Raw genomic sequence first — 68349 nt, forward strand, 5'->3', positions numbered from 1 at the left:
TCATACTAATCAAGCTTCAGTTCTCACTGCAGTTTTCTCTAAGCTGTGTTTTCACCTCTAAGTATGTGCCTAAATGTTAGAAGCTTAAGAGGCAGCCAAGTGTTACAGTGGTGATGAATTTTGCAGGTTGGAGAACTGCTTAAAATTAGTGTTAGAGTATCCCAGAGTGTGTGTATATTTTGTGTGTCTGTCTTTTTGATGTTCAAAATATCTTTGACTCAAATGGTGAACTGCTTTGCAATTTGCATCTTGTATGCACACAGTATTTCAATGTGGCTAGTGGTTAATTTTTTCTCTTGAATTTAGGAATTCTTTTCTGTCATAAGATGCATAGTAAAGCAGATGTGCACTTAATTCTTATATTTCTTGGCAGCAGTTCCTTGGAGTAATAAACTCAATATTACATTATCAGTGTGGTCTAGTTATTTCTTCCGTAGAAATATAGGAAAGCCATAATATAACTTAATTTCTAACAGTCTGAATGTGTTCTTTTTCAACAGGAACTGTTCTTATCAGAAGCAGTAATGGCCACCTAATGCTGGTATCTCAACAGGCAGTAACACGAGCACAGAACCAGACACAAAATAACACAAGTGTGAGACCATCTGTGCCAACCAGCACACCTGCAATCAGAATATGTGCTGTGCAGGTAACTTCTATCATGACTTCATTTGGACGTGGCTGTATGTTGTGTAGTTAAAACAGAGTTTGCAAATAAGTTGTGGAGGGTTAAATAAGCATTTGAACCATTTCTGAATGGGGTGATGGTATTTGGTTTTGCACCAATAAACATCACTATGTGCTTTGCTTTCTTGCTTGGGAAAAAACTTGTGAGCTGTTACATATGGTGAAGGTCAAATTAGTGAACTCCTCTTTGATGATGATGATGTAAACTGTTTTATGAAAAAAATGCCAGCCAAAACTGCCTAAGTGGTTACTGCCAGTATCTAAAACCTTGTTATCCTCTGTTGGGATATTTCCCTGAATCTGAGTAAAACTGAGGACCTTTCCCATGTCCCTAGGTTGTTCCTCCTTTGCTGAACTCTGCTGGCTTTTTGCTTCCATCTCTTGTAGTGTGGTCAGTGCACAAGAATAAGGGGGTCCATAAAAGTAACAATTTGCATATTTCTTTAACCATTTTATTCTGATTATGCATTTTCTCTAAATGTCTCTGAATCCGTTATTGAATATTAAACAGGTAGACAAAGAGCTTTGTTGAGCAGTGTTTAAACTATATGGATTATGTGAATGATGCCTGTATTGTTACTGGTAGAGGATGTGTCTTGGTTTGTATCTGACCCTAACTTCAATGTCTGTTTTGTCATTGACTTGTCTGACAACTGTTCTCTGCCTATTAATTATTTTTTATTTTTATTTTTTCAAAGAATTCTGGCACACAGTTAGTAAAGAAAATAGCAGCTGCTCCTGTGAAAACATTATCTCAAACAACAAATGCTGTGGTTTCTACTGTTCAGACACCTGCTGTAATACAGGTACTTTGCAAGCTTTATAATATGGTGGAATAAGTGACAAAAGAACTAGAGAAAAATATGGATTTATTCTTGTTATTTCTAATTGTAATCGGTTTTCAGTAAGCTTGGTAACCTTTGTCCTCATAACAAATTATTTCCCAAATCTGTTTTTTTAAATGCGTAATTTAATTAGGCTTCTGTCAGTGTGTGTCAGATAATCTTATCTCACTACAGTAGAAAGCACATGAACAATGAATAAAATAAATAGTTCAGAGAGCCATTTCCAGTGCTTTTGTACACTGTGATAGAGTTTCTTCAGTCTCCTTCTAAATCTTTTCTGGGAGATGTGCTGCTGTTGGGGTTCTCTGATTCCTTAGTGGGGGAAAAAGGTATACCTGAGATGATGTTGAGGGGAAGATGAGCTGTCTGCACCAATCAAGCTGTTTTTCATGTGTATGATTTTCTCCTCATTATAAACTGAAGGAAGGTCATAGCTGAAGACCTGTTCTCTAATTGAGTGTGGCAGATGGGTTCCACAGGTACAACTGTAAATAGGCAGTGGTTGAAAATGCCTCATTATTTTTAGGTAGTATTTTTGTCTTATTTCCTTGGTCTTATTTTGTTTTTTCTAGAGAAAAATGTTTTAGTCCTCTTCTGAAGAGGCTTTTATCACCTGCAGAGTATGTGATTTTTCCTATGTATGGTTCATCCTCTGTTCTTGGGGGCCAGACCTCTGGATAAGCATATGGAATGAAAAGAAAACTACATTTTTCTGCAGATAGTATGTTCTGCTCTCATAATCTGGAGGAGAAATCATGAACAAGTCTGGCTTGTACCTATATTTTTTGACAAGAGTTAGAAGGAGACTGAGCTGTAGCAGTTGACAAAACACTCAGTAAATGAGCAGGATCAGTCATTGCAAAAAACATGCTGGATGTATGTTCTTGACCCTGAGGGTGTTTGAAGTATTGGGGGATGTGTTGGCTGACAGTGATAACAGCCTGACTAACAAGTTCATCCTTCTACTGTTCTTCTGTATCAGCAACTGAACACTTCTCACACTCTGTGCTCTTTTTTCACTTCCCTCTTACTACAGATGGATAATGTTGGGGCTAAAGTGGAAAACCCAGAGGCCTCTCTTAATATATTTTCTATTTTGCTTAGAATGGAAACAGTGTGTGCTTTGTGTCTAAATACAGTAATGGATATTCCTTACTTTTATTTTGGAATACTGGCTTGCAAACCCTGTGTTTGTGATCTCTGCATAGAGGTTTTTAGGATATAAAAACCATAGTGATCTACTATACTACCCTTGCACTAGGGAAAAGAGATGAAGGTCATCCATCATCTGATGGATGAAGTTGCATGCATCCTCACACTCTCATGTGGATAAACACTGAGATTCATCATGCTATTAACTTCTCTTTTTTAAACTTATATCTGCCTTTAGCTTGGTTTTTCTGTACTTTAATTCAGTTTTGATGTAGTCTGTTGAACTCGTGTTCCTCTGAGATATTTAAAGACGTAGACATGGAGTATTTTTTGTAAGCTATTTTTCCTCCCTCCACTGTAGAAAGTGGAACACTTCTGATGAGCTGTAGGGATGGATTTAAACAGCAGGAATGATGACTGTAGGAAAAATGAAATTATTTTATTTTTTAATTCTTTCAATCTTTTAAAATATTTTAATGTTTTGTGTCTTCCTTGAAGCCCCTCTGTTTTGCAGATGATTGCAAAGCCCTTTGTACGAGCTCCTAGGACAATGTAGGGTAAATAGATGCAATGTTATATATCTTGCCATCACATAGTCATGTTGTTCCTCACCCTGGGATGGACAAGAGACGAGTGCTGAAAAGGGAGTCAGTGCAAAACGTTGATGAAACCATCTGGGAAAAGGATGGCAGAGCCCTTGAGTCTGATTTCCTTGGCAGCAATTCATTCATCAATCTTAAAATAACTTCCTGATCTTACTCTTGACAATTTTTTGAGGTCACAGGAGAGGAGTGTTAGTGTGGAAGTATGATGTCATCACAGAAAGTGGTGGAGAGTGGAGAGGAAATAATCCTTGGCTTGGTTGTGCACCTTCAATCTTGTGAGAAATACAGTTTGGAACACTCTCTGCAAAACTGTGTAGGTACTGACTGCAGGATTATTCTCCTCATCAACAAAAATATTTCCCTTTTTTGACATTGCTGAATGTTTCAGCTCTGAGGTTAGAGAAAATTACCTGCACATTCTTATTTTTTACCTGTTTCCCAGATGGGGTAACGAAGCTGCAAAGTGTCTAATTAGCATCATGCTGGGGCACTTTCATTTAGATGCAGTGCATTTCTTCTCTTGAAATGACTCAAAATATGCAGGATAAATGCCATTTTTTTTTGTGGTAGTTGTTTCTCTGTTGCTCAAAGTGAGAATGAGAATTGTCAGTAGTGAAAAAGGTTGACGGCAGATGACAGAAGTTAATTCCCATATATTCATTTTCCTGGGAAAAGGGTCCAGCAGACTTCCTGTTGTTTCCTGCCTCTAGTGTTCTAGTCTTGATGTGTAAGCATGCTGGAATTTGCAAGAGATCAGCTCCTGTTTTCAACTTTTAAGAGCCCAGGGCATTGCAACTTGGCAGATCTGCGCTGTGTCCCCTTCCGTCTTCCTCCTGCCCATCTGTTTGTGGGATTCTTGTGCCCAGTTTGCCTCCCTGTGGTCTTAGAGCTGTTGAGCCTCATCCTTGGAAGAGGCAGTGGTGGTGGCAAAGATCCTGCAGAGAGCTATTAAAGTGTTACCAACAGCAGGAGCCGAAGCTAGAAAGCTTTCTGGTAGCTGCCTGCTGCTTTCATGTCAAACTGGCAGCAACCTGGGGAGGGGAGGACACCCACCCAGAAAAAAAAAATTGTAAATATATGACAAAAGCGTTAGAGTTTTGCTTTAGCTTTAAGTGTTGGCGTGTTAATTTTTCCTATCCTGAAAGACTGATATTCTACATGATGTCTGTCCCACTTTTGATAGTTTTTTATTTTATCCATGGTAAGTTAGACTCCTGTCTAACTGTCTTATGATTGATGCAATTAGCAAGTATTAGTTGTGCCTGTTCCACTAAGCTGGGGTGCTTAAATGTGTTAAGAGTCAATGAAAGCCATTACATTGTGCAGTTCTGAACCTAGAATTTGGACTACAAAACTAGACTTTCCCGTCCTCTTCACAGGCTTGGAGGAAAGATGCCACCTAACTTGAGGTTTCAAATGTTAACCTGGAACTCTGCCTGTGGGTTACCTCTGGCTATTCAGTTTTTAAGTTGAGAAATCAAAAGTAGTGGGTTTTTTTGCCTGGGCAGAGTCTTTTATTCATATTTTATTCTGTTGCATCAAAGGAACTGTGTTGGCTTTTTGGGTATGGTTTGTATGTTTGTTCTCTTTAAAATCTGAAGTAGAAATACTTCAGTTTAGTGGGTTTTAGATTTAGCCTAGTTTGCAAAGAAGGGAGGTATTTTTTCCTAAACCTTAATTACTCTCCTGTTGCTGGAGCTTCTGAATCTGTTGGTAAATTATAATGAGCTTTTAAAAAGAGGTCTCAAAATAACTGAATTTTTTGAGGGTTTTTGTCAGGGCAGAGGAGAAGGAGATCCAAATTGCTGCCCATGAGGAAAAGGCAGGAAGAACTTCTTATGTCCATTTGCTGAGCTGGCTGCTTCTGCTGGCACTTGAATCCTTCCAAAGTGGACCTGATGTGTTTTGCCTACTCTGTGTGTGATAGGAAAAACAAAGGGTGTTGCAATTGGGAGAGGAGCTTCAGGGCAAGACTGGAAGATAAATAATCTCTTATGGTTCTGCTTGTCTTCAGAACAGTGTCACCTGGCTTAGCATTGTCCAAAATCCATTAGACTGTAGGACCCTGACAAAGTTAATATATTGGTTTCTTCAAGACAGCTTTACCTTTCTCTTCCTTCAAAGTTGCAGGCTGTGCTTTGGTCTGGATGTGCCTTTATAATTTCTTTCCCACACCCTTGATTTGTAAATAGAATTATGGCTATGGCTGTCACTTGCTGTATTAAATAGAGCCTCAGAAAGCAAATTAATCTAAACTTTAAAAACAAAGAGAGGAATTGTTTCTTTGTGTTTCAAATAGCAATGTGGAGGGAGGTTGGTACCTTACATTCTAGCAGAATCCAGTATGTTTGTCACGTTTATCCTTGGTTAAAAAGTGTTAATTTTTCTCTTCAGCCAACAGCTGCAACAGCTAGTGTTACTACAGTTACTGCTGCAAAGCCTTTGAGTACTGGAACACCTGTAAAACTTCCAGTTACAGGACCACCTGCACAAGCTATCTCCCAAAAGGCAGTCTCTGTGAAAGCAGAGGGCACAACAGTAGCACAGACCAGCGCTTCTACAGTAAGGAAAAGAAGTTTTTAATTAAAAATTAACATTCTGGATGTTCATCAGAGGTTGAAGAGACAGTTCAACATCTAATAGTCTTCTCTTTATTTATACACTAGGAGATGCTAGAGAATGTGAAGAAATGCAAGAATTTTCTTGCTACGCTAATAAAATTGGCGTCTAGTGGACCTCAAGCCCCTGAGATGGGGCAGAATGTGAAGAATCTGGTGCAGAATCTACTGGTGAGACTTTTATTTCAAAACAAAGTGTGCATCGTTTGTGTATATTTTTGGCATTTACTTTATCATAGCTTCGTTCCTGTCATTTTGTAGCTTGTTTTTTTCTTAACAGCTCAAGGTTTGAATTGTGACTGAGTACATCTGACCCTCATTAAGTCTTAAATTGTAAATGTTATTTTAACTGAATCCCATGCTGTGTTATTTCCCCCACTCACATTTCTGTTTCATTTTATGCATGCAGGTAACTGATAGCAGGAGGAGCTGGTAGTGTTAACACAGCTTCTGGCTCTTTTTTTCATGTTAGTGTAGTTTTGAGTCCTCAGTAGCAAGAATCTGATGAGGAGGTTGCAGTGCAGCACTAATTCCATACTACTGCCTTACTCCAAGACAGAACTGAGCAGTGGAACAAGAATGGCATTATCAATAGCTTAAAACAGTAGGATGGAGCAAACAAGGTGGTGGCTGCCAACCTCTCTCTCTTTGCAGGTGGCTTCCGTATGGTGCTTTGTGCTGTATCCCAGCACAGCTGGGTTTTCCTGGTAACGATTTCTCCTGCCACTTCTTGTCATGGCATTTGACCGCTGCTGCTGTGTTGTTGTTCCACTGTAGCAGAAGGCTGTGTGCTGGTGGAGGGGTGTGGCTTTGCTAGTGGTACCAAAGGGCTTTTCAGTCTAGAAAGGTGTGATGCAGGCAGGTGTAATTTCAGAGAGAAGATTGTTTGAGGATGCAGCCTTGCAAAAATTTGATTCCTTAGCCTCTGTCCCTACTGGGCTATACACCGTCCTTCTGTGGGAAAGATAAAGTTGTTCTTTCTTGTGCTTACACTACTTTTTTTTTTTACTTTTTTTTTGAGAGCAGACGTTAATACATTGCTAGCTGCACACTTGTTTGCTTTTTGTAGTAGTTTAAAAATCTGCCATTTGGTATGTGTATGATTTAAATGCAAAATAAAGTGACTCTTTTGTGTGCATGAGAGAAATGAGTAAATTGTAGCTGGGCAGCAAGATGATCCTTAAGGCAGCGTTTCATGAAGTGGGTGTCAAGCACCCTGTGTGCCTCAGTGAGCCTCAGTGTGCCAAACCACTTGCATCTGTATTAGTGAGACCTCGGTGACCCATATCTGCATCTGTGTGAAATCTAACAGACAACAGATCAAGTGGCTACATGGGAGAGCTGCTGGAAGCTCTGCTTGTCCGCAAATACACAATCTTTAAAATCCCTTTTGTGGTTATGTAGCAACTAGGAACAGTTGCTCCAGAGGTGAATATGGGTTAGAGGAGTAATTTCTCAGCATTCAGCAGAAATGGAGATTGGTGCTGCTCTTTGTGTGTCTATACCTTCTTGGAGGAAGTAATGTTCTTGATGACTCTGGGAGGGTGAGGAAGGGCAGCAGAGTCTGGGGCTTAGCCCCGTGTACAAGTAGGGGGTCTCAGAAGTTAGCTGCAGCTTCCTAACCCTCCCAATCCCTTGATTCAGGTGTTTGTGTTGGGACAGGGTGGAGAGCATTAAGAAAGGAAGCAGTACTCTGCAAGTCAGAGGACTGTTACTGTGGGGATATGCAGAAATATTTTGATGGCTTTCGAAAGACTGTTAAGTGTTCTGTTTTATTATGCTGTGTATGCTGTTAGTCTAGTATTGTCTTACAAAAACTGCTAAGTTGTCATTAGTCTTGAGGCCTCTAAGTTTATTTTAATGCAAATAAACTACCTTTACTGAAAGAAGTACTAGTAGTTGATTTAAAATACATCTTCATAACAATGAGATACTCAAAAGGATCAGTGCTGCTTATAATTTTTTTCTATCCCTTCACTTCAGTGACTGGGTATGAACACCTATCCCTAAGTGCCTGTAGCTGAAGAAAGCATAAACAACGTGGGTAATATATGAACATCACAACACTATTCTATCCTAACTCTCCTTTTTTTTTTTCTTTCTTCAATAAAGCAGGAAAAAAGCATTTGAGTACTGAAATTGAACAATGCCATGATATATGTTTCCGTGACCTTTTGATACATCTTGGGGGAAAAAAGTGGGGTGGATTCAGTTATAACTTACTATTGTAATTATATTTTCCTCTTAGGAAGCAAAAATTGAGCCAGAAGAATTTACAAAAAAGCTGTACATAGAGCTTAAGTCATCTCCACAACCATATTTAGTTCCTTTTCTCAAGGTAAGTGTCTGATTATGGATATGTAGTATTTAAAAGGGAAGGGAGGAGTACCAGAAAGGAGATTTGGGGCATTCTAATAGGTATTTCAGGTCAGTTGAAGAATGGTGCTTAACATACCTCTGTGTGACTGTTGTACTTGGAAAGGCAATTCTTAAAGGGAGGGGGAATTTTTGAGGTGTAATTTATGCTGTGTTCCTAATTTGTAGAGTAATTGCCCTCTAGGTGTTAGTGAAGGCTAGTGTTTTAGAAGCTGTGCATGTATCTACAGTAGAGCAGATATGTTAAGATGACCTCTTACGTTCTCATCAAAGTTGTAGCAATTCTGAGTTCTAACTCAGAAGCTGACAACAGTGGCAATGCACAGCTTATGCCATATTAAATATCAATCAGTCTGCATAAAGCTATTCATCTTCTGCTGGTTTATGTTAACTGGAGGCAGAAAAAATCTCTACTCCTTTCTCCAGAAAGTGTCTGACAAGACTACTTACTGCAGCTTAGGAAAAGAATCCCAGGCACTGTACTTCCATTCAAGTAAATAATCATATAAAGGAAAAAATGCTTCCTTGAGACTTCTAATCACATGATAGAATGGTATTAAGAAAATAAAAATTAATTATACAGCAAGTATTAAATCTCAGTGAAAACATGGAAAACTATGTTAAATTTACTAAATTCCAATGTACTGCGTACTCTTAGGCTTGTTAGATCTGTACATTCATTACAGGCATGATGGAGAATAAAGGAAGAATAGTTAAATGGTAAAGATGGGACAGAGTTTTTCTGGAGTTTGCCCTTTTCTTTGGTACTCAACAGGCCATATAACAATGCATGTGGTAATGTTGATATTGCTCTAGGTGGCTGGTGTTAATCTGTTCAAATGTGGGATAAAAATTTTTCTTAATGGTGGCAACTTTTAAATGCCTTGCTAGCAAGTGTGCCATGAGTCTGAAAGAGTGCAGTCATCTCTGCAGGACCTTAAGCTGAGAGATTCAGATTAGATATTAGAAAAAAAATTCACTCTTAGGATGGTCAGGCATTGGAATAAGTTGCCCAGGGAGGTGTTGCAGTCACCATCCCTGGAGGTGTTTAATAGGATCTGGTGCTGGATGATGAGATTTTGTGATTTAGGGGATTCAGTAGTAGTGCCGGGTTGAAGGTTGTACTTGATGATCTTAAAGGTACAAGGTCTCTTCCAACCTTGATGATTCTATGATACATAAAATTTTCCAATTGATCATTTTTTACCTGTTTAATTTCCTGGAGGCTTCTTAAATGCCCATGCAAAAGCCAGAAAAATAAACAGCTCGGAGAATGGGTTCTCTGCATCCACTGTGGCTCTGGTTGCAGGAGGACCAGATGTGAGTACAGGGTCAGTGTGAGTAGCACTCACAGAAGTGCCCAGCTGTTACAAGAAGCCATCCAACCATGTGAAGAGTTGCCACAATTTATGCAGAGAACTCAGGGCAGTTCTGCAGGGGTTGAGTTCATCAGTGTGGGTCAGACCCTGACCTGTTGCAGCAGAGCCCTTGTGTGTTTCTTCTGCAGCACACTGCCAGGTACTGGCGTCATCTAGGCTGCTCTGATTTGGGCAGTGTTCATACCACATAATCCTTGGCATAGTGCTCTCTCCCTGTTGCATGCTATATTAACAAAGATATACTGTGACTTCAGAAGAGTTGTTCAGATACGGTCAGAGTTAGCTGACTTTGCAGTGTTGCCAATCCTTTAAAATATCTTGCACCGAGATTGCCTTTTCCTGAAACACTGCAAGGATGTGTGGTTGATACACACAATTAGGTTGATCTGTAACTCTCAGCAGCTGTGACAGGACTGAGTGCCAAATGGAGGATGACTTCGGGAGCACTTCTCTAAGGTGCTAAGAGGATCAGTGCTGGCCTCGTTTGTGGGGAAAATATTTGCAACTTGAGTTTGGAAAGAAATGTGATACGGCTTTTTGCCAAACCACTTTTAGCTAGTGAAGTGGAATTTTAGGGAGGACTCTCTGGAGTCAGCTCTTATCTTTGAGCTGCAGGTTTTTGATGAAGTTGTGCGTGTGTTTTGTTTTGTCTCTTCCAAGAGGTGGAAAAAGTACAGTGGCTTTGGCTGTGAAGCCTGCTTGATTTTCAAGTCTGCTGGATGCTTTTGGTACATAAATTGCATCAGGAGCTAAGCAGCTTTTTAAAAGAAAAAGAAGTGAATGTTAAAAAACAGATGGGCTGCAGAAGGTCCGGTTGTGCAAACAATATGATTACGTGACATGCTAATGTGAGACATGCACCTTTTGCGTGAAGTCCAAAGTGGCAGCACTGTGTTAGGAGCTCTTAGAAACTTTAGCAACTGCTAAGAGAGGAGGAAAAACTACAAAGGTTTTCAAGAATACAGAAGTAGCTGCAGAACTGATTTCCCCTGGTTCAGAGCCATAGCAGGTTATAAACAGTGAAGGAGAAAAATCTGTAGAGAGTTTGAAGATTATTCTGTCCATTAACCTTCTCAAACACAGCTGTAGTAAAAATGAGATGTTGCCAGATTCCTTTACTTTTGTTCTCCTGTTGCAGAGAAGTAGCTGGCTGAAGTTGTGTTGCTGCAGCTTTACAGACATTATTAAAGTGGTATCTCCCCCTAGTGTAGATACAGCTGTATTGGTATAGAAGTGTTCTTGTCTTCAGAGCTTGTTTCTGACTTTATTGGATAATTCGTAGCTCCCTGTCAGGCTTCATGAAATAAACACAGCTGTTCCAATATAGCAAGGGGTTTTGGCAAAACAAAATTCTTTGAGGTAGTAAAGCAGTTAAAATCATCTTACTCTGTAACATAAATTCCAAATTGAAAAATCTAAACAGAAGAACAAAGTTATATGCGAGTTTCCCCATAGATAGGATTTACTGTGTGTGGTGTAGCTGTGATGATTGTTGACCTTTGCTCAGCTGGTGTTGGTGTTTCTTGTCATCTTCACTGAACAGGATTGTCATCAATTTAAGTGTGCATGAAGTTTAGCAAAACTTGTTTGCCATTTATTGTCTCATGAAAAGTTTAATTGGAAAATGAGGAAGAGGATTCAGTTACAAATGTATTATTATTGTGGAAAGCTCTGTTGCTGCTACATCCTGTGTTTTTTCGTTTTTCTTTTAGAAAAGCATGCTTGCCTTGCGGCAGCTAATGCCTGATCCTCAGAGCTTTATCCAGCAGTGTATGGAGCAGCCGGCTCCAACACAAGAAGTGGTTTCAACTTGTATCTCTGCAGTTCCAGCTCCTTCGACGGGAACAGCAACCTCGGCTGTAGCAACAACTGCTCTTCCAGCAGTAAAACCTGTGCCTGCCTCTGTAGCAGCCACGGCCCCTGTAGTTGTCACACCAGTCCTTGCCAGCACATCAGCAGCAGCTTCTGTGCCGGCTGTGAAGGCCATTGCTTCCCCTGCAGCGGTGACAGCATCGCTCGCGCCCGCAGCTCCTGTGCTCCCCACGAGCGCGGCGGTGTCCGGGCTGACCACTGTCCAAGCCACCAAGCCAGCCCTCACCTCCGCACTGCCAGCGCCCTCTCTGCAGTCTGCAAAGCCCGTGCTGGTCTCTACAGTGGCGTCTTCAGCAACAGCCCCTCTCCAGCCTCTGAAGCCAATCATTGGAACCCCAGTTGGTATTAAAATCTCACAGCCCAGCTCCATCGTTGCGCAGTCAGCGGGTGCTCAGCAGGTGGTTAAAGTGAAGCAGCTGGTAAGATGGATTCTCTGCTTCTCTGTAACTAGCTAGGCTCCTTTACTTTGACTCTTGCTGTTTAGTAAAGAGGATACCAATTTGGACCTCTGGTTTTTTTTCTGTTTTTTTTCTTTTAATATATGAAGCTAGTCTGTCTTGAGTTCATCAGTTATGTTTGTCATAGTTCAGAAAGACTGAGCCCTGGCTGGAAAGGTGAATGTAAAGCCAAGCTGTCAGCTTGGTCTCTTGCAAGACATGTCGACCACCATTTCACCTGACTGAACACCCATCTTGAGACACAAGGGAATATGAGCTCTAACCTCCACTATGCACACAGCTGGGCTAGGTTGGCACCTGGAAGAAAAGGTAGGAAATGCAAGTGTCAGAAACAGAAACTGCTGATGGGATACTTGCATTAATTGCCCTTGGATGCCCTGTTAGGGCTGTGCCTCAGCCAGCCCCCAGGGATGCCAGTCTCTCTGCCCTGGTAGTTTCTGCCCTGGGTATTTCAAGCACAGGTGGCTCGATGATGTTCAGTGATGTGTTATATGAAATGTATGCATTACCTCAAGGAGTTTTTTTCAGCTGAGTTCTGACCTCCACATTTACTAAGACATGTTAATTATGAAGTCGTCCAAAAGTGAGTTTTTTCCTATCAGGCCTCATTAGCTAACAAATTCCAGGAGGAATAACTGTCTTATTAAAACAATACCCTCAAAAGTGATGTGTTAACATTTTTTATTCTTGGCACCAGTTAACTTCTTGCTAATGTTAATATTAAATACCAAGAAACTGTGGATCACAGGTATACCCGAAAGAGCAACTTTGTGAAATAAATTAGATTTGGCTTATAGGTGTTTAAGAGACCAGGTAGCATGGTGTGTAGCTGGTCTACCTGTAATTAATGCTCTCGAGTATTTTGAGAGAATTAGTCTCCCTTTGGCAGATAAAGAACTCAATTCTTGCAAAGAAATTCCTTGTAAAGATTATTTTTCTTTAAAAAGTGGGAAAACCATTAGAATTCCTGTGAAACTAAATTTACAATCCACAGGTATAGTAGGACATCTTCTGTGTGAGTTTTCTTTTTAGCTTGGATGTTGTAGATACTTGATTTAACAGTGTTCAGACCCCTAAAACGTCTTGCTTTTTTAGTTTCCTTCTTTTGAAAGGGCGTAAGGTAGATGTAATGCAAGAATCCTGCATTCTAAATAAGAAGTGCATGCTATGGTAGTGCAAGCTACCATATGCAGTGGATGGGGAGTCCTTTCTCTGACTGGATTTGTTAAAAAAAAAAAAAAGCAAAATACCCTTAACCCCAAAACTCCAAAGAAGAGTTATTAAGCATATGCACTGACAATCTTGGCTACTAGTAGCTAAAGTCAAATTGGAAAAGGAGTTGGTACTCATATTGTCTTTGAGGACTAAGTTTGAAATTCCAGCCAGAAGAAAAGGAGACTTTCTTAGGTAGTACAAGGGCAGGAGAGCAGTTTGTTGGCTACACAGCAAGGCTTGTAATCCAGGGGAAAGGTTGACCATCTGTACAAATAGGCAAGGAAGCTTAGCTCCACACAGGGGAGTCCAAACACTTCTTGAATTTTATATTGAAGAAGTGACTTCTGCCTCTACACTGCTGCAGTGTGGCCATCTGCTGCAATTGCTTTTCTTTGCTGTGCCTTACATATACTGAATTGTGTAGAAAGCATGTTTTTATCCTCATTTGGGTAGATCCCAGGCACAGTGATGAAAATACTTTATTTCCTCAGATACAGTTGGAGGACTGAGTTGACTTCTTCATAGCCGTATCAGGAGCTTGGTGTTTGTTCAGACAACTTATTAGCACAAAGGGCAAGTTAGTAGAAGTGGCTGTATCTCCTACGGCGTCCCTGATGCCTTTTCTTGAAAGGGCAGAGGGTCTATTTTCTCCCATAAGAAAACAAATCTGGACCTGCCCTCTCTAAACAGAAGGGTCCTACTGCCAGCTGATAAAGGAAGCACAGTGCCAGCTGTGCAAATCTGTCTATACAATGCTGCCAGCATTTTTTTCCCTTTTCAGCCCACAGGGATGTCTAATGCCATTAACTCCCTCTGCCTACCCCTTTCTAATTTTGGCTTCTTGTGCTTGAGAGAACTTGAATTTTCATGTGCCAGCTCCATTATAATGTTGGTGGTGCTCAAGAATGCAGCAGCACTGTATTTTCATATCAAATTTATGACTGGAGTGATGCAACATGAAATTTTTTGTTTCTGTGACATTATTATCAGAACTTTGTGTGGACACTGAGGGACCTGTTCTTCAGGGGTGCTGTTGGGATTCATTGCACTCCTGTGCTGTGAGAGTTGCACATTTTGAAGGATTTTCTCCTGTGACTTTCTTAACACTACCTCATTTAAGAGCATTGACTTACAAAGAAGTTTCATCTTGGAAATAAACAATGTCTTTCTCTAGTATTGCTTTGTCTCTTGCTAAAGTACAATAAAGGAAAATTTGCAAAGATGCTGGCATCCATTGGTGAGAAAGCTGCTGTGAGATTACAGCTTCATGTCAGGCATAACTAGCTAGGGGTTTATGGCACAGTACCCACAGTTACCAGTGAGGCACACTGGCTGGAGATTATTAGTGACTGAACCAAGGAGCAAAGTGTTTATGCTGTTGCAACTGCTCGTTCTTAGTGAGTTGTTAGTGTCAAGTCCCCTCAGAGCTGAGCTTTCATGAACAATCTTCTCCATTATTTTTTTTTTTTTGGTCCTGGTTATTGCTTTTGCATTCAATTAGTGAGGGTTTCTTCATGAAGCAATACTGCTTGTGTGTGATGATACTGATATTACCAATGTTGGCAGTGCTTTGTTCTGGTATTGGATCCTTGTTGAAATTTCCATTATTGTTGTTTTCTCCATTGCAACTCCCAAGGACTTCCAGCTTTTGTTAGTCTAGAGCTAAAATGGAAAAGAGAAAATGAACTCTACAGCCAACACATCCTTTCTGTTTCTTGGCAATGTAGCCTCCTTGGTTACTGGACTTACATCCCAGTCTCCACTTAGACCATTGCTGTAACATTGCTATCTGTGTTCTTTTGTCTGCTGTACCTCAGTCTGGAATGCTTATGTTTCCTCCTGTGCTGTTCCAGTGCTTTGCATGTTGAAGATGAAGCATCATTCTTGGTGGTAAGGAGGATCTCCAGGTGTGTGTTAGTGCTAGTGAGCCTGTGAGTAGTGTGTCCAAGCTCGTTGGCTCCTCATTAATTACCTGACCTCACAAAAGACACTGCTAATGTTATTCACAACTTGCAGTTTTGGAAGCCAGATCTTTCTGACAGATAAAACTGAGCTATGGAAAAAACACATAGAAGTAAATGTTAGCATCACTTCTACTCCATGATGAGAGTGCTGCATATGTGAGCCTCATCTCTCTCCACAGTCTGTCCCTGTATTCCTGTAGTTCTTTCCTCCTCTGGATCTTAATGTTAACTGTCTGTCAGGTTTTCAGATACCACTTTCAGATCAGTTACTGTGTTACTGCTGCTATGCCAAGCCTTAGTGCTACCCATACGGAGATGGTTGAGAGGATACCATGACTCTTTGATAAACAAAGTACCTATTTTTGTGAATGTGTGATGCTTATGTTGATGGTATTTATTAATAGAGGAAAAGCTAGATGACAGGAGAGAGCCTAATTTCTGAAGTATTGTAAATGTCAACTCTTTAATTACACTTCTGCAGTCTTGCTGTACAAGCACTCTTTAGACTTTCTGAAGTAAGAACAAAGGATATAGAGGAGAAAATGACCCTGACATTTTTTTATGTTAATTTTTTGCTGCTAAAAAAATAGTATTCAGTCTGAAGATGTTGATTTTTATGCTTTGGTGAAGTAATATCTTCCTACTGCTTGTAATCAAGAACTATTTTAAAGATGTATCAAAGCTGAAGCCCACATTCTACTAGCTAGGAGGCTTAGAAATTAGATTTTTTAGGGATGCTGCAATTTTAATACTTTCTTGCGTTTTAATAGCTGCCCCTGAAGAGGAAGGATTAGTATTATGGGCTGTGCCTGTAGGTCTGTGTTGTGATGACATCCTGCTGTCTGGTTTTGTTTCTTTGAAGAGTCTTTAAACAAAACTATGAACTGCCTTCCTTTTTACCCTTCAGCTGTGCACTGATACCTTTGTGTAGAGGCTCTGCTTGCTATAGGTGTTGCTATTTAGTACACTTCATGTTCCTGGTAACTGATGTGTTCATGTGTACTTTAGCTTAACAATTTAAAAATCAGCGTCTCAACTTACAATTGATGTTGCAATTCCAAAACCACGAGTAATTGTATAGCATGTCCTCTTTAATTATTAGCAGGTAAGGTATTTAGAGGAAAAATTCAGTTGTTTTGGTGTTCTTCCTTTTTGACTAGGTGTTTATGATACTTACCTTTTTGATGTTATTGGCAGGCAGACTCTCACTCTTTAGTAGTTACTCTCCTGAGCAGGACTTACGTAGAGGAAAGTCTCTCGGTGTAATGGCTTGTGTGATAATTAGAGTTATAATAACTCTAATAGAGTTATCAGTAGAGAATAGGGGTAAAGTGTCTGTTAGAGTTGAATGAGCTTAAAGCTCACTACCACTTGTTAAGATTTCTTGACATGAAGTTAAAAAAAAAGGCTTTTCTGAGCATGCTGTTTGCTTTAAACTGAAAACTAGACAAGCATACCTGCCCAGTGGCACTTCTGGCTAAATGGAAAGTGATACTATTTACTTCTCCGTATTTTTAGCTCTTCTCACTCTTGATATTGGATATTCCACTTCCAGGTAGTCCAGCAACCATCGAGAACCATTGTCAAGCAAGTATCCACGCTCCCACAGCCCTCAGTACTTACCCTGCAGACACCTGCTGAGAAGAAGGTGCCGCTGAATACTCTTGTTCAAACCAACCAGTTTCCTGCAGGTAAAGTGCTGGAATCCTTTTCATGGAGAAGGGGGAGGACTGCTGAGGTATAGTAGTAAGTGCAGGCTGTTGGTAGATTGTAGGAATGCAGGAAGGTGGCTGTCTGTCAGGAGCAACCAGCTCTGTGCATTAAGTTAAACATCTTCACTGTCTGGAGCTTTGATGAGAAAATCAGTGTCACATCTACTTCTGGTGCTTGTTAAGAGCATGTCAATCAAATATTTGTACTTGTTAAAGTGCTATGACTGAGCTCCTTGCAGTGAATTTCCTCTAAGCTGATGATTTTGAGAGTTGTTTCGTGAAACCTTGCTTTTTCCTTCAACAGGTTCAGGTTGATGCACAATAAGTTTGTCTCAGCCGGTCAGTTTTCACTGAAACATTTCCCTGGTCAGCACAGAAGGGATGGTATTTGCTGAGAGTATGTGAGGCTTTGAGCCAGAACTTGTAGAATGTAAGATTCTAGAGTGTCTTAGCATTTTGCTTTCTACTACATGCTTTCTTCTACAGCATGTTCATTGTTTTTAGGTTCCATTCTGAAGCAAATTACCTTGCCAAGAAACAAAATTCTGTCGCTTCAAGCATCTCCTGTTCAGAAAGTGAAAATGAAAGAGAATGGAGCAACTTCCTTCAGGTAAAACTAACAATATCAGAAGTTAAGTACAGAAAGGAACAAAGGGAAGAGAGAAGTATAGAGGTGGGAATGGAGCCCAAATAAAAACAACTTTCTTCAGAAGCTTTTTTTTCTGATACATGTTTATCACATTATAATACTCATTGGCAATGGGTAACCTTAAAACTTCTACACAGATGTTAATTATTCTTAGTGTAAGAAAAGTGTCCTGGTGAGGTTCGGTTAGTTTTTCACTGACATATTTTCCATCCTATGAATGCAATTACTAATCTAGTTACCTTGTATTAAAGTCTCTAAACAGGATTAAAGCAGATAGAACCTCTGTTTTTTGCATATAGTCTGATAGCATTGAACTGTCATTCTGCTGTCATTGAACTGTTACTTGGACTGGCTTGTAACCTGTCTAAAGCTCTGTGCTGCATTTCAGAATCTTTTATTAACTCCTCTTACAAGCTTGTTTCTGTGTATACAAGTGAAAGTCTTCGACTAAATCTCTAATCATGATTTCTAACATATTCTCTAGGCCTTTAGATGGCAAGAGTGCTTAAAGCTTTTAGTTCTGGCAACTGATTAATTTTTTAAAAGCGGAAATTATTTTTACAGCTATGAAGTGTGATGTTGGAACAGAGATACAGACTGCCATAAGCATTATTAGTGTTACCACTTAAGGGCAAGTTGACATTGCTCTTCCAAGGGAAAAAAGCAGACATGATAACACCTCTGTCTTGTTGACCAGTTGACTTATCTTCTGAAAGCTGCAGCTTTGAGTGCACTGGTATAGACAGAGAGTTGCTCCTGTTTACAGTAACATACAGTACACAACAAATACTTAAAAACAGTAGTTGCCAGAAGTTGAAATGAAAAGCTTATGTTAAAGCAATATCTCTGTTCATTTGCCTTAAGGTCTTATGAAATATACTTTAGAATATCATGTGGGACGTAAGTGGGGTAGTGATGTTCAAAAAAAACACACTTCATAAATATTGTGATTAAAAAAAAGCAACAACAAACAAACTTATACACAAAAAAAAAAAAAAAAAAGAATTTTTTTCTGTGATCTTCCAAATGAAATATATTGGCTGTCTTACATGACAGATTTGAATTCTTGGAAGTCGTTCCTGAAATCATTAAGTTCATAGTGTAGGGAAAAAACTACTTTTACACTGTGATTCAATAGAGATTTCTCTTCTTGCTTTTGGATTGTGATCTTCAAAGTAGCATAAGTCCATAAGAATTTAGATAGGAAATCTCTAACTCACCTTAAATTTTCTTTGTAGAGTCTCATGTCTCTGAAGAATTTGTCTTTGGATACGCCCTTGGTGTTTCTTCTATTTACTGCTATAATTAAACTTTCTGACCTATGATCCATCAAGTGCTGATCAAGTGTGAGGCAGAGAGAGGCACCATGACCTGCTTTCAGGTTTTGTGATGAAATTTGTTACAAGCAGAGAGTGTGTCTTGTAATTTATGTGATTGTACATGTGCACTAATGGGAGTGCTCTTACTGTGCACTCCCATTGCAGTGTGTAATGGAGCCTGACTCCCTCTGCCATCGTGTGACTAGGCTAGGTTAGGATTTGAGGACATTCTGCTCACTAAGCTGTACTTAATCAGCTGCAATTGGACCTTGTCTCTCTTTACCAAGCTGGTTTGCATTGCCTAAGATAAGCAGTAGAAAGAATGGTTATTTCCTGGCCCCCCAAGGAAACAAGCAGAAAAATCCCAACAAAACACAAAGCATTCCAACCTTCTAGATGTTGTTTCAGCTGTTTCATGGACATTGCACCATCGCATGTTCAGAGATAGTCTGTTTTTTAAAAATCAAGATTTTTGTGAACTGATCTACATGTTTCTGTAAAGTACATGATGGAGCACTCTGGAAAAAAATAAATTGTGTATTTCATCTTCAAATATTCGTTTTGAATTTATTCTGTTTAACAGAGTTGTTCTCCAAAGCGCATGCAACTTTCTGGCTTGGCTGGTATTGTTCTGGCCTGGGTAGTTGTCAGGGTTGATGCACAGAGGTTTGGGTTCAGTGTGTCTTTCTAGTTTGACTCTTGGATAAAATGGAGTAAAGATAGGGGGATTCATAAGACAAGTGCGGTGGTCAGACACCAGAGGGTGCCACAGACTCATTTTTCAGGCAAATTCTTAGATGTGAGGAGCATCTGCATTGCTTGGGCTTCTTTGGCAGTGAATATCTAGCATAAATGTCTAACCTGACTTCATGCGGTGTATTGATCAGAACCCTTGAGTTCTGTTTTCCACCTTGTCCTAGTAAGCTTAAATCACTGGAGAGTTAAAACTTTTTCCTGTTCATTTCTGAGTCTGACATGATCAAACACAAAGTGCATTAAAGGAAGTGATGAAGAAAAAGGTCTTTATGGAGGGATTGCTGAGAGTGAAAGTAAGTCAATATCCATCAGAAACACCTTCATGTACACTCTGTAATATTTTAAATTTATCATAGTAGACTGATTTCTACAGCTTACTCAAAGTACACGATACCTTGCTTTAAATGATTGAAGTTTGTTTGAACAAAGAAAAAAGAGTAGTAAAAAGTATGAACTTACCATGGCTTCTGCAACTTCCATTAATCTTTAGGGAGCACTTACCTAAGGAAATATAGTGGTAATTTCTTTGGGTTAAGTAAAATAAGTGCAACAGTGTTTTCATATATTTTGTCAAAGCTAATGACTCGTTGACTTAATGCAAACTTACGCCTCACAGTGAAGAAGTTAGAACTGGTACTGAAGAAAAGTACAGGTGTGCTTGCATATAAACTCTTGTATGCTTGTACACACTAGAGAGACTGTGTGCATGGAAATAGTCAAGAAAATAGTAACCTGGTAAAGGCAGGTTATGGAGAAATGAAACTTCTATCCCTTTTTCTACATATAGATGTACATTATAAAAGTTTATCTGTTCTTTGCTTGAGCATTTTGAGTATGTGGCAAGATTAAAAGCAAAAATTATTTCCTGAAACTGCATGCTATACAGTTGTACCTGGGATGCAAGCATCCTCCCTGGGATTCCATAAACGATTCCACTGGAATGATGTGAGGTTCCAGCATCAATAGTTTATGATGTATGTTCCTGGTGCTGGTTGTGCTGATTTTGTCAGCAGATCTGTGGCAGTTGCTGTGCTTCAGTGGGTTTCTTGTCTCTGCCATCAGCAAAGAGTTCTCTGTAGTGGTCACTAAGAAGAGGAAACTGGAGTGTACTTGTGAAGATCAGTTAGCACTCAATTATCATCCCGTGAGGCTTCATTGACACGCTAGTTGAAAGTTCGGGGTCTCTGTTAGGCTGATAGAGCCTGAGTATACACTTGGAGCTGCTCAGTTGCTGGTTGAGAAGAGGTAGGAGGAGGGAAGCTGTTCTGGCACTGTTGGTTTCAGCTTTAAATTGTAACTGTGGGCAGTTAAGGGTTCTGACAGTCCTGGGATTTAAGACTTTTCTTAGCATATAATGTATTTTTGGCACAAGCCTGGTTGGAAAGCTATTGTGTCTAGTGAGACATAAAGAACTGGAGCTGGTTTGAGAATCTATTGGGTCTCCTTTTCCCTGAACACACATGCATAGGAACTGCTAGCAATGAGGGCACACAAATGGAAGGAGGGATAGAAAAAGGCTGGACTCAAGGCTGGACTCCTTTTCTGGCTGGGTCTCTCACTGGAAGTTTGCAGAAGAATCTTGCCAGAGAAACATACTGGAACCTAGAGGAGAAAGTACATCTATAGTTTAAGAAAAAATCCTAACATTTTCTTGTGTCTTTTGAGTATTGCTTAACCTCAAGCCCAACTCATGTTCTAATAACTTTAGCTTCTACCTCTAGTCAGTCAAGGTTAGCCTCCAAGAAATATAATTTCACCTTAGAACAGCAAATATCTGGCTAACCTCTTGCTCAAAAGTTATTGAGTCCACACGGTGTTTTCTGAAGGTGAACTTTATCAAACCTTGTCAGAGAACACTTTTCAAGAGGGTTGCGTGTGTGGTTTTGTTTTCTGTGCTTTTCAAATAAAAAGACATTCAGATTGAGTGAATTTACTTATCTGTCCTAATACCACAGATGTCTGTTTTGGATTGGTCCTAAATCCCTGAAGCCACCATTAGGGCCTTTGTCACACTACAAAGTAAAAATGCTTTCTTTTGATGATCTGAACTTACTTGATAATAACTTGGATTGTTTCACTGCTAAAGTAGTGCAAAACTTCTTCCATATAAGATTCATTCGGTACTTTAACTTAAATCATCTCTAAAAAAACCCATCAGGCTGAAACACACAGGCTATTACAGCTAGTCTGAATGATGTTCACCCTAAATATGCCAGATTTGAGTTTTTGTTTTGAACATATAGTCCAAAGCTACTCCATGAGAATCCGCCTAACGGTATTACAAGCTGAAGCTCTGGCACGGTGCTTCAGAAGCTGTGGCATCTTCCCCACTGTGTATATAAGTATGGTAGGACTGATCCAACGTACAGGGTCTGGATTGGTTCTGGTATGTAATCAAGGAGTGTTTGTATCCTGTGTTTTAAGGGAACTCGCTAAAGAAAACTGAAGATCAGGTCTGTGCTAATAAGCCTGTGCTTTAAACCTCAGTTTGCAAGATAGGCATCTTGGTTAGAGAATGGGCCTGTTTGTAGTCCAGTGAGTCAACATTCAGCTTTATTCCACACTTGGTTCTACCTGGTGAATTAGTTTTAGAACAAATTTCAGGCTGCAACAGTAGTGGTGCAGGGTTTGGGGTTGTGGGAACTTTTAATCTGGGTTTAACTCAGTCCTAGGTTTCCAAGCTGGCTCAAAATTTTGGTTTCATGTAAAGGATTTGCATGCCTAGCAACTGAGGCATTAGCCAAATTAATGTTTCAGATGCACTTTGCAGAAGTGTGAGAGCTTTTAGGAGCTCCCTGTCCACACCCACACTAAACATCTGTTGTATATAGGATATGTGAATATGCTGCTTGTTGATTAGTCGAGACTTTTTTTTGTGTCTATCCTGAACAAAGCATAAGATGTTGGTGTCCTCTTTTGTAGAGATGAAGATGACCTAAATGATGTGACTTCTATGGCTGGGGTTAATCTCAGTGCAGAGAATGCCTGCATTTTGGCAGCAAACTCTGAGCTCATTGGTACAGTGATCCACTCCTGTGCAGATGAACCATTTCTGTCTTCGGAAGCTCTTCAGAATAAGATCTTGAACATAGGTGAGAACAAAGCATACATAGCAGACATGTATGGATCTAGTGTTTCCTTGCCTCTTTCATCAGCCAGCCTCCAATCTTTGAAAAAAGACATGGAACTATTAAGATCTGCCATCTCAATTCATGTGTTTCTGCCAAACTATACCAAGTTTTCGCTTCCCTTTCTAGGAAACAACTGTGCTTTAAGGTTTTCTTTACATGGAAGCAGTCTGAAGCACAACCAGAAAAAAGAAACTGATGCCATTTAACATGTGAGAAATGAGCAACTTCCTTACTCTTAACAACACTTAACAACCATAAAGGTGCTGGTGTCAAAACACTTAAATGTGCTTTTCTGTCTCAGTAGCTTCTAACTTGATGCATTACACTGACTTCCCTAACAGTTTTTGCCTTGCTCAGCCTCGTCAGGTATATGTACTCTATTGACTAACACTAGGAAGATGTTTCAAACTTCCAATACACACAGCACAGACCTTTGTTTATGACTCCCTCCATGGAAAAACTTCTGTTAATTTTATACAAAAGAGGTGTCGAAGCTCTTTGTATAGTGAATAATACTGTGAAATGTACATTGAATGCCTGTGTTACAGGAAGTTTCTAGTGTAGATATCATTTCAGCTGTTACCTCTTGAGCAAAAATAATAAGTGTTGCTTAGCAATGTTGTATTATGCCAGAGCAGGGAGTAACAGCACACTGGCTGGTCCCACTGCTGTTGACAGCAACTCGATGCACATTGCTCAGCTCCTTGCTCGTGCCCTCTGCCCAGTACTTGCTGTACTGGAACATTGAGTTTTACAGCTGAGCATCCAGAAAAGCCTGAATGTGCAGTCACAATTCTGTCACAGTGGCTTAACCACATGTTCACAAAGTCTTTCTGTTTCCACACACAACTGGTTCTTAGTCCAGAGTGAGCAGCTAGCCTGTGACAAGCACGTAACCTGCGAGTGCTGTCTGTGGCCTTGGTGCTCCTGCCCCGGTCAGCCAGATGTCATCTCGAGCTGTATGGGGCATAGTGAATGCTGTGTTACTAGTGGCAAAGGGAAAATACACATCAGACCTGGTGCCTAGAAGATGTTCTCAAAATTCAGTAGAAGATTAATCAGTCATTCTTTGGAAATGGATATAAGGGAAAATAAAGAGCTCTGCAAAAACAGAGAGAGTATTTCTAGAATAACTTGCTGGTTGTGGATGTAAAGATGGTATGTTGAAAGATGGAAAACAGAAGCCTGGCTGTTTCATAGCTAGAGTGGTGGTAGTTCAAAATTAATAATAATAAGAATAATAGCAATAGCAATAATTCATGTAATAAGTGCTTGTTTGCAAGGAAGGGGATGCTGCCAGGGAGTAGAGCAATTCAGAAAGTTAACAGACTGCTTTTGAACCACCATCTTTGGATTAAGAAACGTGTGTGTGTGAGTAGGGAGGTCTTGAGGTTTTGAGGGATTTTATTTTGTTTTTAAGTTGGTGTTTCTGATAGTCTAGTGAGAAGCTGCAGAAGAAGTATTGGAAGGTGCTTGAGCAAAATGAGCTTGGCACTCAGTTAAGTTACAGGCCAGTGCTTACTGATCAAACAGGAGAATGCTTTGATTGTATCTGGGAAAATATTCTAGGTTCTCCCTGCCTTGTGAGATTGTCATTCATTTTCAGTTACAGTAGCGAAAGCAAATGAAATAGGTGATTAGTTTTTTTTACAGTGCGCTGTTTATCCGTTCTTAACACTTCAGTTGGCAGTAAATACCGAAATGGGTTTTGAAGGCATGCTGTATATTGCATCATAAAGTATTACAGCTGCTGTAAATGCAGTGTAGGGCAAGGAAAAGTGCTTCTGACAGGTACAGCGTATGAGGCATGTGGAGCTGCTGCCTGCCGTGCCTACCAGGGAAAAGCCGCTGCCGCCCAGGTGTCTGGATGGAGCCGCGCTGAGTGATGGATGGTGTCAGCCACGGGAAGGCTCCTGTGTCAGCAGCCTGCAGCCGCGGGAAGGTCACAGAGGTGATGCCCAGCTCTGGGTGCAGGGCCAGCACAGCCTTGCCTGGAGCTGTCACCAGCCTCGGCCGCAGCTGCTGAGACGTGGAGGATCGGCGGCAGCCCGAGAGGAAGGGTTGGAGGTGGTGGCAGGATGACCCCGGCTGGGCTGGAATCGGCGCTGTCCGAGCGGCTGCCGTGCCTTGGCTGGGTCTGTGTGCCCCGTGCCGGCCGGTCAAGGCAGTTTGGAGGGTCTCGTGTGCCTGGAGAGCGCTGCAAAACCCACTCCTGCTCGTCAAATAAATGTCATGAGTTGTTAACAAGCACGGTGTCAAGCAGGGCAAAATGTAATTCTGTATTTTTTTAATTACTGGAATTAACAGAATATGGCACTAATTTCTACAGCTACCACTTCTCCCCCTCCCTGAACATGAAGCTTGATTTGTGTTCTTATTAACTTTGTCCTATAAATGACCTTGCAAGGAGAGTGGTTCTGGAGGCTAAGTGAAACAATGTCTATATTTTCTGAAGCTCCGGGCTAAGTTTTATTAATGTAATGTCTAAGATCTTTGAAGTTGTGACTTTACCAGGAAAATCATAATCTCCAAACCTTTATTCATAATGGGTATGACTTCCAGGGGGAACAGAATACCTGCTGTGCTAATTATTTCAATTATCAGCTACTACTAAAACACGTAATGGATTTTCTCTGCTTCCACAGGTAAAAGGCATGACATTATGGAACTTAACTCTGATGTTGTGAACTTGATCTCCCACGCTACACAGGAGAGATTACGAGGGCTCCTGGAAAAACTAACTGTAATTGCTCGGCACAGAGTATCAACCCACAAGGTAAAGGAAATCATTAGCAAGTTTTGCACAAAGTTTTCCTGCTTCGCAGCCTTGAAGGTAAACCTCTTCCAAGTGTGGGCACGTGACAGGCAACATTTGTGTTCTCAGTATCTACCAGAGGCTGGTTTTAGCTGTGTCTAACCCAGTATATAACTGTTCCATTTGACATGTTGGACAGGTGCTCTTAAAACCCAGCATAAAACTAAATGCATGTGTTTCTTCTCTTCTGTAGCAGTGGTGGCTGTTACACAAAGTCTCTTACATGGTAAATGGAAAGCTAACTTTGAATGCTCTTGATGATGGGTTGATTTAGGAGCTTGTGTTTTCCTTATGCATTTACTGTTGGTGGAATTGCAGTCAGTATTGGCTCAGTAAAAAGCCTTTGGAAGCTGATTATTTTACTTTTAGAAAGTGCTCCATGAAGGCAAAGGCCCTTTTCATCCTAAGATTTTTTTTTTCATCTTAAGTTTTTTTAGCTTCATTCAGTATAAAGTATATTGTGTTCCAGTGAGCTAGTATCCCTTAAGATGCTTGTATGGTGCAAATGAGAAGTGATAATTTACTAGCCAAACCAGCTTTCTTTTTCCTTTTGTCATTGAATAGCAAGATACTAGTCCTTACTTCTTTCAATGTGAAGCTGTTTTAGAAAAAAAAGAAGAGAGAAGCAAATGTATCTGTCAACTCAGTTTCCTGTTTGTTCAGGTTTGAGTTTTTTTACAAGAGCTTTATACTTAATGAAATTTAACAAGAGCAGCCAACTGATGGAATAGGAGTTATTTTTGTACTGAACACTTTTTATGGGCTTCTCAGCACTAGAGCAGCAATAGTAAAGAGGAGCAACTATTTGGAAACTTCTTACTATTTACGGTGTTGTCTAGAGCAGTTGGAGTATTCTGTTCCTTGCCAGAAGATGTTCTGTATTGATTTTCTTTTCTATTACAAGTACAGAGTTTTGTATGAAAAGGCTTCAGAAATCTGCACATGTTGTATGTTGTTTTGTCCAAACTGGGAGGTACAATTGAGCTTGTGAGCAAATGTGAGGAGGAAGCTGAAGTCCTGAGTAACTAGTAGGACTTAGTGTCTTGCAGACACCAAGAACAGAAGGAAATGGTTTTGGACAGTAGGCTGGATAGGGCTAGTTTCTTTCTCATTGAACTAAAGCAATAGAAAAACAGGTTTTTGTCTGATTGAATTGCTGGAAGCAATGATAAGATTATAAGATTGCAATAAGCTGGCTTTCTTTTCCTCTTTTCTCAAAAGCAAAACAAACAAAAAAATCAAAAGTAACGGGCACAGTAATCTTAGAGGCACAGATACCCTCTTTTGTTAGGAAGATGGTATTATGTGACAGAGGAGGGTCCTACAGGATTACATTTGTGAGTAATGTTATTGTGAGAGATGCTGAGAGGCTTTTGGAAATCTTAAGTTCAAGAAGAGAACACTGCAGGGTGCTGGAGTCCTGTTATGTGTTAATATAGGTACTTATACAGCCCTGTATTCCATTTTCCCCAGTGCTTAACCCCTGTTCTCTTTTCCCTCATGGCTTTTCATTGGTACCCCTGCATGATGTGGGCTACATCTATGACAGATAAATTCCAGAGCCTTTCCAGGAGGGTTGGGTGGTTTCTCCATAAGGCTTTTTACTGGCCTGTCTTCATTACAAAAAGACAGTAATAGGCATAGATAGGTGTGATGAAACCGAAATAACTGTTGTTAGGGTAGGAGTTGGTGTAAAAAGGCCAGTAATTCATGGGATCATACTCGGGAAACTCTTCCTTCCCAGTTTGCTCAGCTCATGCCTAGCAGCTTTGATCTGATAGATAGCCCTGCAGAGAGAGTGAATTGGCAGGGTAAAAGCTTCATGCTATGCAGTCATGTGGACTTGTCAACTTTTGTCCTTTTTTGCTAAATGTAAGAAAAAAATTATAATTAGAAGTCACTGACTTAATTGGGATAAAACTATGATGGTGTTCTCTTTATGTGAAGTAGGAATAGCCTTTCAGATGGTTGGGAGCTGCTCTCTGTGATGCAGCTCTTGTTGCAGTGCTCGTATAGAGCCTTTGGAAGACCATAAAGGGAAAGGGTTTTTATGTGGATTCATCTCAGCATGAAACAGCTGCCATGCTGCTGTGGTTGGAGCCCCTGAGCTCATGGCTCCAAGAGGCATGGTGAGGTGCTGAGATATAAATGATGCTCCATGAAAACATTTTCCCCTAATGCAGTAGCGCTAAACTAAACTGCATTATCTGTAGGGCCATAGGATGTGGGTGATGATGCTTCAACAGAACAGTACCGGCTGCAAGTCATGAACAGGGCTACAATGTAATGTTTTCTGTCTCAGCAATTCCCTGCTAAATGGCCACAGAGAAGTTTATTGAGTAGAACAAAATATAACTGCAGGTGTTCCTCTTTTGAAAATCCCTGAAATGAGCTATCTTAAAACAGGTGATGAGCTGAAATACTGTTATGGATGCACCTATTTCTTGTCCCATATAAGATCATGGTAGTGCATTGGGGAGTTTCTGTTTGAGAGACTTACATTACTGGTTGGTTTAGGGTCATGGATTTGTCTTAAAATATGTAAATATCTGGCTATTCCAGAGCGAAACACTTCTAAACTTTGGAAAAAATAATCTTCTGGTACTACAGCTTTCTTCTTTGTCCTTTTAAAAGGATTGTGGCATGGTCTTGGATTATTGTAAGCTGCTGCTTCAAAACAAGTTGTACTGATGTACTGAGAGTGACTCAAAAATAGTGTATGCTTTGTGGGGAGTGGTTAAAAAAAACCTGAGCAGTGACAGAAGAAGGGGGGAAAAGGTTTTTTGGGCTTTTTTGCAGAGCCACAAGCGCTGCTGGAAATGTTTCTGGTTGCAGCACATGGTGTGTTTTGAGCCACAGTTGGTAATACGTGACAGTGAAGTGGCTCATTGAAAAGGATCAAACCTAATACCAGAAAAGGGATTGATTTCATGCTCTGACTCAATCATGAAAATTCACATTAGGAGACAAAAGTGCTCCACAAGAAAACTTTTACTTTCCTTCTTTTCATAGTGCACAACTGAGTGTGAGAAGAAGAGTCTGAGTGTAGTATCCTTGAAAACTAAAAATTGAGTAACTGAAGTCACTGATAGTCCATCTACTTAACATATAACCTTGCCTAAAACACAACTGTAAAATACCTGTGCTTCTTTTAGAATAGTTTTATGTCAGAGTTGTTTCATTACAATGTGAGATTAGGGTAAGATAGAAGGAAGAGTTGCTGAAAGTACTTAGTGTGTTTGGCTGATAAAAGCCCCAGGATAAATTTCTCTGGGAAAAAAACCTAGCTGACAAAGTAACAGAGAAAGAAGACAACTGTAGGACGTGCACTACAAAGTGGTACAAACAGGTGGCATGGACATGCCTCATCTAGAATGGGCTCCTTGTCTTGTGTTGCCTAAGTGCCCTCTGGCCAATGCATGGCTCAAGAAGCCTGTCTTTGGAAGAGCAGAATAGTAAAACCAAGCTTTTCATTGCCAGTTGACCATGTTTTGGATCTTTCCTTTCTGAGCTAAAGTAAATGTCAACTCAGGCTTTCCAGTGGGGGCAAAAATAGAACGTAAAATAAACTACTGATTGCTATTCTTTAGACCAAAAGGACCTCAGGAAGTCAGGCAGTTTCAGTGCCTGTGTGTCCAGTGATCATGGGACTAATACTAATCACCACTGTTCACTGGCCCAGCTTTGTACAGGTGTCTGGACCAGATGACTTCCTTAGGTTACCGTTCAACATAAACTATCCTGCGACTTGGAAAGCATTCACGCAGGCAAAAATACGTATTCTGAAAGCTATAATAAACTGTATATAATATATTTCACCTTCTTAACCCCTAAGATTCATTATAACTTGTTCTAAACCACCCCTCCAATACATAAAGCATCTTTTTGGAAATATCAGGTGATGCTTGTTTCAACTTCTGCGTTAAATGGCTGAAACTAGAACACAAAGCACTAGAAAGTTAAAATGTTAAATTCTAGATTTTTTTCTCTTCAAAGGAAAAAAGATATTCCCTGCTGCTTTACAATTCCTTTTTCTTTTTCCTAACATGTTTACTGGATATGAAGTTGGTGGTTTAAAACAAAATTTCAGTCTTTAGTCTAAGGTTAGGGAAGACTTCTGTTGTAGTCAGTATAGACTGGATGTTGTTAATGTCTCTTGTTCAATAACCTCTTACTAGTCACAGACACATGGAAACATGCTTCAGTGGAGAGGAGATGTGTAAATGACTACCTACCACCTGAAGACTTTCTAAAACAGCCCACACTTTTCAGCTTTGAAAAATAGTGTTGTTCTTTTCAGACTGTTCCCATTAGGTTTATTAGCTCCTGGTTGTCTATAACAAACTTCTTTTTTCAGGGAAGTGATAAGTACATCGTATGTAGTGACACCAGAGCACAACTGAGATTTCTTGAGAAGCTCGATCACCTAGAAAAACAGAGAAAAGATGAAGAGGAACGTGAAATGTTGCTTCGAGCAGCCAAGGTAAGACCCTAGGTTTCCAAGGAAGTAGTCATGTCCTCTAGGTTGGTGACCATCTTCAGGTTTCTCCTACTTCTGCTTTAAATAACCATTTAATGCTTTAACCATTAACCCCGTGACTGAAAATCTATAATGTTTAGGACAATCGAGGCTATATGAAAATGATTTAAACTATTTCCATTTCCTAAAAAGTCCACAGGAGTTCTTTGAAAGATGTCATGGGGTAAACTCCTCTTTTGAGATTATTCCTACTGGTCAAAATGAAGTAAAAATCTATAAATGTCCTTCCTGTATCTCTTTTTTCCCCTGAAAGAGAAGCCTGGTGAGATCCACCACTCTTGCAGGTGTATTTGTTTTCTGTAATCCAGTTCAGAAGTCTAGCCTTGGAGCTGGTACCACAGCATCCATGAACTTTTGATGGAGTTGTTGCTAGTACAGAGTAAGTTTCTTCTCTCTTCCCTCCCCTCAGGAAGAGAAGGAAAAAAAGACTACAACAGTAGATGTTGCTTCATCAGCTATGACTTGACCATCTTCTGTTGATTCTTTTCTTTTGGTTTTATTTCAAGCCAAATTCTGGAGCCACTTGGGTGGAAGCCTGATCTAGAGTTGAACGAACTGTGTTATGCTCGCATGAATACAACTCCCTTTCTTTCCTATACTTCCTGTCCTTTTTAAGTGTCTGCTGCTGACATGAACAACATCATGCCTAGACTGGACCTGACTGACAGTGTTAGCATCATTTTCAGCTTAATCTTGCCTCTGGCTAGAGCAGAGGCAGCCGGCCCAGATGAGGAGGGGTGCGCACGTATGTGCGTGGAGGGGGATGGAAGCCAGTCTGGATTGAGGCATTCACCCCTGGAGCTAAATCTTTCAGTCACCAGAGAAAACTGTCATTTATTAAATATTTAACAGATAGGATGGTGTTTGGACGCCAGTAATTTCTATTCAATCTTTTTCCTCTTCCTTTGGTAGAGCCGTTCCAATAAAGAAGATCCAGAGCAGCTGCGGTTAAAGCAGAAAGCGAAAGAGGTAGGACTTTCCAGTTACCATGCTTGCCTTTGTGTGTTGAGAGAAGGTTGGCAGCCCTGTCCTGGCAATTAGGTCAGGGTTTATTTTGCTGCTGCATACCATTTGCAGAGGCCTTGGGGAAGGACAGGAACTGCCACAGGCAAGGGCAGTGCTTCAAATGAGGTCAATGAATTATGAGCTCTCTTTTTTTAACATTTTATTTTTGCAGTTTCAGTCCTGTCTCGAAACAGTCCTTTGTAAACTGCAGCAGTACACTTGGTAGGAATATAATGTGGGATTAAAAAAAAAAAAAAAAAAAAAAAGAAACTTTGAGATTTAGCATCTGGGACCGTACAATAGGCTACATTTTTCCAGGGTAATTGTTCGTTTTGTAAATCTGATACTGCTTATAATTCTTTGGCTGGGAGGCGGTACTGGGATTTAGTTTTAAATGGAAAACGCCTCTGGCTTTTAATTTTCTGGGCCCAGCAGTTTTCTGTTCTGGAATGGAGCCCTTGTTTCACACAGTTCATGTTTAGCTGCAGGGGTTTTAGTTTATAGCTTAGACTGGTTAAGCTTTTACTCCCAGAGGCCTCTGCATAGCAACTGTAGAAATCAACAAATAAGTTCATTTATGTCTGCAGCCTCCTCTCAGTAGCTGACTTTTTACATTTCCCAATATCCATTTCCTGACTTTTCTAGCCTGAGAGAAAAAAGCTCCACTAATTGGAGCTTATTTTAATTGAGCCTTAATATTGGATCTCACTGGAGTTGCCCCCAGAGCTACTGGGAACAGAATGAAATGAAAGTACCTAAGGTTGAAGATGTGTGTGCGTGTGTATGTGTGTGTGAAATTTTTCACTTGACCTACAGATTCTTGTCCCTGCTGAATAAATCATCAAGCCTGTTCACATTTCTGATTAAGGATCTGACAGCAGACGATAATAAAGACAATTGAGGTGTGAGACGTGTGATACAGAGCTGAAGAAATTGGTTTCTATAGTTACTTGACTGATTTCATGCAATTTTTAAGGATCTTTGTGCTAAATGAGAGTGATTTTCTGAGCAACCTTTTTCCTTAACTGTGCCTCTTGAACTATGAAATTTGTTGTTGCTTAACATTGCTGCACTTGGCTCCTAGGTGCCAGCAGCAGCAGCAGCAGGTTATTTATGAATGCTTTAAAGGCCCTTATTGTTTGGATTAATGTAGGGGCCCAGGCAAAACAAATGGAAATCCAGTAAAACAGTATTTGAATCAATGCTCTGGATTTGCACCATAGTAGACAAAATTTGTAAAATGAGAGAGAAGGAACTTGCTTTACTATCTATCTTTTAATTTTTTGCTTCTGCCTACAACTCTTTCTTCATTCCTACAATCTGTGAGTACAAAGTTGCCCTAAAGCCCTTCCCAGTTTGCCCTCTAGTGCCACCAGGATCAACAATCAGTGGGTGATGCTAATCTGTCTTGTTTTTGTAGGTGACTTTACCTCTGCATCATCTGATCGTTTCTAGATGTACTTTCTTTTAATAAAGACTGCAAAGTAATTCATTTATGCAGCTTCTTTTCTCTTGTTTTCTGAACAATAATGTGTAAGATCATGAAAAATATTCTGTGGTTTACATATTTAGAACACAAAGTTAGGTTAGATTCATTGATATTTTTCATGAGATCTTTTTTAAAAAGTGGCATTGTGGTGTACAAAAAACGGAGCCAACAGAGCAGAGAAAGCATCTAAGTTTAGAGCTTGGTATTCTAATATGTCCTGAATTCCCCTCCTTCAGTACATTTCATCTTGTGCCAGACTAACACAACCTGCATCACTCTTTATCCTATGTGTTTCTCCATGCTGTGCTGCTCCCAGAATGAGTCTCCAACTGCTCCACCAAAAGAAGAGGATGCAGATGTGCTTCTTGGGGCAACATAGATCTTTGTGTTGGTATTCACTTACCCTCTGTCCTGCTGCTTTGTTCTCTGGAGAATGAGGCAGCCAGAAGCTTCTCCAAGCTTCACGTGGAGAATGGGGACATCCACCTTCTGTGCCACTGGTGCTTTTTCATCTGAGACCATCTCAGGATTGAGTGGAAATGAGAGCAAATGCAGCTGGAAAAAATTAGCACTTCATTGATAGTTTGGAGAAAACTGGTCAGCACACATTTGCATTGAAAAAATGTGAGCATGAATAGGACTGAAATAAGGGCAAAATGAAAATCAACAAATATCTCAAGACTAAAACTGGTAACACAGAAGCATGGTGTGCAGTGTGATGAAGGCTTGAAATGGCTTACCCTTGTCTGTCTGTCTTGTCATGTTGTGGTTATAGTCTGCTGCTAAGGAACCAAACTTGGAAACTTTGATACTTCTGTCAGCTGAAATCAGATGCTTCCAGGTCACTCCAGTTGAGTATCTGCTGGAAAGCCTGATCTGATTGTCTGCTTATAGTTCTTTAAGAATAAATATGGACCTGCCTTCTTCAAAGCTGTCTTTTACATGTTGATGGTGACCCCCTGGGAGAAGGGAGATGGTGTGAAGTGATGTCACTCTAGCATGTTCTAAAGCAAAGTTTCCCAAAATGCAGGGTATACATCCTGACAATGAATACTTATAGATCCAGGATGTGCTGTCATCCAGTAGCTGGAAGCAACATTTTAACATTGCTGGAAGTACATCCAGAGACTCTGCAGTGGATTCTTTTATCCAAAAGGCTATACATAATTGCTGTGACCTTTTCATCCTTTTTGCATGACCTATTGCCTCAAACTTCCTCTATGCTAAGTCATTTACTCTCCTATATTCTTAGCCTATGTACCTTGCCATGAATTAAGTCTGTATTTATTTCGCTCTTTCACCTGTTTCAGCAGATTTTAATACCTATGGAAAGTGCACATGCCTTCTGAGACAGCTGCAAGGTTTGCCCCAAGCGGCTGCTTTGTTGCACTCAAGAATTTTGTCCTTACTCTCCTCATGGACCAGCTCTTTGTGCAGTGGTGTTCCTGCAGTCTGGGTAAATTACCCCTGTTTTTCATTCTGCTTTATCTGCTTCTTCAGACTGAGAAGATGCAGTCTTGTCACTGTCCGTGATGTTTGCACTATTAAACCATAACTTTTTTTAGGTGGTTTCTGCTATTTCCTGTTCTACTTTCTACAGTGCTTCCAGTTACAAAGAAGATGTTCAGTCGATATGATTCTTGTTGCTGTATCTATAGGTTATCTGTGGCTTCATCCCCTTTCCTGAAATGAGCTTTCCTAAATTAAGTAGGTGTAGAATACTGTCAAATGTGCAAGCCAGCCATATGAACAGTGCATCCCAGAAGACCTGTAAAAATGTCAGTATTAAACAGTATAATTCTAAATATAAACTCTGATCCCTTAGAATCGTTTAGTTTGGAAAAGACCTCTATGATCATCAAGCCCAACTGTTAGCCCAGCACTGCCAAGTCTTGGACCATCACTAAACCATGTCCCTAAGTGCCACATCTAAGTATTTTTTAAATCCCTCCAAGAATGATGACTCAGTTACTTCCTAGGACAGCCTGTTCAAATGCTTGACAAGCCTTTTGGTGAAGGAATTTTTCCCACTTTCTTTATACTTCTGTCCATCCTCTTCGAAAGTGAATGTGCTTTTGTAGTATGCCTTAAGGAAGCTGAAGGCTGAGCCTAGGCAAACCTTTCAGAATGTATCTAGGCAAGATACCTGCTTGGGGTTGAGCAGGTGAACAGGTATTTTACTGAGAGCATCTTTGCTTATTTCCATGGTAGCCACCTTTATCCCTGCTCTTACCTTGTGTCACCTTGCAGCATCTGTCTGTGCATAAAGGGGAGCAGCTGCATCTTGAGCTAGGGGAAGGAGTGTATGGAGCAAGCACCCGATGGACAGCAGATTTGCCTGCTTGCCCCATTCCTTGCTCTCTCAGCAGGTCTGTTCACTTGTGTCTTGGCTTGCAAAGCAGGATGTAACCAAAGTATGTATTCTATCACCATCTGTTAAAACCAGGTGGGGTAGTGTTCTTTATCTTTTCCACAACCCATCCTTCTTCCAGGGAGGTATCTTCTGTTAATGGCCCATTGAGTCCCCCTGCATGACTGATAAAATTACATCATCCCATTGGGAGATGCTCCACCCACGGGGAGGAACCAGGCATTTCCTACCTAAAGAAAATCTGAGATTTGGAACATCAGAGCAACGTTTTTCCACTGGATTCCCAGAGGAAAACCAGATTTTCCACATCATCACTGGACCTTCGGAGGAAAACTGCACCTTTCTACAGGAGCACTGCTTCAACAGAACCACATCTGTCACTCCAGGAGGACTGCAGCCACCATTTAATGGGACTGCTACCAACACCCTGACTGAGGGGGGGGTGTCAGGTTGTATTCTGACTCTGTCAGTGTTTTGGTTTGGTTTTGGTTTTGGTTTGTTTTTTTGGTTTTTTTTTTTTTTTTTTTGTATTACTGTATTTTATTTTTAATTTTCCTAGTAAAGAACTATTATTCCTACTCCCATATCTTATCCTGAGAGCTCCTTAATTTCAAAATTATAATAATTCAGAGGGAGGGGGTTTACTCCATTTCATGAAAGGCTCCTGCCTTTCTTAACAAACACCTGTCTTTCAAACCAAGACAACTTGAGACTGCACAGATATTCCACTCCCTTGTTACTGCCTGCTTGATGCACTCGTGCATTTTTTGACACAGATACAAGATGGCAGTAGATGAGATACTGAGAAAATTGAATACCTTTAGTATCAGCTGACTGGGAGGAAAATGACAAACCCTAGGGTATTTGTCGAGACAAAACAACCCCTATAGAAGACATCAAATAAAGAGACAGCATGATTCCAGTGTGTTCTGGGTTCTTACATAGTAATGACTGAATTTTAGTTGTTCCATAGTATCTTTTCAACAGTTACCATATTTTTTTTCCCGGTCTCATATAACCTTCTAAGTCCCTTATTTCCTCTTGCAGTCTCAGGTAACAAGTTACTGTAACTTGATTCTTTGCCGCTTGCCCTACCACCTCTAACTCACATTTTCAATCTGTTTGTTTTCTTTTTCCTCTTGTGCTGCTTCTCTGTCTGGTCTTCTGGACCCAATGGTTCAAATTATTGAAGACCACTCTTGTGGCAGGGCAGAAGTTAACCATAACCTCTCAAAAAAGCAAGTACAGGATGCTGTAAGCAAAACAAGACCTCATTGTGATCAATTGGCTTTTTTTATGAGCTTTCAGCATCATCCTAAGAACTTCTGCTTAATTGCCTGGTTTATATTATCTTGATTGTTCTGTAGTGTTTCTTACCTGCTTCTGAATGTTTTGAAAAACAAAAAACCAAACCACAATAATCAAAGAGACATAAATTTTATTAGCTGCAATGCAGCCTTACAAATTACAAATGGCAATCGTCAGAGATTGTTGCATTAAAAGTCTTGTAGAAAATCAGAAATAGAAATTCCACAACGTGCTAGATTATTGGGTGAGCTACAAAGTGAACCAAATGCGTGTTTGTGACACTTATACTGGTGTTTGGAAGGAATGTAAGAAAAGAGCATATGAGACACTACATCAAATACCCTAAAACCATCTGCCTGAAAGATAAAAACTATCTTTAGTGAAAAACAGCCCCCCTACAAAACTCCATTAAGCATGTTCTTGGATTTGCAAATAGCCAGCCTTTTCTCAGTTTGTCTGAGAGACAGAGAATGGACATGTAACCAGTTGCAACTATGGCCTTAGATCAGAAATTTGCTAATAGAGGAAACTTTAGGGCTGAAAGTATAAAATGATAATGAAGATCCAGAGAGTTGTCTGCCAAGAAGTGTTGGGTGGACTGCATGATGAGATGGACAAACCTGCCTGCTGATGGTCATTGAACAGTCTTCTCCTAAATGATAGCATCTGAAACAAAACCCGTGGAATACGTTGCATTGGTGTGGGGTGCTGTAGTCTGTTTCTTGTCCTTGCAGCAAAATTAGCCTAGGCAGTATCTGAAAGCACACAGAGAACTTAATGCCAGACACCCAAGAGCTTTTCTCCAAGTAAGGCAAGCTGATGGGATTGCACAGAGGAAATCATGTTCCAAGTGTCCTAGAAGACACAGAAACGTACCAATAATGGTTAAGCAAACAAAAAAAACAGTAAAAGGCAGTACACCCTCCAACACATAGGAACTTCCTGTCAATAATGGGCAAAATAAGGAGTCAGGAAGTCACTGTGCCTTGGATTTTTTCCTTGTGTGGAGTTAATTATATATTAGGAAATGTGAAATACCAACTCAAAATACAATCTTTTTCCCCTCCTCCTATTGGTAGATTACTTCATAGCTATCTTGGAAAAATGTTCTGTTGTTCTCCAGAACATTTTATTGCACCCTCTTAGAACAAAGCAGCTGGTCTTGGGGGACACAGCCACAGTAGGGCCTGTTGTGCCACTGAAGCAGGTATGTGGGATATTAACCTGAAAGAAATTTACAGTATTACATACAGCTCTATTATAAGTCAGGACTGCATTTCAAACAGTGCATGCTATTCTGCCTTTCTGCTGTTAAATCTAAATTACAACAGAGGGAAAAGTCAGTGGAAACTAATTGTATGGCTAATTAAAACAGTTTGAAAGGAAGCAATTGCAAGAAGAGAAATTGCATTATAGGCAAGAGGAGAGGATGGTAAATGTTTAAATATGCAGCCTCCAAGTGTCAGTTTTCCTCAGAGAATGTCCCCCATATGAGAAGTCTGCTATTCAGCCGCGTTCAACCTGTAGGGCAGAAAATTTTGTATAGGAAAGGTAGATACTGGAGGCAGTAATGCTCATTGAGCTTTATGACAACCAGTGTGAGAGGCTTGGGATTGAAAGCAGATTTTAAGGTTTATTTTTCATTTTCTTCTCAAGTTCCTTAAAATGCTTAAAGGGAATGTGAAAAAAATTGCAGTTCTTTCTTCCAAAGACAATGAAGAAAGGAGTGACTGAGAGCAGTAGGCAACTTTCAAAGTACTAAACAGAGGACATAATGAAACCCAGTGAAACCTTACTTGAAAAAGCTGGTCAAAAAGACACAATGGATACAAAAAAAGAGAAAAGTCATTTCAGTGGCATAAGTGGACCCACTAAAAAGGTACCTCAGTATTTAGTTCCTTAAAAATACACAAGTAAAGGGCAATAAAATGCTCAGATAGGTCCTGAGGTTTCTCTTTCACAGACGTGAGCTAGAAAAAGGTAGACATTGAAATTTGGTCACAGTTTCTTTGACTTACTTTGAATTTTACTATTTGTTAATTTATTGTTTAGTTTCTTTATTGTGGAAGCTGATAGAATTGGGAGTTTCTGTCTCTTTTGTATGCCTATATTCCTTTCTTTTTTTTCCCCCTGCAAGTCTTATACAAATTCTTGTTCATCTACTTTAGTGCTTTTATTACTCCTGATGTACTTATTGCTGGATAGCACACATAACCCTTAGGCATACATTAAGTTGTCTTCAGCCTTCCCTGGTTTCCTTTCCTGCCAGTTCTTCTGTTAGATTAAATATTTATTTAATCTGTCCTGTACTCTATCTGCCTGTAATGTCATATGTGGAAACATCCCCACTTTCTACTTAATATTAAAGCCAGTATCTTGTACATACATTTTTAAGTCTTTCTCTTATATTAATTATAACCAAGTCCAGAATTGTGGTGTTTAGCCACATCTGTCTTGCCAGTATTTCTTCTGAGCTCATTTACATCCTTGGGGGTGTATTTATTTGTTATTGTATTGCCAAGACAATTTTTTTACTTTTTTTTTTTTTTTACCAGGGATGAGTTCCTAGCATTCAAATGAAGAGAGATTTCTTTTCTCTGCTCCTCAGATTTGTTTCCTAGTACTTTGTATATGGAAGTGCCTGCAGAAGCAGCCTGGTATGAATTGCTCATGCCAGCACGATGGTGGCATGTCATCTGCTGGGCAAGGGCTGCCTGTCTGGCTTTTCTTTAACCTCAGTCCTGTTACTGCTCTATGAGCCTGGCTAAGACAGGTGATCTCATCTCTACCTGTAGAAAAACCTTCCCTGGTAAAACCGTTTTTTGAGGATCTAGAGAACAAGTGTTTAATGCACTTTGTCTTCTGTGAATGCTTACATGAAATACCTGAATCCTGTCCTGGGTACTTTGTGGCCAGACACAAAGGCTTTCATTTACTCCTTTTCCAAGGTGAACTTGAATTCAGCCAGATAACACTCTTCTTTTCCCTCCCATCTTTGATAATACAGCCACTCTCTGCTGTACACATTATGGATTAGCTGCTGTGAATTAGTTGACTTTATTTCTAGCAGTGTATACTTCGCATCAGTTGTGTTTAAGGGATTCTTCCTCTTTAGGGAAAGCTTCAATATTTGCATAACTTGCACTATTGAGGCTCTGATAAGGCAGGCAACCACATTATCATGTACTTCGTAACCAAAAGAGTTTAAAACCAATCTGCAATATTGCTTTAAGTAAAAGTTTCAGTATCTCATAGCTGAAGTATTTCTTGTCTTCTTATACAACTTGAAATTTATTTTTTAATATTAAAATGCCTCAAAAATGTCATTGGTGTAATAGTAAAACTAGATTTTGCGTATTTTCTGAAATGTGGGGTATGAGACATAAGTGAGAGAATTTCTGTGAGCAGGAAAAGAAATACTTTTCTCAGAGGATTGAGTGAAGAACAGAGAGGTCAATTTTAAAACCTTTCATTTTGTGTGATTACAGCCATGCTGCAAATGCCATTTCACTATAAGGAAGGACTTTAAAACATACCTTATTTCCTGATTTCTGCTGCAGGTCAGATTAACTAAAATGGTTATTGTGTCACCCTAGAGATTCCTGCTTGCTGCAAGACCAGACTTTAAACCCTATTTTTATTATTAAAAAGGCCAGCAGCAACAAAGACTATTTTACAAGTTCTGAGACGTTTTCATAGCAATTTGATCTTTATACACAGGTTTTTAGAACTCTTTGTACTGTGATTCTTAGCATATGTGAAATCAGAAAGGGGGAGAAAAGAAGCATGAACATTCATTTGCCACTTGCCTGGAACCCATCCCCTCTTATGCCCTTCTTGGGGAACCAATTTGGAATAGAGCATGTGTTGGGTTCTTGTGTTGTAGTGGAAGAGCAGTATCTTTCAGCAGATGAAGTAGGTCAGGTTGAGGGGCAGCCTGCTAGTTTGGGGGTCTGATGTATGGTGCAGCTCCCTCCTGCTCCTCTGGAATTGCCATCACACACTTCAGGCTTCAAGGAAAAAGATACACCTGTATTTTCAACATGGGTATGATGGTATGATTTCACGTGGGTGTGACAGTTCTTTTTGTATCCTGTTATGCTCAAGGACATCAATGTTAAGAAAACTGACCTTTAGAAGAGAAACTGTGCTACTTCTCTTTGTTATATTTTAATAAAATGTATATATTTCTGATACTGTCCCTTACTGCAGTGATCTTTCTTCTCTAACTTAGGTGCTACAAAACTAACTGGTAAAAAAAGATTTGACTCCAGGTAGTCACCTCTTGCTCTTTCCTAATCTTGTTTAGGAAAATCTGGCAGTAGTTAGCTAGCCAGTATGTCGGGTCTCCCTTGACATTATCTGCCTGTCTTCTTCTTATCCTGTGCTTTTAACTGCTCACACAATGTTTAGACATTTAATCTGCAATTTTTAATGGAATAAAACTTGATGAAAAGATGATTTTGCTGGCTTCAGCAGGGCAATTTGGATGCCTGCCCATATCGCTTAATGGGGATCTGTTGAGTCCATTATAGAAATTGAGTGTTTAAATTCATTTGTCTTAATTATGTTCTCAGAAAAATCTCTGAGATGTGTAGAAGGCAAGAAGACTATGATTTTTTTTTCTTTTGCTCCAAAACCCCTGGTGAGATTCTGTATGATTTGAAAAATCCTTTGACTAGCAAGGAGGTGGAAAATGTATTGGAGAGAGCAGATGTTGCTAATGACGTGTGATTCCAGCATTGTCTTGGGAACTGCCTGGTCGAACATGCATCAGTTCTATTTCTAGAAAGCACATCTTTTTTTTACAGTCCCCCCAGGTGTCATCCTCTCCTTTGTTACCTCTGCCAGCACTGCCCTCCAGCAGCATTGCTCCCTCCTGCAGTGTGTCTGTGCCAGCAGCACACTTGGTACTCTTGAATTCCACAGGGTAAATGGTGAAGGTGCCAGGGCACTGCCCAGTCCTCAATCAGAGCTGCATCCTGATGCTCCACCATGAGAGCCTCAACCTGCCCAGTCCCCTCCACCCCATGCTGATGCCAGCCCAAAGCCCTCTTGGTATTTAATTCATAGCTCTGTCCTCACACTTGACCATGGCTGCCCATCAACAGCAGCTGTAGAAATGACAGGGCTTATTTTAATGCTGCCTCAAGCCAGAGGTGTTCAGCAGCCACAAGTCTAACTGCAGAATAGCTGGTTGGTGTGTGTTTTGTAGGGTTGAGAGAGAAGGGAGATACTTTTTTTTAATCTGTTTTCACTTTCCCCCATCTCTGATTAGCTGGAGTGCGTTACTGAATATAAAGATACAAGATTCAATCTATATATGAAATTAAAGGAAAGTTTATCTTAAACATTTTATGCTAGTAGATTGGCTGGAGTTTACCTCAGACAATTGCAAAGTACTAGTAGTGTGAAAGTTTATAGTCTGTAAAGTATTCTTGAAAGCAATCCTGTATATTTGGATAAAAAACAAGCTGATTGAATTGAGTGAATTTTGATAAATAAGGTTTTAATTGCTTACACTGCATACAAAAGCAAGAATAGGGTGTGTGGTAAGTGAATGTACCTAGCATTGAAGAAGTACTACTATGTGAAGAAGTACTACTACATTAAAAGCCTACATAGGGTGATCAAAGATGACTTGCAAATAGTGCTGTTTTCAAAACTGAAACATACAACCCCCTCCAAAACTGTATTCTCAATCTATTTGTTAAAGTCTTGCTTCCTCTCATTTCTGCTGAAAAACCTTGAGCAGTTGGAGTCTTCCAGGGAACATTGTCCTTTTAGGAATCTTGCCCTGAAATACCGTTTTTATTTAAGTAGCCTAGTTGCTGCAGTACTTGATGTGAAGCTGCCACCATCACTAAGATCTACTTATATGAAGTAAGGTAACACTTGTACCAACACCCACCCAGAAACCACCCAGCCAAAACCTCTCTTCCCCAAAACACTCCCCCTGAGCCCCAAAGTATTTCTTTGTTGTGGATTCAACTTTATTTAAGTAGTAGCAAGTAGGGGACTTTACACCATGTAGATGCTGCAAGCTCAGTTGTTGTCAGCGGTTCTTCTCCTCTCCGAGTGGGATCTCTGAGAGCTGAATAGCAAGCAAAATCATAGAGTGTTGCAAGCTTGGTAAGCAGGATATCTGTATTGACTGGGTGAGGGAGTCCAGGTAATTCATTGGGTTTATGATGGGGAATGGATGGAGATTTGGATGCTTTCCTACCCATGGTATGGTTGTACTTAAATTTTTTTAAGACGTGTGCGCACATCCATGCAGAGAATCTCCATCTGAACAATCTTGTAAGTCCTGGGAATGGGGAGGACGTGGGCTACAGAGCTATACTAGTTGCAGGTCAGATCATCCTAGGGTTGGGATCAAACAGAGGTTTGTGTTTGGAAAGCCTTCCTTCTGCACCCAGGCTCCAAGTTGGACAGCTGGTGGATCTGGAACCAGTGTGGTTGTAATAGCAAGGTTGCTGATCTAAAACAGTAAGTCTGTCAGCAAACTTGACTGAGTTGAGCTCCAGAGCAACTGGCTTCAATAATTGTTGAATAGAATATATCTTGAAGTACAAGAATAAAATTCCTTTTTTACATTTTAATCCTCTTTACTGCGGGTTTCTGTCCCATCCCAGCCCAGGTGAAGGTTGTTTTTAATATGTACCGAGAAAAGAAAGACTAGCAGTCAACTAGCAGCATCATGTTAAATTGGGTAGTACAGTGTTTCACAATGGCAATATTAAGTGCTGGATTCAAGTGATAGAGGAAATTAGGTATCTTGCTTGTGCAGTCAGGAATTGAGATTTGGAAAAAAGAATAAACCCAGATCACATAACCTGGTAACCTCCATTTTTAATACTAATCCAGCTTCATAAAGCAAGATTTTCTGTTAACCAGAAACAACAAACCTTATGAGGTAAGGAAGCAACTGCAAGGCTCATGTTAAGGCTGCATTGATGCTACAGTGTGGTCTTCATAAAAGATGTTACTTACACAGTGCTGTCCAAAGGGCTCCAGGCATGACTGAGTACTGGAATTTGTCAAAAGTGAGCAGAAAGAGGGGAAAGATGCTGTGAAATTGTTTCTTTAGGGGCTACAGAGCTGTCTGAAACTTATAAAAAGAACCTTTAACATAATGTGTATCATAATTAATATAGATGTTTTCTTTTTATATTAGATGCAACAGTTGGAATTAGCACAGATGCAGCAAAGAGAAGCCAACCTCACAGCTTTGGCAGCCATTGGACCAAGGAAGAAAAGACCATTGGATTCATCAAACGTTGGATCTGGGCTTGAGGTACAGACATGGCTTGCAATGACTTGCGTGGTGTTACATCTTTATACTGAATTGCATTTATCTTTCCCTGTAGGAAGAAGTGAGAATTCTCTCACACAAAATGATTTGTTGCACTCTGTAAGAAGGATAGTTTGTGTGTTAGATGCTTGAAAGGATTGTTTCTGGTAACTTTGATGAGAGTATGTAATTGTGTGTTAAAGGAAAGACTGTCCATAAGAGCACTGTGTGTAAAGGACTGATGAAATAATGATTCAGAGAAATTCCCATCTGTAGTGGAGGGTAACCAAGCTGTGGTGGCTTCCACAGTGGGTAGTTGTCATAGCCCCTTAGTTGAGCTAAGTTGAACTTAGTTGAACTAAGTTGCTTGGTTTAGATGGCTTTTGAAATGGCTCCTGATTTGACATTTGACTGTGGACATTTATCCATGCACAGTGCATAGGCAATCTTCTCAAATATTCTGTGAGTTCACCTTAGCTAGGTTCTCCCAGAAAAGTAGTAAATAAATCTGTTCACTTCCTGCAGTGAGCCAGATTGTCTTCTATGGCTCACGTTGAATACTGAAAGTGCTTTTAACAAATCTTTTCTGAGCAAATACATTAATGTGCAGAAGAGTAACTGCTCCTGGTACCTGGGAAGCTTTTGTGGCTGCAGAAGTCCTTTCTGAGGAGATGGACAGCCTACTTCTGTTAGAGGTTATCATCTTTGCTGGAGATGAGAGAAATTACTGTTACTGGCAGTTTTGCCCCTCTATGACAAAGCCTCGATATTGCTCAAGTGAAAGGCGGGCCTGACATAATCACAATGAGCAGGAGCCTGGAAAGTAACTCTTGTGTGGAGGCAGTGGTGGTAAAATTGTCCTGTCTGATGAACCTTAAGTCTCTTTCATTCTTGTTGTCAGGGAAGCTTAAATAGATGGTAGGTTTGAAAATACTCCATCATTTTTGCATAGTGGAGTCTGGGAGGACCTTGTCCTCAGTTACTTGCAGTGTAACTGAGACAGTGGTGGGATATGTTCTGTAGTTTTTTTCTTCATCTGAACTGTGACAAGAGGCCTCACTATAAGCAGGTGAAATAGACTTGTTTCAGTGAATTTTTAACTTATTTTTTCCCTGACATTGAATACAGAATTAGGTCTTTGAATACTCCCTGTTAACCACAAGTGAAGGGAAGCAATCTGTCTCTAAACAAGCTGCAGAAAGCAGTGTTCACAGCTTCTGAGCAGCTTTTCTTCTCTTCTTTGAAGTTTTTTAATGCACTTTCACATGAAGCTAAAGGTATGGTTATTTTTTTTTATAATACCACTGGAAAAACTTGAAAAAATCAGTCTAGCACAAGAACAGTTTTCCCCATCCTTTTCTCATCTTCCCCCAAGCTTCTATCAGGTAACTATTCCTGTTCTTCGTAGTGGTTTTCTGTAATTATTGCCGGATTTGTTTCTGAATATTTAACAAGTCTGCCTGTTAAGTACTTTTCAGTTATTTCTCATCATCTGTGGTATGTCTGCTTTATTAAAAGCTTCATGAGATTATGCCAGAGTGAGACAGATAACAGTGTTGCTGTTGAAAGCTGGTGATTCATTATTTATTTTACCACTTTAAAAGAATGTGGACATGACACACCTAAAACTGACCATAAACCTTGATAGCATTCCATTGTCACAAATTTACCTGCTGTATTTTAAGCAGCTTCTGAAATAGGTTGCCATACTGATTTGTAAGGGCAGTAGGTGAAACTAATTCTGACAGTGAAACTATTTTTGTTTCTTGCATGCAAGCTCACATTCCAGTGCCTAGTTCTTAGGCTTTGTGCTACCAGAAAGCACTTCTCTGCAGACCTTTTTTTTTCTATTTTGTGAAATTATGCAGGACAGCAATCCTTGAGAAGGATGTTTAGATTTACATGTTTTTAAGTGTCCCAATATATCTGGGCAGGATTTATAAAAGGCTTAAGACTTCTCATGTAGAATTAAGAATGGTTTTGACAAACACTCTAGTTCAAGAAGCAGAACATTTGTAATACATTCATGATAACATGGCAAAACATCCTGAGCAGTAAACAACATTCCATTCTTCAGAGATGAAAGGAGGTCTTTGAAACTGAAAGCAAGTACAATATGGCCTTAGGCTGATACACATTTGGGCATCTTTAAAATCATCTTTTTGGGCAACCTGTCTGAGAATAATTTAAACAGGCAGGATATGCTTTCTCATTTCAAATTGCAAATACAGACAAAATACAGACAGTTTTACTCTCATGTAATCTTAAATGTTAGAACTTCTAGACTGTGCAATGGCAAGTAAATCTGTGCATAATACTCCTGTGACCTTTTATTATTTTTTTTTAAATCCTAATAACTTGGTAGACAGGTTTGATGAAAGAAGTTATTCCTAAATATGAATGATATTTAACATTATTGAGTGAAATCACTGATGCTAACTGGATTATGATTTTTAACTACGACTTCAACTTTCTTTGGATAACGTTCTTTGTACAGTGTTTGTGTCTCCTATGGCCATGTCAGCTCTGTACAGCTTCTTTTTATGGTTGCCTACTGCAACAGTTAAAGGAAAGGAATTGTTTCGGGCAATTATTGATGCAAACCGAAGCCCTAAGGTATTTGGGCAGACAGGGAAGAAACAATCAGTTACAGTATGTATTAAAAAAGTGAAACTCTGTAAGCAAATTTGTCGTATATTTGCCTTTCTTTATTCAGTACCAAAACATAATGGATAATGGGAAAGTTCAGTTCAGCAGACTGGGTTGGTTGGATTTGCTGCCTACTGTTGCAGTAAATGTGAAGGGCTCACACCAGCATTTTAGGGAGCATGATATGCTTACTTATCCACAAATTATTACCTGTGTTTAACTGGGATGATTCTTCAGCCTGAGGTTTTCTACTTCTCTACACTCCAGCACTGGGCTTTGCTCCTCTTCTGAAAAGTCTTTTTTCTGAGATAGTTGAGCACATGTTTCCTGCATGCTCATCTTATTTTGATATCTGAAATTGTGCTTTACTTGGTCTTTCCAGGAGACCTATTATGGGCCATATTAATGTGGTAACTAGAACATGTGGTGACACAAGCATGTGCTTTTCAGCTAGAAGTCTGCTTTTCAGCAGCCTCATCACCTCATAGTGTAACAAGTACAGAAAGAAGCTCTTGTCCAGAGGAGTGCCTGTCAACTAATTAAGACCTAAAAGCAATATAAAAATAATAATCTATATGTTGCCATGATGGCTTATGTATCTCTAAAGTTGTAATAGCTGTAGGGACAAATCCATGATGATCATGGAATTAAAAAATAAGGCTAATGCTCTAGGCCTAATTAAAAAAAATAAAGAAAAGGCATCAGTATAATGGGAATTCTTTTTACTTTCTTGTTGGAAACACTAGTTTGGATAGTTTTGCATGTTCTCTTCGCTGCAACTTAACATTTGAATGATATTGTTCAGAAAGAGTAATTTGAGAAAGCTCTAGTAAGAAAATCCCTCTATTGTGAAAATGTGTTAATTGGTGCTACTTGTAATCCAGAGGTGGCAATATTTTCATCTCTCTCATTCTTATCCCTCTGGATGCTTTTGGATACAATGAAGGGGAGAGGCCTTTGGATTTGATTTATATGTGTCTTGGGGTTTGTGCATTTGTTACCCACCTCTCCTCCTCCCCTAGTTTGAGGGCATGTGGTAAACAGTAATGAATTAAAGGGTAGGAGAATTGAAAACTAGCTCATCTTGGGAAGGGAGGATACTTCTAAAACAAATAAAACAAACTTGAAACCACAGACTCATTTTCCCAATTCTTTGTTCTGTTTCATAGCTTTTACTGGTTGGTAACATTCCATAATGTTTTCAATGCTGATAAATAGTCAAGGGTTTTTTTATATTTTTTGTTAAGTTTTACTGCTTTTCTGTTGACAAAGCCATTTTGGAAACAGCTTTGACTCATTCCCACTGTAACTGGGATCTTAGAAATTTGAAGACTACGGTTCCGAGTCCTTAAACTTTCTTTCCTTCTATTCAGAGGTGTCTTGGGTGCAAGGTCATCTTTGGCCTTGAACCATGAGCTTTGTGTTTTTGCAGAATCATGCAACAGGGAGGAAAAAAGTCTACAGATGTTTCTGAAAGTAGACTCAGAAGACTGGCTGTTACACTTATGGTTGTCATCTGAGTACTGTGGTCGGGCACTTCTTCTACTGTGTATAGGAAAACTTAGTTGGATACTTGCACGTCTGTGTAATTTTTTGGGGTAGACTACTTGCTTTGCATTATTTTTCTGGCTCCATAATAACACATTAAATACTTAGAAGTAATGCAATCTCTCCTGCCCCAAAGTGCTATTGGTGCTGAGTTCTTCACCTGCTTTCTTCCAGATTGGTTCCACTGACTGACTCGGGTGTACATCTCGTCTCTTTTCTTTCTTTTTGCCAGATCCAATGACAAAGGAGATTCTTCCTTCCAGATACTGCTTGTGTCTGTACTGTCCCCTGCCAAGACTGGCTGCTCTGCTAATTAGTGTCACAGGTAGTCTGGCTTTGCTGTGGAAACTTAAGCTACTGCAAGTAGTTGCTACATAAGTACATGAATGCAGCTGATGTGCTGTGGTCAGTGCAGAGCCATTAAAGTACTTCCTTTCTGTCACTCTTAGCCCTGGCCAACATACCTAAAATAATGTGATGCTTCCAGGGCTGTGCACATCTAATAGGGCAGTCCACACTTGCATTCTCCTTCTGCAAAGAAGTTTGGCAAGCAAAAGTGGGAGAAATGCCTTGTTTACCACAGTGGTCATTGTTCCATTTTTAGTATTGACTGTGGGTGGAGGAAATGAGCTTATAATCGTCTCTTGTGTCTGCCACATCTGATCATTGTTAGCAGAACTTACACTTACCCTTCTTGCTTTACAACTTTGGGATGCTGGTATGCATGTTGATTAAACATATTCTGTACATGGTGCTTGTTTAAGCTTTGGAAGTGTTCTTTAGGTTGACCGAAGAAGAACTAAACCTTTAAGCAACAAATTCTTTCTACAGAATGGAAGTAAACCCAACTCTTCCAAGTGGCTGAGGAAGAGACATGATTTGTTTTTTCTGGTGTGTAACAATCCAGTGGCTTTTCTTTCTTTGTCTTTTCTGTTTTTTCTTTTTTTTTTTTTTTTTTTTTTTTTTTCCCGGAAGGGGTTTATGCTCTTGTAAGTGGTAACTGTAGAAGCTACTGCCACTTTTTGGCCATAAGCTCTTCTGATGAGGGAACACCCTAACACAATTCATCAGCTTCAGTATTGGTGTTAAGGACATGACTGCGTCCAAGTGTGAATTTAAAGGCATGATAGCTGTATGTTATGATGTGTATGATAGCTCCCTGTGCAGTGAGGCCACTGCCTGGTCTTTGGCATGAGTACATGATAATCTGCTAAAGTATTTTCTTAGAAGCTGCATAAAATTAATTTAAAAGCAATCATTTCCAATTGGGCTACTTATATATAAGTCGATGCTCATAACCAGGCTATAAAATCTGTTTCTACACTTCAATGGTTTCTCTCACTTCCTCTGTGTCTCTTTCTGTCTCTGTCACCCTTTCCCTCAGTCCACAGGTATTAAGTGATACTGGAGGGTGAGGTTTTTCCTACTTTGCATATGCTTAATGTATGCAGACTCTTGATTTCAATTTCTGGTTCTTATTTGAGCTCCTGGACAACTGAAGTGTCTATGATATGGTCATACCTTTGGGGAAGAAGGGACCGAAGTTACTGCAATTATAAAATGTCTTCAGCATCTTAGCTATCTGTTTCAAGACCTAACAAAGCACAGCTCTGTCAGCTGACGAGTTTCAGTTTCTATGGAATTTCATGGCGCCTGTCAGTCTAGGCCATACACTTGATCTGAATTTTTTCCCCATGTAAATAGGCAAAAATATTCTCAACTGCCATTCACACACTTCAGAAATACAGTTCACTGGCCCATATCGTGCCTTCTCTGTGCTAGAGATGAACTTAATTCTTCTTATATGTGAAAGATATCTGCAATTTAAATGACTAATTGCATTGTAGCTTTAGGCTGAACATATTGGTAGCACACAAATGTTGATGACATGTGAAGGGTCAAGAGATTTATAATTTAGTTGACAATACATTGCTTAAAATGATGTGGCAAAGAGCCAGGAAATTTCAGCTTAATAATTGTCTGTTAACTAACATGACATATTTGTATAGGATTCATTACCTCCAGGTACAGATTAAGCATCTGATGTACCCATACGAAGTGACATGCGTACATGAATCTTGGGCATAATAGTGAATAAACTGACATTGCATTCACAGTAATTTGTTTCAATATGTAAAACATGTTGTTGCCTACATTTGAAAGGACTTGTAGGAATGTTGCAATGAAATCTGAAGAAAAATGTGTGATTGAATGGAGTTTTCTATTATATAGATCTGACAGCTCTGTGAGGCTTTTTGTAGGCTGCAGATAAACGTTTGTTTTCAGCTGCACAAGAAGCAGTCTGGATATAGAGATCTGAGTCTTTCAGCCATTGGCTTGAGCTACCCTAATAGTCTGTAAGGTTAAAAAAAAAATCCCTAGACCCCAACCTAACACAACCAACTTTATTTTTAAAAAACAAGCATATAAATATTGAGTCATGTCATATTTTAGTGTTGTGAATGTGGGAGTATTTCTGTCAGACTGAGGGTTGTTAGGATAGGCAGCTTCAGTAGGCTAGCTTGCCACAAACTGCTATCAACTTCTTTCACTTTGTTTTCTCTGGCCTAGATTAGACACTTGTGTGTACGAGCAAAAATGTCACAATTTTGACAGGGTCTGTTCCTTTCCCTCTGGCTGCTGGAGGAAACTCAGGTAAGTGCTTGAACGCAATTCATTAATGGTTTTTTAACCCTTGTTTCCTCCTATGAGATAGGAATGTGTTCTGTATTTTACAGCTGGGAAACCAAGTACAGCATACACTAGATACCACTGATCTCAGTGTGACCACACGTGACAGAGATGGGGGTTGAACCCGGATGTTTCAATTCACTAACTCTTACCACCTCTCAGCAACATCTCTGCTGCACACAGCTGTCATTTTTCAGTGTTTGGAGATGTCATTGAAAAGTGTCTCATGACGTTGCTTCCTTCTGCTGGTAGTATTTTTATAATGTGCAGCAGAGGTGCAGTAACAGTTTGCTCTTGGGATCTTGGCTCTGGGACTGTGATATGTTTCTGCCACACCAAAAATTGAAATGAGAACTCTTGGATCGACTTCTAACATTTGGCTGAAGAGTTTTCTCCCTTAAAGTGTCTCCCTCCCAAGAGTTTAAAGTTTTGAATTTTGGTTGGTGTGAAGTCATTGAATTTGAGAAGGGAGCATATACTTCACAAGGAACAGCTCACTGAACCTGACTGGGACTTGGTGGGAAGGAAGGTGTCTGCAGACCTCTCTGAGATTTGTGTCAGGGCCTGTAGAATAGCTCTGAGCAGTTTTGAAATCCTTGTCGGTATCCAAGATCCAGACTTGCAGATGTCAAGCTCCAGATACCTGGCAGACTAGAAGTAAGGTGGTAGTGGTGGCTCTGTATTAACTTCACTCTTGCCTTTTCAGAGAATTGGTATTTAATTCTCCATCCAGCCACTGGAGAGAGCTCTAGAGATCTTTAAACAGGTTTTCAGAGCAACCTCTGAACTAAACTGGCTGTTCAACAGCTTGGGACTACAGTAGGAGCACCACAATGTGTTCTGCTGCCAAGACCATTGAGTGTAATTGATCTCTGTCAGGTGTGTATAAAGGGCCCTAAGGGTGACTGACAGTGTGCTGCTGTGGAAAAGCTGCAGATTGGGCTCAATTCTGAGGATCGTTCCAAAGCAGGACTGCTGCTGTGGTGACCTCCTGGGGCTGATTTTAAGCCAGTTGTGGTCTCAGTACTGAGAAGGGTTGTTTACAGTGGTGCAGTTACACTGCTGTAGTGCCTTACCTGGCTTACAAAAACAGGGTCTGTCAGCTGTGATAGCCAGGCTGACTGGTAGAATCTACACTGGTAGTTGGCCCTCCTGGGCTGCATGTCTGTCATTTCTGTTTTGGAAGGAAGGCAGGGTGGTGAGGATTTACTGAAAGGCAGGAACTTCAAGGTAACAAAAAAACAAAAAAAAAGAGCAAGCAAAAAAGAAGTTGCTAGTTAAAGCACTAATAATTAGATGTTGCAGAAGGGGGATGCAGGCTGATTGCAGTACCCTTTGCTAGAATGGATTCTACAGGGATGCATTTTCTAGTTGCTTATCTTTATACTTGCCAGTGACCTGGCTGAAATAGGCAGCACTTTTCCCCTAGAAATAGACAATAGCTGTATTGGGATATGCTGAAGACTAGCAGTGAGGAATGCCCAAAAACAGCAAGACACATGTGGTTGTTACCTGAATGGGAGGAGCATAACAGAGATGTCTATGAGCAAGGAGTGGGTTGTTGTTTTTCAGGTCTCAAAAGCTTTGTGCTTTTGAGGAAGGGATACGTCAGATCTAAAGGAGAGGATTATTGACTTGCCTAAGGCCAGACAAGGTTGACCTCTTGCCCAATAGGAATTGGTTCAAGTGGAGCAGCAGAGGATTCTCCCCTAAAGTGTCCCTTGGGTCAGTTTGAGAGCTCAGAGTTGGGCATTTCTTAAGTAAAGTCTTGGACATTAACAAAGGCATCTGTGATGATTCTTTGGGATGTGGAGATCTTGGACTACTGCTTGTTCCAAGTTGCAAAACAAAGCCAGGAAAAACCAGTGTTTCAATACAACTGTGGAAGAAAGCAGCTAACAGGAGATAGTGCTCAGCACTGTATAAATTCACTTAAAAGTGGGTTCCCCAGCATGTCCCTATCTGTACTGGAATGACCTAGGCTGTCTCTTGGGTTCTTTATTTTTAAACCATGATGTACTTTGAGAGTAGGACACTTTCTTTTAAATTTTGGTAGAAGCTGTTGGTTGTCCAGAAGCTCCCTGGCCCCTGAAATACTGCACTCGGTAGCTTTGATAAGCCAGAGTGATGCTATGGGAAACTTAGAATTGTGAATGGCTGTCTTAGTAAACAGGGGCCCAGGATAAGCTTTGACTTTGGATGTGGTATTACAGCATAATATTGCTTTATGTCTCTGCACTGGGAATGATGGGTAAGAATTTAAGAATAAACAAATCCATAACTCTGTCTCAAACTCAGGCAGCTTGGTGCTTCTGCCCTGTTGTAGCATCTTGCAGCTACAACAGCTTCCAAAGAGGGCTGGGGGATTTGTGCCGTCTGTCTCCTTTTTGTAAGAGTGAACAGGATTGGGGTGGCATTGTTTGGTGTCTTTTTAAAGGTAAGACTTCTAGTCTAATGACTTATTTAGAGAGAAAATACTTTCACCTCAATAAAGTTCTTTGAATTATAAAGGACATTGCTGTTGGGTTACTGAAAACCCTTGGGGTTTGTTTCATTTATAACATTGCCTCGGGCCTTCTGCTGCATCCTGTTGGACTGACCTCCTTTTCAACCCGTGCTGGCAGCTGCATTGCGGAGCTATCTTTTCCCTGGATCCTTCAGGGTTGTCATATGACAAACTTGAACTGTGACCCTTTTGTGTCTTACTAGGACAGCAGTGCCCTCTGTGCAATGTGGCCAGCAGTCTTCCCCACGCACGCATTTGTTCCAAGCCATTTAACAAACTGAAAGTTTCAAATGATGGCATTTCATAGTGTTTAATAGTATTGACTGTAAAGCAAATGAAATGGTGCTGAATACCCTGCGTGCTGCTTGTAAAATATACAGCTTCCATTTCTGCAATGTGCCCTGGGTTTTCTGTGGCTAGCATGTGCTCTCTGGTGAATCTCTTTATATTTTTAATAAATTTCAATGCTTCCACTCTAACAACAGTAGCATTTGCTGCTACATGTAGTCCAGCTCTGGTAGTCATTTCTAATAAATGGGGGATTTAAACAGATTTCTCTAAGCAAAGTGGGCAAAGTCATTTTGCAGAAGTCTTGCAGAGAGTGTTAGGGTAAGAATTGATATAGTTAACACTGCATCCAAGCAACACCATCTCCAAGTGGTGTTGATGCTGGCAGGCATTGCCTTGCTGAAGTTACAGAGACTGAGCACTCGTATTTGTACAAATTACATTCATTACCAAGAACCCTCCAGTAGTGATAAGAGACTGGCTGTGCAGCACAGATTGGCTCCAAGATAAGTAGCCAGTCTATTGTGCAGCTCATGGTAATCTTCCTCTTCCCCACCCCTAATAATAAATCTTGGGGCATTTTGGAAAGCGTGGGGGTTGCTTGTTCCAGTAGCTTGAATGTAAAATTACTAAATATCATCATCTCCTACCATTTGTATTTTCATAACCAAGCAAGGCAGCTGACTGAGATGGATAAGCTCAGATACAGTGTTCTGAATATCTGGATGCTTTCACTGTTGGTTAGTTGTCCACCTAAAGGACAGAGCACAGATGATGGCTGGGATGAGAGTTTCTCCTGGCCATGTTCCAAAGCTAGGGTGCACTCACAGTGACAGTTTTCCTCATGAAGAGATGGAAACCTCTGGAGCAAGCAGTAGTAAGAGCTGTGCACAACCTGGAGCTCTGCATAGGTACTGTGTTAGTTCTTTCTTCATGGCTGGCTGATCCTTTCTCAGTGCAAGTCTGTTTGGCAGACTTCAGTGAAATGGCAGTAATTTATCTTACCATACTAGTATAATTTTAAAAGAATAAAGAACTTTGTGGTTGCTTTGACTGAAACAAACCATCAGCTGGCAAGCGCTTGCTTTTTCTTTTTCAGTATCTAATGTGCAAGAATTTTTTGGATTGCTGTTTTTCAACGTGGAAAGCTGAATATCAGTGGGCTAGTTTTATACAAGTAGGCAGTATAATCCAACCAGTTTAGTTAAAAATCTCTATTTACATGAAATTCTAATGTTTCTGATGGGTTTTTTGTTCTTCTCTCCCCCATTTAGGGTTTGAACGGCAATGGAATTGCTGGATCATCAGGTTTTAGCCTTACGAAGCAGATGCTCTGTCCAAGAGTAACCCGTGTCTGTCTCAGGGACTTGATATTCTGCATGGAACAAGAAAGGGAGATGAAGCATTCTCTACACTTGTACCGTGCTCTTCTAAAGTGATTTGAATCTTGCATTTCACCGTGCTGTCTACTGCCAAAGAAAACACTGAAGCATTGTTGCACTGTCTCGAAATTCCAGTTTCTGGAAAATGATCCGTTGTAAGGATAACTCTTGTTTACAGATAAACATTTTTATTAAATACCTAACTTAGCACCTGTAAGGTTTTTAATAATAGTTGGCTTAAATCAGTCTGTAAACCAGTGAAAACACTGAGCTGCACACACAAGCACCTATCTGCTTGCATTTAACTGTCTTACAAGCTCTGAGGGTTTGATAAGTGTCCCTAGTTTATGTATGTCACTTGCTTCAGTACTCCAGAGTCTGCAAAATCTGTTCTATGTGTAGTGCCACCTTCCAACCCAATCTTATTTAGGGAAACAAATATCACTATAATGGCACAGCATAGCATGGCAACTGTATTTAATCATGACCCAGCGGTCAGTAAACATGCTAATGTATTGCCTGTCTGATTCAACAGCTTCTGAAATTTTCTGAGTTTAGAATTAGTACTGGATGCTCATTTGTGGAGATTAAAGTAGCAAGTAAAAGGAATGAGGGGTCCTTTCTACCCCACACTTTGCCTCAATTGCCCTCAGCCTTTCCTCTGAGAAAGAGACTGAGGGAAGGAGGACAAATCAGTCATTCTTGTGATTGAAGTACATCACACAGTGTAGTTAGAGCATACTAGGATGGTCACGGAAAATTTGGAGTTAATAAAAATACAAGGAGGGTAAACAGAAAAAATTGTTTATCTTTCTGTGGATACAAAAAATAGCATTGAACTTGAGCATAGATGTGGAAAGATACTAGCAAAACCTATTCTGACTACAAAAAAGGGAAAAGTTGAGATGCATTGAAACTCTGGAGCTGAAGACTCTCCTTGGAGAGGAGCAGTGTTTGCAAAGCACGGGATTCACAGCTTTAGAATATTGTTTCAATATTTTAATGTGGTGTAACAGGGGAGCTTCTCAAATAGAAAATATTTAGACAGTTGCTTTGTTTCCATTTAGGGAGGAGGAGGACTCTGGATTATAAAGACTGTTAGAGCAGATTCAAAAATTGTCTACTTGCTGGTAAAGACTGCCTTGTGGTGGAAGGAAAGCCCTCTGGGTCACCCTTCTCCCCAGCCTCCAAACATGTTGCCTTCCATGACACAGCGCTGTATAACATGGCTGTTTCCCAGGACTGGTGGGAAAGGCACTGACTGCATTTATGGCATCACAGAATATCCTGAGTTGGAGGGGACTCCCCAAGGATCATCAAGTCCAACTCTTAAGTGAACAGCCTGCACAGGGATTGAACACAGAACATTATTAGCACCATGCTCTAACCAACTATTGAATGGCTTCCTGCTGAATTCTTTTTCTTTGAAAGAACAAGCTTCCTATGGTTACTTGGCATGCTGCTTCAAAACTTGAAGCAACTATTCACACAACTATTCTGCACTGTCAGAACCACTGCAGATGGTTACCAAATTCACAAAGTTGTGAATCGGTTATGTTGGTTTTTGTTGGAACAGTAGTAAACAAACCTAGTAAATGAATGCTGTAAATTATTTATATATGTATATATAGCATATATATATATAAGAAAAGCAGTACTTTGACTAAACTATAGTTTGCAAGATATTGATGGCATTGGGTAAAATTGTTTTGTATAATTAAATGCATAGCTTTACTTTTTATGTAAAGTGCAGCATTTTCCATATTTGTGTACTGTTACCTTATTGATCAGATGTTGAAAATTATTTTAAATACCGCATTAAAGCAATTATTTTATTAAAAATAATTAATTGGTAACTTTGTTTCCTGACGTGAGAAGTTGAGCATGTGAAGCTGTCGGCACCATGACTAATGGTGTGACTTGGAGAGCAAGCCCCAGCTGTCTGCCCACTGCAGGAGCTGGCACGGTTTCCTCACGTGACTTATTAACCATGAACATCTCTGTTTGAAGGGGTTTTAAACAGAAGTAGGTGACAGAGAAAAGGATTGCTGGAAAGGGGAGGGGTGGGCAGGGAGAAAAGGCAGTGTCTCATGTCTGATTTCCTCCTCTGAGTCAGCACAGACACTGGGTTGTGGGGTTTTAGTTCACAGCTGGGCAGAGGTGAGAGCTTTGCACATGTTCTGGGAAGCGAAAGCATGAACTGTGTCAGACTTCAGCAATGTGCTGTGGAAGCACTGTCCTAAATTATTTTTAAAGCAACTCAAAATTAATTAAGTGCAGGCTGGAGAACCACAAAGAGCATCTGCATCTTGGCCTGCCTCTTTTTCTTGAAACCAGTGCAATACTGAAGTAAAATATGTTGGAGAAAATAGTTGATAAATAGATATATCTAAAGGATTATGGATGATTCAGGTGTTTTTGTGGCCTGCCTGTGATGCAGATAATTTTACTGCTGGTAGAGCAAGTTGTCTCTCACCGGTAGATTCTCCCTGTGTGCTCCCTCTTCCCCCATGTCCAGACCCACCCCACTCCCAAAAGAGCTCTCAAATTCAAAAAATGTACACTGTAAGGATTAGCAGATGTTTCAAAAAGGTTTTTCCGCAAGTCTTTAGGTCTAATTTCAGACAGGGACAGCTTTGTCCTTGATGCAAAAACTGAAAATACTTGTCTCCTTGCCAAGGGTTCATCCTGCCTGCCATTTGAGCTCAGCTTTGCTTCTGAGAAAAGTGTCTTCTAAAACGGCATTTAGGAGATAGCCTGGGCTTTGCTCAGCCACATCAGGAATTAAAGGAGAGATCACCAGGGGTTCACTTCCATGCTTTTCTCCACTCTTCCTGCCCTTTATGGAAATACTGAAATCTCAGTCATAAGGTGATGAGGACAAAACCTGTTATCATGCTCCCTTTACCTTTTAGTTCTCCTATGCTCATGTTCAGGCCTGGGAACCTAGGGAACTGTCTGTGCCACCGGTGCTGGGAGGGCTCTAAAGCTTGCTCCAGGCACTTCCTGCTTTCCAGCTGGCCTGCTAGCCTAGTGGCTGTTTCTGATGCACTGAGCTGGCTGGGCAACTATCCCTGCCACTGAAGTGCTCAACCTTCAGAGAAAAGGGTATACAGCTGGGGGCTGGGGGGGTGGAGGTGAAGCTGTTGTTGCTTGCTCTTTGCTATTATCTCAGCAGCATTCTATGCCAAATTTTGTGTGTTACTTGGTGACAAAAGGAGGCTTGTACTGTTTCTCCTCCAACTGCTGTTTTTTCCTTTTATCGCCATTTTCAAGTCTTAGCACTGAATCCAGCCCTTTGCACTGTCTTTGACTCCAGCTTTTCCCTTCTCCCCATGGGAAAGCCTAGCTGGAGTGCACTAACATACCCTGCAGCTTTGTTCGAGGTTTAATGAGGAAGGTAGCAGGGGATTGTGAGACATTGCTGGATGATTCCTCAAAGCCATTGCACTCTCTTGGACACTTTGACACAAGTAGCTTAAGGCTACTGTTTGCATCAAGTTGTTTTAGGCCCCCTCTCTTTGTAGGCACCTGTGTCCTGCCATGTGAGTGCACTGTGCTGAGCAAAAGTGCTGTCAGCTGTTCTCCAGGTTCATCTCTTTGCTCTGTTCTTTGCTTTCCTCTTCATTTGTAATCACTGGGGTGAAGAGAGAAAGACTAAAGCAAGTGAGGATGTCCTGAAGGGGCAGACAGTCCAAGTGATTGGACTTGGTGAAACAGGCTTGTTCCCAGCAGCTTTTCAAATGAGGGCTGCTGGGTTTCTGAGGCCAAGCTCTGCACACTTCCCTGTGCACATAGCACACGATGTCTGCACATGCTCTGAAAGCTGGATGCAGCCATTGTTATCCCAGGTCCCATGGCTGTAGCTCTGGAAATAACTACAATCTGTAGTGAAGGCTTTACTCCTTTGATGGGTGCAAAGCTGAGTACCAAGACTGAAGAGCACAGCACACGGGACCTGTCTGTTTTGCCACTTTGGGTTCTGGGCTCATTACCACATGTCAGTGTCTCGTCTCTCTTTCATCAGACACAAAGGCTGTTTGTCTGCAGGCCACAATGTCAGTGTTTCACTTGGTGCAGGCCTTCTGTAACCTAGAAAAGCACCCCATTTGGCTTTGTAACACTGAAGGAATAAGCAATAAACTTTGTCTTTGTCTTTCAGCTATGTCAGTCCTTGCTCCTATGGCCTCTTCTTTCCTCCTCTCTTACAGGCATGACCTGGTCACTCATTGCCTGCTCTCTGTAGCTATTCTGCCATGTTAGCTGAAAACTTTGCTACCCAGTCCTCATGAGCCCTTGCTTCATAGTTCCGCTCCAGGGACTCTGGTTTTGAAAGGGTTTTTTGCTGTGAAGAAAGGGGAAAAGGAGGGTGTTCATCTGGGACTTTAATGGTTATTCTGGAGTGGAAGGAGATGGTGGCCCACAGCCCTGAGGCTGCTACTTTCTGTGCCAGGAAGATCCTTGCAGGAAGTTGATGTTTCATGGTGGCCAAGACTTCCTCCATTAAGTCCTCCTTCAGTCAGTTTTCTACAAGGTCCTTATAGCAGTAGGTACCTCTCATCTTCCACGGGATATTTTCCTGGCAGAGCCATTCCAAGTTCCTGCTGGACACCCTGTCAGAGATGGTCATCCATTCTCTTCCCCAACCCCATCTCAGAGTCCTGCAGCTCCTCCATGTCCATTGTCTGCCTGTGTCTGTCTCAGAACTAGCAAAGGGTACAGAGCCTGTTTTGTGTGATTCAGGTGGACACTGAGGGGTGTCAGGACCCACACTGAAGTCCCAGAGTGTGACCAGTATGTGTTTCACCAGAATTCTGCCCATTTGCAGTGTCACTGAAAGACTACCTCCTCTGGGGATCTTCTGCACAGGTACTGCAAAGGCATAAAGTCCGTCTTAGCAGCTTGGCATGCCATGCTCCCACTCCACAGGCTTTGTTTGATAACTGCTCTGCAGTTATCAGTAAGCAGTAACTGTCTCTACCAGATCACAGGGAATAGTATTTTTAAATCTATTTGAAATGAAAAATTATCTGACAGATTATCTGTATCTGGTTTTGAGCGCTAATTCATAATTAGGTGTAGTTCCCCAAGCTTCTTGAGATATTTGCTCTTCCACTTTGAAGTGTTTAGCGTGACGAGGTTTCTTATTTACAGTTATTTTAAGGTGTTTCTTATTTCTGTTCTTAGAAGCTGAAAGGGAGGTTGGAAGTATTTTTTTCAAGTAATTATGTGTGAATATACATGTGTGTGTAAGGATGGCTGAGTAACTTCTAAAAAGAAATACTCTACTTTATGTAAAGACTGAGTTATAACAGCTCCCAGGTGTGAAACTCCAGCAACAAGGAGAGAGGGAGGAAGGAGATAAATTACCTTCTTTCTTTAAGAGGTTTCAAGTTTTAATGTGTTAAAATCCTTTGATACCTTTGTGCAAAATTGGGCAGAGAATAAAGACTCCCTTGAAGAGCTGATCAGCAGGAAGTCTCAAGAAGGAAAGGTAGGAAAAGGAGAATGCATACAGAGGATCGAAAACAGAGCTTGCTTCTCTCTTCAGGAGCTTCAGTGATACATTTACATGCATTCTGGCAGAGGCTTTCTTTTAGAGAAAAGACAGGAAAGGACCTTCTTAGAAACAAAGTAGGTGAGTATGTGTAGGCAGGCTGTGTATTTAATGAAGTAGATTTACTGAGGAAGAAATCTTTATGTTGTTGCTTCCTGCTCAATGCAATTCTTATTTTTAACTTCATGCCTCTTAAAATTTGGAAAACCCCTCCGTTATCAGCTCATCTCTCTTTGAAGAAGTAGCAAGTATTATCACCAGCACAGAACTCAGCTATGGGCTGAGGGCCACATGCTATCCATGGGAGTCGGTGGCCTGATGCTGAAAAAAGAGGCTGGAGTAAGCAGCTGTGTAGCAACATATAGACATACCAGGAGATACGTAAATGCAGCAAGGGCTACTCAACATGAAGCAGTTTTCCTCTACTGATGTGAATAAACATCAGGAGGCTCATAGCCCATGTGAGCATCTGCCTTGCATCAGGCTGAGGTGGTAATCAGGCTTGTGCTACCTCTTGTCAGGCAGGGCCAGGTCTGTAATTTTCACTTTGCTTTTCACCAACCCATTCCTTAGCACTTTGCAGACCAGCTGGCGGGTGGTGCGAACTCAAAGAGACCTCATCTCACACAGCTCTCAGTCTTTGCTTCTAATTTGAAAGCTTTAGCCTTCTTTATTACAGGGGAAAAAATTGAAAGTGACCCAAACTTCAGGTACAGAGGGCAAATATTAAAAATAAGCTTGTTTTTGCCTTTGAAATTCCACACTTCTTAGAAGCTGTTGGTGAGTGATGCCCCAGAGCTGGGGAGGATGGCTCCAGAAAAAGATCCCCTCAAGTGTGCAATCAGCCCTTCACAGCAGTCTGCTGGGGATTCTGAAACAGAAATCAGCGTTTCAAGTTTTTTTTTTCCCATGCGGTAAAGAACCTGTGGGAAGGTCCTGCCTATGTCCTTACACAAAACCAGGATATCCAGTAATTAGTGAGAGATACCTCCAGGGCAAGCTCAAATTTTGCAACACTTCCCAAGGCAGGGAAAATGCCCTGGGCTAGGGCAGTCTTGGGAAGAGAATGAGTCAGAAGCCTTCTTTTTCTTTCTTTCTTTTTTTTTTTTCCTTCTTCTCTGTAGTCCTGATCAAGTAAAAACTTTGTAGGGATGAAAACTTTGCAGAGATCCGACTCTTCCAGACCTCCCTGTACCTGGGTGAGGCTCCTCCACCTCCTGAGCTAGACGTCTGCCTTTTCAGGCTTTTTTCTCCTTAACAGGCTCAACTTTCTGCAGTCCTGAGCCACGTCTGGGAGCGGGGAAGCCGAGCTGACCCCAGGGGCAGCATCCCCCAAGGCAGAAAGCCAAGGAGGTGCCACCGGACCCCGCTGAGTGGAAGGGATAGGGTGATGGCTCTTTTGGTGATTCTTTCCCCTCCCCCAGAAACACACGGATGATTTAAAGAAGGGATCGAGAAGAGGTTTAAAATTCCTGTTTAGCTGTCACCCGCTTTGGGCGGCACCTGACACGTGGGAGAAGCCGAAGCAGCCCAGGGTTGGGACAGGAGCAGGGGCAGGGTGGGTGGCACAGGGGCGATGGAAGGCGGGCGCTGGCCTCGACCCGCCGGCAGCTCCAGCTCGGGGACCCAGCCCCGGGAAGGGCGGAGAGGCTGCGCTGGAGCCAGCCTTGAGAAAGCTCCTGCTTGGCCCCGGGCCCAGAGGCGCCAGCACCGCCCTGCTGCCCCAGGGTCGCCGGGCCTACCCTGCCCGGCCCGGCCCGGCCCGGCCCTGGGGAAAGCCCTGCCCCTGGGGAAGGCCCTTCCCCTCGGTGTGCCCGCGGTTCTCAGCCAGAGGCCGGGTGGGAGGCCTGGCTGGGGGGTTTGAGCCCTCGCTGAACCATGATTCCCTGGGTGCATGATGTGACATGGCACCAGCCTCCTCAGGCGTGTCTCATTGAGGAGGTCTCCTTGAGAAGCCAGTCTGCATCGCGGGCAGTAAGCCGTACGTAAGGGGCTCGAGTTCCTCACATGGACACGCAGCACAAACATTCCCTGACTCTTGGAACAAACATCCCCAGGCATATCTGACCAAGATGCAGTGGCCTCGCTCCTCTTCCCCACTCATGTCCCCTCCAGCTGTTTTCTGTGGTGTTGGATATTCTTCCCACCAGTTCTTTACCCCCACAGCTGCCTTAGTTTTGCATCTTTCCCCCCTGCTTGTGCCTTGCACAAATCTGCTGTAGGACTGCCTGCCTTCCCTTACTGTTCTCCCCAGCCACTGCCCTTTCTCAGTGTTTTAAGTCCTGGGAATGATCTTTTGAAAGTATGAGGTGTAGCCCACTAATAAACAATGCTGGGATAGTGGTGACAGGAGATGAGGAAAAAGCTGAGGTACTCAACAATTTTTTGGCTTCAATCTTCAATGGCAACCTCTCTTCCAGATCTCTCAAGTGGGTGGACAGGAGGATGGGGCCTTGGGAAGCGAAATATTTTCCACTGTGTTAGCATGACCACCTGAGGAATCTGAATGTATATAAGTCTCTAGGACCTGATGAGATGCCTCCCAGAGTCCTGAGGGAATTGGCTGATGTAGTTGTCAAGCTGCTTTCCATGATTCTTGGAAAGTCATGCCACTCAACTGAAGACCCATGTGACTGGAAAAAAGGAAACATCTACCCATCTTTAGAAAGAGTAGAATGGTGGACCCTGGAAACTACTGATCTTTCAGCCTCAGCTTCATGCCTGAGGAGATCATGGAACAGATCCTCCCAGAAGCTGTGCTAAGTACATGATGGACAGAGACATGATTCAGGACAGCTTCCCAAAGGCAAGTCCTGCCTGACCAACCCAGTGGCCTTCTTATGACTACATCAGTGGACAAGGGAAAGGCTACAGATATCATCCATCTGTAAAGGCTTTGATGCAATATCCTACAACATCTTTCTCTTTTAATTAGAGAGAGAACAGTCCATCCGATTTGATGGGTGAACTGTTAGATGGATAAGAAATCGGTTGGGTCATATCTGGAGGATAGTGGTCAGTGGATCAGAGCCCTGAAGGATATCAGTGACAAGTGATGTCCCTCAGGGGTCTGTATTGGGACTGGTGTTAATATCTTCAGTAATGACACAGACAGAAGGATGGCGTGCACCTTCAGCAAGTTTGCAGGTGACACCAAGCTGATTGGTGTAGTTGACACCTGACCTGAAGGATGCTATCCAGAAGGACCTGGAAAAGGTCAAGAAGTAGGTGTACCTCATGAGGTTTAACACGATCAAGTGCCAAGTGCTGCATCTGGGTTGGAGCACCCTCAGACATGAGTACAGACGGGGGAAGAAGTCACTGAGAGGAGCATTGCACTCAGTGGAGAGAAGAAGGATTTGGGCATGCTGGTGGATGAGAGACTGGACATGAGCAGGCAACATAGACTTGGAAAACCAGCCGTGTCCAGGGCTGCATCAAAAGCAGCATGGTGAGAAGATCAAGGAAGGTGATTCAGCCCCTCTAATCCACTATGATGTTTCTGTGAATTCTGAGCTGGGAGGGAGCTGTCTACTTCAGCCAGGCACCCAAGCATCCAGGCCTGACTTGAACTTTTGTGCTTAGGCAAAACCCAAGTGAAATTCTCATGGATCAGCAACACACAGACCAGGTGCTTCCACCTTCATCTTTCACAGCTTTTGAGCACTTCTGCTCTGCCAGAAAGCCTGCCTTCCTCTTCACTTTCCATGGCTGCTCTGATTCTCCTCCCTATCCCTCAAATAATTTGCTTCCCTTGGATGACTAGCATCGCTTCTCAGCCTTCTTCAGATTTGCTGCTTTGATTGCCTTCCATAGGAGACATCTGCACAAGCAACTCCTCAGCTGCCCCTTGTCTGAGCTGAGAACTCAGAAAGCTTTATTGCTAACCTGTTGTCCAGGCAGGAATTGTGAGCACTTGGGAGTCCCTGTGGGCATGTTGAGACATTAAATCAATTTGAGCAGGGCTAAAATAGGGCTCAGTTTCTTTCTCTCCCATTACCTTTGTTGAAGAGTGGGCAGTATCAGTCCTGTGGTATTTGCGATCTTGAGAGCTTCCAAACCTTGAATGTAACTTCTCAAGAGCCTTGAGGAGTGCTGGCTGCAAAAGTCTCTGCTGTCATTTCTGCCTTTCCAAAGTGTCAGAGCAGGTTCCCTTTTCCCTAGGGAAGGACAGCTGGGGTGGAGTAGTTTTCCTTCCCTAAATTCCTGTGTGCACCTCCTGCAGAAAGAAGGCACGCTGTTCCAGGCAGCTGCAGTGCTTTTAGGCTATTAAGCTGTTTCAGATGTCTCGTTCAAGTTGGGCTTTGCTGTGATGCCAATAAAAACTTGCTGGTGTTAGGCTTCTTCAGCATCACGGAGAATGCCATAAGAAGGAGGCACTCACTTCTCAACAGCTGAAACCCTGCATTGGGGATTCCCCTCCATCTATTTTTTGGTAGATCCTTTTCCCAGTGTGCCATCTTCTGTGGATGTCCGTGGCCCATTGCTTGGACAATGTAGACCATTGCTTGAGGCAATGTAGACCAAGGACAGCACTATATTATACCTTCCTAAGATTTACCACAACAAAGCCTTTTCCTGAAATTAGCCGTGAATCCTAAACCAACTGAAAAGTCAAATCTTGTAACACCTCTGAGCTGCTTTGGGGATGGCACTTTGCAAACCCTCTACCCCATCCTTTTGCTTCCTGATTCTGCTCTGTCTTCAAATGGGCAGAGAGCTCTCAGAGAAAATGGAAAACAGTCTCCACTCCCATGGGTTCATGTTTTTGCCTTCCACTGTGCCAGCAGCAGGCTGTCTGAGGGAATACAAATGGTGCTCAGCACAGGGTTTGGATAATTAATACTGTTTCTTTGAGCTACGGTATAACTTATGCCTCTGGTTGATATCTACAGTGATAAAGATACAGTCCTTTCTACAACTGCACAAAAGCAATATATGGGAGGAAAAAATTGAATTTTTGCTGGTCCAAATTAATGTGGGCCCCAAACTCTCACATTAAATCTCCCAGATAAAAAGTCCTATTTTCATGGCCCCAGGAAAGGCCCTTAGATGCTCTCCTAGGGGCTTATGTGCCTGCATGTACCCAGACCTCCCTCCCCAGAGCAGCTGGGGGGCAGGAGCTCACCTTTCCCACAAAAACATGTGGGGACAGATAGGTCACATCCACCACGATGGTACACAGCTTGTCTGCCACCCCTAGCACAGCTGCAGTGGGGGGACAGCATTTTCCTGCTGCTCTTTGGGGAGAAATACCCTTGCCCAGTATATCCTGCCCCAAGGCAAAGCAAAAGCCATAAGGAGTCGCTCCAGCTTGCTGTGGTTGGTTTAGACTATAAAATTGTGGGGGATTTTTTTTTTGGTGTTATTTAGTGAGCAACTCACTGTGAATTTAATAGATGAGTTTTGCTATCAGTAAACAACCCCCCCAACCCCCCAAGCAGTTTATTTCATGTGTACAAGAATAAAAAAATAAGGAAAAGTAAGAATACCTCTGGGGATAATAAGGGGTTGGGAAACGGCTGTAAGTGTAAGCACAGGATTGCCAAACCCACACGTTCAAAAAGCATGAATCAGATCTCCAGAAATCACAAGACTGGTGGTCTGAATTCCAAGTATGAACTTTGGGCAGTTCCTGAAGGGTATTTCCCTCCATGCTTCTAGGGGAAGCTGTATGTCCTCCCTTGGGGAGAGGGTGTTGGTGGGCTGGAGCTGAGGCTTACACATGCTTATAAATCCATCCTCCCTGTGCTGGAGCCTGAGATGATTGTCATGCCCTCCAAATCCCCTAAGCCTGCCTCGTTGCAATGCTCTCCCCCACTGTGGGGCATTGCTGCTGCTCCCTCATGATGAGGGATGATGAGCTGCCTGGAAGGAAAGCCAAGCCTCAGTGCCCACCTTGCCGCAGTGGGGAATAGCAGCTGCTTGCACCAGGGTTATCCTCCTCCCTGTGGATAGGTGGTGAGGAAGAGGCGCCTTTATTTAGTCCTCAGACTTTAATAAGAGAGAGACGCAGCTTTGAATAGTCCAGGGCCATAAAACCAGCTCAGCAATGCCTGAGGTAGGGAGAGTTGCCCGCAACACCTGTTCTGGAGGGACATGAATTGTTTTTCTGTACTGTGCAGGAGCTTGCTTTAACACAAAGCTGAAACTTTTTTATCGGGGGTACAAATTAATACCTCCTCCCCCAAACCTAAAACCCCCAAAAACCTGAGAAGAAGAGTGCTGTGCCAAACTTCCTCTGTACTAGACTAAGTGGCCCAATTTGTTGGCGCCTGAGCCCCCAGGCAGGGAGCAGCCTTCACCCACACCTCCAAATATGGATGTGCTGGCAGGAGAGGGAAGCTTCCTCTGTCTCCTGCCTCACTTGAGGGCCTCTAGATCTATAACTGATCTAAACTGCAGTTGCCCAACTCGGTCTTGCAGAGTCAGCTTTGCTGCAAGTCCTTTCTTGTTTCCTTCTGGAGTCCCTCAGTTACCGTCAGCTCCACAATGTTGGTCCTTGCAAGCTCTTTGGTCATGCTACAGCTGCTTAGCTACAGCTGTCCCCACCAAAGGAGCAGCATGACCTCCATAGGAGAGGACTCCCTAGGTGACTGGCTTCACAGCACAGCACCATGAGATGGTCTACCCAAGCCCAGCATGGCAGTGTTGCTTCCCTGTGCTGGACCAACATCTCTTCTGTTTCAGCCGAAGCCAGTTTCATCCTTGCCTCCTTGTTGCTCTTACATCTCAACTCATACCAGTCAGGACTCATTGATGTGAAATGTGGGGAAATCCCAGGCTGCATGGCTCTTCCTGAGCTCCTGTTGGTTAGGCAAATTACCTGTCGCAGGAAGAGGATCGGGAGTTGGAATTGCATGCAAATGGGAAGAGCAACCAAAGAGCCTCAGTTCTCCCAGATCTGCTGAGGCTGAAGACTACAGTTGGCAGTGCACCTGCTTCAGTGAGGGGTGGAGCTGCAGCTGTGCAATGTGTAAACCTCACAGCCTTTCTCCTTCAAAGCCAAGCATCATATTTTGCTCCAAAGCACTTGTACCACCCACCTGTGGAAGAGGAGTACTGGTGACTTCCAACTGGATGGACAGCAACCAGCAGGCAGCAAAACCACTCACATCTAACAGGAGCTGCAGCTCTTGCAATGGTAGCTGATGATCAGAAGCTGGTCGGATTCCAGGGCAGGAATGACTCACAGCCCATCTGTGATTACCTGTGAGTCGTCATCCCAGCTCCAGGCTCCCCAAAGCCTGGTGCAGCAACGTCTGCTTCCTGAGTTCAGTGAAAGGGAAAAGGTGCCTTGCTCCCTGTTATGATGATTGTGGATTAATTCATGCTTGCCTTAGGTTGGAGATAATGCCAGTAGCACCCTCCTGCTACATATCAATTGTGGGAGTATCCTGGCTTGAAGGACCAGACATATTAGCCTGACCCATAAGTGAAGCATCTGCATCAAAGAGGACACAAGATTAACATGTACATGGACAGCTCGTGGCAGCGACCCTTCATAACTATGCCTGCTTGCTTCATTAGAGGCCCTTTATCTGGTAGATGGACTAATTTGCCAATATAAATATGCACTTGCCAGCAGGGGTCAAACACAGTGCATAAAGTGCTGGAGAAGCAGGAAGAGCAAAATGTGTCCAGCATACACGGCTATGCCAGAAGAGCACCATTGGAGCTCAGGAGAACAAAACCAGCCATATCACAGCATAGCTCTTTCTTTGATTCCTCTTCCCCCAGTCTCTCTGTAGCCATGGCTGCCTGAAGGGGAGAGAAAAAAACCAGAAGTCCCTCTCAGTGCTCACTGCGATCACATAGAGTACATCAGCCCTGCCCATTGTAGCTGTTGGAGCAAAGTGATTGGACCTTTAACTGCTCCCAGGCCAGCTCTCTGCATTATGGTGTCTCTCCAGAGCAGGAAAGTTTGCTCTCTCTTTCAATGTACAGCTGGCCCTCACAACCCTCTCTTGTTTGCAACAACAGAGTGGGCCATGCTTCCTAGGACATCTGCCAACACAAGACTTGAGCCTCCTGCTCTCTCACAACTCTGGCTCCAGGGATGAAACATGTGGACATGACAAAGATGTCTTTGCCTGCTCCCTCCCAGCAAGAGATCTGCTACACTTGAATCTCCATCTGAATGCTGCTCTAGGTCCACACAGTGA

The 68349-nt window shown here is 41.5% G+C and overlaps 1 protein-coding gene across 2 annotated transcripts; it reads left to right on the top strand.

Annotated features, from left to right (window-relative positions):
• Positions 1-505: 505 nt before the first annotated feature.
• Positions 506-56472, top strand: TAF4B (TATA-box binding protein associated factor 4b). 2 transcript variants are annotated; one of them, XM_088174273.1, is made up of 15 exons: positions 506-649; positions 1386-1493; positions 5684-5851; positions 5956-6078; positions 8156-8245; positions 11375-11953; positions 16727-16862; positions 17388-17493; positions 22530-22699; positions 25384-25514; positions 29911-30036; positions 31006-31062; positions 43447-43566; positions 50332-50415; positions 54520-54654. In XM_088174273.1, exons 1-14 carry the CDS (start codon positions 536-538, stop codon positions 50371-50373), a joined length of 2070 nt encoding a protein of 689 aa, XP_088030399.1. In that variant the 5' UTR covers positions 506-535; the 3' UTR covers positions 50374-50415; positions 54520-54654. The 2 variants fall into 2 exon arrangements, with proteins under 2 accessions (XP_088030399.1, XP_014729772.2); XM_014874286.2 differs by lacking the exon at positions 50332-50415 and having other exon boundaries at positions 54520-56472.
• Positions 56473-68349: the final 11877 nt, after the last annotated feature.

Source organism: Sturnus vulgaris, chromosome 1, assembly GCF_052056855.1.
Source record: "Sturnus vulgaris isolate bStuVul1 chromosome 1, bStuVul1.hap1, whole genome shotgun sequence".
In the NCBI taxonomy this organism is placed as follows: Eukaryota; Metazoa; Chordata; class Aves; order Passeriformes; family Sturnidae; genus Sturnus; species Sturnus vulgaris.

What these genes read in the sequence shown, in the direction of transcription:
- TAF4B (XM_014874286.2), top strand. Translation starts at nt 536, where the DNA reads ATGCTGGTATCTCAACAGGCAGTAACACGAGCACAGAACCAGACACAA. An exon ending in TCAGAATATGTGCTGTGCAG is followed by an intron (nt 650 to 1,385) that starts GTAACTTCTATC and finishes ATTTTTTCAAAG; the next exon opens with AATTCTGGCACACAGTTAGT. An exon ending in ACGTTGGATCTGGGCTTGAG is followed by an intron (nt 43,567 to 54,519) that starts GTACAGACATGG and finishes TCCCCCATTTAG; the next exon opens with GGTTTGAACGGCAATGGAAT.